Genomic DNA, 72,089 nt, shown 5'->3' on the forward strand with positions numbered 1-72,089 from the left:
AAATCGCATCTACAGCCTGCCAGCGAATGATCGCCGCTGGCAGGCTGTAGATCAACTTGTTTACCTTGCGATCCTGTGAACACGCGCTCCTGTGTGTGTGCGTTCACAGGAAATCTCGGCTCACGCGAGATGGCGCGCCGATGCGTCAAGGAGGAATAACCCGGCCGCCCGCAGGACGCATCCCTGCGTTAGGCGGTCGGGAGGTGGTTAAAGGATAACTGTCGTATTTTTTTTTGAGTATTGGATTGTGGTGATTAATATCTCCTTGGTGGCCCTATTTCAACTTTTCACTGTGTATTCAATTACCCCTTAATTCCAAATTTTTGTTTCCTGTACTGCCTACTTTTACCTGTGCTTAAAATAGGGTTGCTAGGCATGGTCCGCCTATCTGATAGGTATCTTGATAGACGGAGCACGCAGCGTGCAGGCTCACATTACTGATAGCCAGGGACTGTAAGTAAATGATTAAAGCCAGGTCCTCCCCAGCAGCTGATAACAGTGCCTGGGCTGTGTGCACTTCTCCCTGTCCCTGCGCTTGGCAGACGCTCCCTCACTCAGCAGAGCTGGAGAATGCAGAGTTGAATCAGCGCAGACCAGGGAAGGGAGATCTGCCATCTGCTCAGTTTATAAATAAAAGCAACATGTGGTAAGAGGACCCCTTTGTGCTGCAGGAGATTTTAGGGGGGAGGGCTCTGGTTACTGACACTTTTGAGGGGCTATTGTTACTGGCTAGTGAGGGCAGGCAGGATTAGCCTCAGGGTGAGGGCAGTGGCGGCCATCTTAACTGAATAGTGACACGACACAACACCCATTCTGGGAATATATATTTTTGATACATTTTTGATGAATATGACCACCAAAATATGAAATTGCACAGAGAATACACTATATATTGATGCTTTTTGTGGTGCTATCCATTCAGAAACACTGTTAGACCCCACAATTGACAATTATACAAAAAACGCATGCAAAACGCAGTTCACACTGATGCGGTTTTGATGCGTTTTATCTCAAAATGATGTTCTGACCTTGCAGTCTTCATCCAGAACTGCTTTTTAAGTGTTTTTATACTGTACTATTTGTTGGGATGTTATATTTATTATTTTATGTAATTTAAGTATGTTTTAACATGAGTTATCAGCAATCAAAATCCACCCCACATATTGAGACAAGCACAAACGAACACAATTGTGGGTGTGACAACACCATTTAAAAAGAGTGAGAATCCACTCACTCGGTGGCCACTGAGGAAGGGGTGTAGACCCTGAAACGCGTCTGGTATCACGGAGTGAGCGTGGATTCAGAAAGAAGAGAAAGGAACAAAAAGCCAGAAGTTCCAAATATAAGAGATATATCTTCACCATATCTCTATTACGGAGCTACAGCCGGAGTCACAGTCGCATACCAGTGACGTCAGCTAAGCGCCAGCCCGGAACCCTAAGCTACCAGGTCACGTGGGAGGCCACGCTCGGCCACCTGGGGAATCAACGCTGCGGCCAGGCAGCAGGAAGGCGGGGTAAGACCGGGACACTACAAGCGGCGTGATATAGTAAGTAATCAAAGATTAGCTCCAGTATCTACTATATGTACGCACCTCTGTACATCTACAATACCGGACACTGGTATCTAATTGTTTCATTGGAATCAGCTACACTGCTCTAATAATATTGGCACCATTTTCTATTGGGACATTTGGTCATAGTACCATTACCACCGAGTCTCATTGGGACATTTATGCACGAAAGTGCTGACACTATACCTATTACTAATAGGACGGCTACAGGACTGTCACATATGGTTTCATGCTACTAGCGTGTCACGCATTGTAGTATTGCTGCATGTCATATATCATATGGAATTTGTCATATACGTGTAGTACCGCTTGTCATGCACTATAAGATTGCTGCATTATCATATGTAATTTTATGATTGTATTATATATTTTTAGGGGTTTGTTTTTAGAGTAATAAAATACTATGCTATCATCCATCTAGTGGTTCCCTTTTGAGTGTGCCCCCTCATTTTTCGTACACTGAATAGTGAGATTGCAGTTTTATGCAGACTGGTTGCTAAGGGCTGAATCTTATTAAATATGGGGTAAATCAGTGTAATAGTAACTGATTCTGGAATATCATGTTATTAGTAACTACATATATGAAAATTGAAATTAGGGTCTAAATGTGACAGTTATCCTTTAAAGAGTTTGTCACCACACTTTTCACTATTAAACAGGCTGATATTAGACATGTGCAAATGTCACCTGAATTTAAAGGGGTATTCCCATCACAGTGATCACTGTTAAATCTGTTAATGATTTGACATTGATAATTTTTGTAAATACATTTAATTACCCAATTCCCACCCTTTTTGAGAAAATAAGTCCCCTCTTACCTGATTGTTGTCTTTCGTCTCCCCTGGTTACGGCCACCTCTCCTGTCGAATCCCGTCGGGCCGCACTTGCGCAGAAGACTGGAAGTGAACCAGGAAGTGAACGTCGCGCTCAACGAAGCCAAGTATGAAAAGTGAAGATGGGAATACCCCCTGCTATTCCTTTTTCCCCCCGATTTTGTGCAATTATAACTTTTATTATATGCTAATTAGCCTCTAGGAGCAGGGGGAAGGGGGCGTTGCACCCGTTCAATATTCCGCGCAGGCGTAGTGAGGGAAGGACGCTCGCCAGCTGCTGGCTTCCTCACTGCACTTGCGCCGAATACATCGCAGTGAGGAAGCCGGCAAGCGTTCTTCCTTCACTGAGCCGAATACTGAACAGGACAGCGCAAGATTTCCCCGGCAGACAGGCCCGGCAGGAGGAGACCAACGTTGGCCTGGCCCTGTCAATAGAGTAAAAGGGAGTGGAAAGAGGTGGGTGAATGGAGCCTCTAGGAGCAGGTGCAACGCCCCCCCCCCCCCCCCCAGAGGCTAATTAGCATATAATAAAAGTTATAATTGCACAAAACGGAGGCACACTGAAAAAAAAGAATAGCAGAGTTAAATTCAGGCGACATTTACACATGTCTAATATCAGCCTGTTTAATTGTGAAAAGTGTGGTGACAGAAACCCTTTAAGTGCTGATCGGGAGACAGGAAAGCCAATTGTAGGGCTCATGCAGACGGCCGTTCCGTGCATTGGGGGGGCCGCAATTTGCAGTCTCCAATGCACAGGCATTATCCTTGTGGCTGCCACAGAGGGATGAAGACCCATTCAACTTGAATGGGTCCGTGATCCGTCCGCACCGCAAAAAAATAGAACACCTCCATTTCACATCGCACCTTCTGGATTGCGGAATGGGTCTGCATCCGTGATGTGGTGCACAAACGCCCGGTGCCCGTATATTACGGACCTGCTGTTTGCGGGCTGCAATACGGTAATGGCCGTCTGCATGAGCCCTCAGGCTGAGTTCAAATTATTGTTATTTTTCCATTTTTCAGATCCATCAGAAGAACAGAAAAATAAAGAAAAAAGTGATCCTGTAAAAAGCCAGCCAGAGGCATAATGGGTAATGTAACCTCCATGTCAGAGGGTAAAAAAAAGAGCTAAGATGGCAGACAACCCAAAAATGGCACATCAAATAAACCAAACTGGAGGATAATATGTGAAGTCAGTTTTCCTCTGCCGCAACAGCCTGTCGGATGGTTGTAACGCTGGTGTGAAACTAGCCTGAGCCCAAAAGTCACAAAGCCCTATTCTGCTACTTTTTTCAAACCAGAATTCCGAAGTGCTGGGCTTGATAAATATTCCCACTGTGCCTAAAAGTAGACTAGGCTGCACTATATTGGCAGTGTTCTTCATTGTCTGCGATTTGTCCTTTTCTATTCAGCTGTTAAAATTCGGTTTCTGACAAAGCTAGGCGACTTGTAAACAGCAAGTATTCGGGGATAAGAGCAGAGGAGGGGTAGTGGCAGATTTATTGGCCACCTAGCTTTCCTACAGTCGTGAACTGCAAATCTGACTGTGTTGTATTGCTGCATAACGGAGCAGATCACTCAAGAGTGAAAGCTGGGTGACTACCAATGGTGCCCATCATAGACGTGGTCATTCAGCTTTTTTGAACCAGATTGAGAGAAAAGTAAAGAATCTCTGACTTTCTTGCGTGATATTTTTTCTGTAATGGTTATCATCCCTCGTCGGGTCAGCAGCCTCAGGTCCTCCGGATCTTCATTGGACACAGAAAATGATGAATTATCCACAAAGAAGCAGTAGCCACAATCAGAAAACATTAATAATAATATATTTTAATGAAAAATCTTCGCATCATCATCATCAGGTTTCTATCCAAAGACACTCAAAACTAACATTATCTTTTTCTCTTTAATTTGACCTAAGACGGTGCCGGGCGAGAACCGAAGCTTTCATACACCAATTTTTTTTTTCTCCTTTTATTTTTGATTAAACAACCAGGCAGAATGTAGCCGACACATCGTCCTTGTGGATCCCACAAGCTTGGATTCCATGTAGCTATACAGAGTATATACATTACACAAGAGGGGCGGAGCCAAGTGCACAATCCCACCCCCCACACCAATTTATCCTACAGGATAAATGACAGATGAGGGGATGAGAGGGAACTTCCAAGACTCTTCTCCTCCAAGTCTCCTCCTCTGGTTATCATATGCTGCATTTTTCTGACTAGAAGATTTCTACTGAATGTTGGTGCATTAAATGAACATGTTTCTCTTTATTTATAATGAGAAAAATGGAGAAACTACATTTTTCTACATTCGGTATCTACAACACAGATACACTAGGTGGGATCTGAATCCATTAAAGGGAGTCTTTCACCTAAAATCACCATTCTAGAACACTAACATCAGGATCTCCATTACATTCCCCATATTAGAATGCTACCTTCCATATTGCTGTCCATCGCCTATTTTCTCAGAAAAATGCTTTTATTCAATATGTTAATTAGCTTCTATAGGTCCCCAGGGGCGGCGTTCATGTGGCCGGTGCCTAGGCCCCTCGGTGCTTTTCACACAAAACCCCTCCCCTTTCACCCCTCTGGCCCGCCCTAGGTTCTTCTGATTACATCCTCCTCTTAGTGAGAAATCCAGCTCCGTTCAACAGATTCGCCGCGCCTGCGCGCTTCATTGCCCATTATGGGCAGAGGCACAAGGCTGGCTAGATCGGGATGTACGGGCCGGCGCGCTCTTGTAGCATTCTAATATGGGGAATGTAATGGAGATCCTGATGTTAGTGTTCTATAACACTATTAGTCTTAGGTGAAAGACTCCCTTTAACTCGGGGCAGCACTTTTTCTGCCCAACCCCTTCCCTAGTGTCCTCCCAGTCAGTGCAGACTGGGAATTCCCACAAAACAGCATATTTAGAGGGTATCGAAAACAAGGAGGTGACATGGGTCCTTACAAATCATTGCATGATTAATGAGGGGGATTGTCATCCCTCATCTGCCAGCAAAGTGCGCTTCAACCCAGAAAAGGTTGTGCGAGATAAAGGACCTGCGGATGTTGACCCCTCTAAGCAATGGCAGCTACAAGATGATCTTATATTCCTGGCCATCTGTACCCCCTAAACCAGTGACCTGCAACCTCAGTATGCTTTACATCCACAGGCTGCCTGGGGATGTTGGTAGTTCTAGTTTTACAAGAGCTGGAAAGCCAATGGTTGCAGACCACTGATGTACACTATTCTCCAGAGGGAACACTTGTGGTAGCTCCTACAACTAGATTTATTTTAGTGGGTGCATATGATATTATCACCTCCCCAATAATAACTGATCTCATAGATGCCCTCATTTGACAAGGAGCATTACTTATTGAGGGATGGCCCTTTAACACAAGACAGACTTAATAATGACACGTGAATGCTTTCCTCCAGGGGCCACAATTGCTTCTCCCACTTTAGAGAAGGGGCGGGATTTTGGCATTTGGCTCCACCCCCTCTCAGACATTGGGAAACATCAAAAGCGTACAGCTACAGGCTCAAAAAACAGATCAGAAAAGAAAAAAAGGACAACAAAATTAACAACCGTGACCTTCACACTGAATACAAGAACTGTAGAAATAATTGTAACATTTCCAAAACGGCACTTGTTTTCCAAAAATGGGCACAAAAATAGATATTGTCGCCACCAAGAACAATGGGGTACTATAAAAATGTTAAAAGCCAGATACAAGTATATAAAATGTGTCAATTCTCTTTAAACATTGTATATATTTAAAACAAAAAGAAAGCAATCCTCGCCAACAGGTTAATATACATGCTAGGTGTAAGATACGTTCAGGGAAGGGGACCCTACAACTGAATTGTGTACGTCATATATTAGGACAGATCATCAAGTAGAATGGAATTTCCAATGTCCAGAAAGCAGGGGCATGGTCAGAGCGCACCCCAGTGTTGCGTCTCAGCACCCGACCCCTTACCCCAGGGTGCTGTACGCAAACAGCTTTAAGACAGAATACAGGTTCTTAGGGTTAGAGGGCAGCAGACCGGTAAACGGATGTGGTGGAGGATTGTGCTGAGTGGATGACGGTGCCAGGACTCGCAATCAGTCATATATATGTATTATATAGCCTACGGTAGAGCAGTGATTGGCAGTACAATAGAGGACCCTGCACAGTCAGAAAATACCACTCAAAAGGGGGCTGCCCAGGACTGTTATAAGTCAATCTATATCACCAAAGGGAGGATATATCCCCATAACCATCCTCGTCCCCTGCTGACATCCGGAGACTGCACCGCGGTCATGTCCAGACATTGTCACTGTGCAACATCTGGGTGTCAGGGTAGGGAGGTGGGTGTTGATATACATCAGATTAGGGGACCTCCATTCTCTTCTACCATATTCTATCATGATCACTGACTGACTGTGCCATACCATCAGACCGCTTTGTGTCCCAGGCCCCTGTAATGCTGGTTACACCCATCCTGATAATGCTATACCTTAGGTACCAGGCGCCTAATAAAGAGGGGAATCCATGATCACATATTTAACACTGAGCGGGAACCGTTATATGTGACCTCTATACTGGACTTGGGTCATTGCTGGATCTCAGGATCAGGGACAGTTAAGGTCTGGGGCTGATACCAAACCTGCTGATTTAGGGGGAGGTGGGTATAAGCAGATAACCATTTCCTGCTGGGAGTTGCGCTTAAAGGAAGGGGGGATGGGGATTGTGCGATCATACATGTTGTGCTGTTTAATTTGGCGGTCTTCGTCGCAAGGAAAACTAGTGAATAAACGTAGCCCCTATCATCAGAGATGCTGCACTGTCACTTGATCATCACCCCAAGACAGACCCTGAAGGAAACTCTCCCCAATGTGCAATTTGTAAGTGAAGGACATCTGTCCACTGTTTGCTTATAGCTACAGCGCCATACTAGGCTGAAAACATCTGCCTTGATTTCTCACTATTGATTTGGGCATGCTAGGAGTTGCAGTTCCCCACAGCTGCAGACCACTGCACTAAAGTCCGTGTAGATGATATCTGAATTAGTGGCGGCCAGCCACTTTTTGCTGCTAATCCAGTGGCCGATAGCTACGGTGATTTGCTGCTCAGTGTAACAGGCATCATTCCCTTACAGGAGCTCTACATCATAGTACCTTCCATGTGAAAGTGCTTCCATATAGTACCGGTAGACTGTGCACACACCATTCACAGAGTTTTACCTGCATGAAAGTGGCATCACGGTAAAATTACTAGATTAAAATACTGCTGCGATGTGCAGCAGGTCAGAAAGCATGACACTCAGGCCTTTCACATTCATGTTAAAACAGATCCGGCAGGCTGTTCCGTGTGAGGGGCAGCCGGATGAAAACGGCTGCATGCAGCGGTATTAGTCCAGCCGCCCCTCGGCATATTTGCTGGATTGCGGTCGGATCTCCGTCGTTCCTCATTATGGTAAATGGGGCCGGACGGAACCTCGGTAGCGCCCAATATTCACAGATCCGGCAGGCGGTTCACAGCCGGACAGCCTGCCGGATCAGTTTTAACACAAACACGAAACTTGCCTAAGTCTCACAGACTCTAGAAGTCTATGATGTGACTCACCCTGTGACATGGTTTTCTGTAGCATCTGTTACGTTTTATGTGTGGTGTGGTCTGAGCGGTACATAGCTGTACGCAACAGTCACACTTCCTGGTAAAGGTGGGGACTACAGCAATGGACTAACCTTCCGAGAACTGCTTCAAATGAAAACCAATCACGGTTTTAATGATGAGGTTCTGCCGACTGAAGCCAATGAGAATAATCCACAACAATAATCGAACATTCAACCGTGAATCAATGCAGCCAGTGACCCGTGCACATCCCCTCAGGAGGCCGACAGGCAGAGTTCTTACAGTGTAGTTACCGCTTGATTACAACATCCTCTGTAAAGAAACGACTGTCTCTAAAAAACTGGAAAGCGGCAAAACCCACAGCTACAGCTATAATGGGCCGCACCCAACCATGTGAACTAGGACAATTTGCACAAACCCCACACGCTGTTTATTGGCATCATGACTAGGTGTTGCAGGATCTCAGGGGTGTACCTGTCTGCCAAATCCTCCCATCCACTGACATGTTAGGCTACTTTCACACTGGCGGTTTGGCTTTCCATTTGTGAGATCCATTCAGGGCTCTCACAAGCGGTCTGAAACGTATCAGTTTTGTCCTAATGCATTCTGAATGGAAAAGGATCCGCTCAGAATGCATCAGTTTGCCTCCGTTCCATTTCCATTCCGCTTTGGAGAAGGACACCAAAACGCTGCCTGCAGCGTTTTGGTGTCCGTCTAATGAAACTGAGCCAAACGGATCCGTCCCCATTGACTTTATTATGACACAACAGAAAACCAATCCGTCCTCCACTGACTTTCCATGGTGTTCAAGACGGATCAGTCTTGGCTATGTGGATAATACAAACGGATCCGTTCTGAACGGATGCAGACGGTTGTATTATCTGAACGGATCCGTCTGTGCAGATCCATGACGGATCCGCACCAAACGCCAGTGTGAAAGTAGCCTTACTTATAATAGTAGAAATCAATCCACAAACACTTGAACCCCTGCCAGCAAAAGAGACGAAAACCAGGATGGGAAGGAGCCGACTCCACAGTCACTGAATGCAGTAAACCATGCCACTAACCCATGGCCCCAACACTAATATAGATGGGTCCTGGTCTCTCATCCATAAACCATAACAATTAGAGATGAATGACTTCCCCCCTCCCTCTGACTCCACAGGACTCAATGGGAGGATTTATTGGTCTATTATCAGCTACCAAGTGACAATTACCACAAGGCTTCAACCCTGGTGTAACATCTAGGAACTGGTGAACAGACTGTGCCCTACATAGTGGAGTGCTCTCAGATGGACAGACCAGGTCTCCGATCCAGTTTCCACCCCGTCTCCCAATGCTCTGTGCACCGTTATGAGCAAAAACTAAATTGGCAGCCTGGTCCCTGCGGACATTTACACAGCATTTTGCCCGAGAAGTCGTCCTCCATACGACAGGCCCTGATCTTACACTTTAAAAAAGTAGCTGGTATCTGCTGGTGGCTTTCCCTGAGCAGAAATTCCTTATTCTTTCCTCACTCACTGTCATCGTATGCAATGTGCCAAAGGCTGCCTCCAGCCGATGACAACAAAGGCTGTGCCGGCCAATACTACGGGTCTTATGATTTCCATGTGGAGCAGAAAAGCCCTAAAGCTGGGATTTCCGCTCCGGTAAGGCTTAAAATAAAAATAAAACACATAATGATAATAGAGTAAACACCTATAAAGTAGTAAAGTTACAAGTTCCAGGTATAATAAAAAGGTTAGTAAATAAAGAGCAAACTGGGTCATATCGTTACCTATAGCAACAGCAGCCGAACTATCAAATATTAACCAATCAAAACTTAGCTTAGTGCAGGTCGTCTATACCTTGTGCTTACCGACTTCAGCTGAACCGTAGGATTAGGTCGGTCAGCCTAAACGTCTTTACAGCTCTTACAGAGGTGATGGATCAGGAGATGATCTGTACAATTTACGTTGCTGGTGAACACATTTGGTCAAAGAATTTCTAAAATGAACACAAAGGTTAAGCTTGGACAATGGAGATAAATTGTCTGTACCAGTGCAGCGACGTCCCACCGAGACAATACAGGTCACTCCTCACATCAAAAAAAGAGAATCAAACACTCCAATCATAGAACACAATTACATTAAAAATTTCAAGCTTCCTATGATGAAGAGAAAGTTCTGTAGTTCTCAGGAACAGTGAATTCCTGCTGCACGCACCTCCGGTGACTGTCCTGCGGGCCTGTTTCTATGATCAGACCACCACGTGGCACCAGGGGTGGGGGAGGAGTTACTGGCAGTCGCATCATCCTGCACCACTGGCTCAATGGTGACATGTGTGATAGTGTCGTAAAAGGACATCAACCAGCAACGTGCAGGGTGTAATCCAGGTAAGGGCACACAGACATAAACAAATGCAAAGGCTCCTCCTGTTAGAGGACAAGCAGCGGATTCCAGGTTTCTGCCTGCCGTGGAAGCAGATGCCCTCCCTGCATTGTCCTTTGGGGGCCTCATTTACTTTCATCAGAAAAGGAAATGTAAAGAGAACTAGAACTGACCAAACACAGGCATTTCCCCAAAAAAAGAATAAAAGATAAAAAAAAAAATGAAGAAATGTGCATTGGCTGAAGTCCGGGTGCAGGGCGGCTGCTTCTAGGTATCAACTATTCCACAGCAATGGAAGCCACCTCTGTTTTAGGGGTGTCATCTCGGCTGGTTTCTTCCAAGGGGGTAGCCTTTGCAGGCTCGGTCACTTCCTCTTCATCTCCCTCTTTCTCTGCAAGGCCGCTCAAGGAGCCCAGTGGGAATGTGCTCTCACAGTTCTGAGTGGAGGAGACCTGGGAGATGACAGGCATTTGGACAGAGGAGTTGCTTTCAAAGCCGTGTTCTGCCAGCTCATACTGCCCAAGAGCCTCTTCCTGCTCCTGACTCAGGTAATCCGGGACTAGGAAATCGCTGGGGAGAAAAAGACAGACAATCTTACCATGGAAACTAACAGGAGCATGGGCCCATACCCAACAACAGACAGAGGAGGGGGGTCAAATGTCACAGTTTAGTGGCAGGAGGAAAGCAGAGCCAAGATTTGTGTGAAGCCACTGAAATGCGACATGTGAATCCATCCTGACCTGTATATTCCTCAGCCCCTAGGTAATATTTACAGATCTGGAAATGGGAAATTGCTGCTCTTCACTCATGTCAGGGTCAGCGAGAGTAGTGGCTTCTGACAACCACATCCTCCGATGAGTAGACAGTAAGGGTGGGAGGCTGTGCAGGAAAATACAAGATTAAGGCCTCCTGCACACGAACATGTGCGCCCCGTGGCCGTGCTGCGGCCCGCAAAATGCGGGTCGCAATGCACGAACACCGTCCGTGGGGCAGCCGCAGAGGATCGCGGACCCATTCACTTTAATGGGTCCGCGATCCAGCCGTTCCGAAAAAAGATAGGACATGATCTATCTTTTTGTGGAACGGAAGTACAGGACGAAACCCCACGGAAGCACTCTGTAGTGCTTCCTTCCATTCCGTTCTTCCGTTCCGCATCTCCGGATTTGCGGAATGCACACGGAACGGTGCCTGTGTATTGCGGGTCCGCAAATGCGGTCCGCAATACGGCAACGGGACACTGCGGTCGTGTGCAGGAGGCCTAAAGGTCTCTTCACGCGGGCTGACGATCGGGTTAATTATCGGGAAGAAGCATTCCTAGGAACACTCGCTCACGATAATTGCAAAGCTGTCGTTGATCATTGAATGTGGGCACTAAAATCGTCATTTCTGGAAGATCATTCTTTATAAACAATGAGTCTGTATGGGGAAGAGAGATTGCAGTAGTATGGTGATACCAGCAGAGAAGACTGCTGCATGTAAATGCAGCTCACACCTCCATACACAATCAGGCAATTATTTGGAACGACCGGTTCATCCTGATAATTGCCTGCACAATCGGCACGTGTAATGGGGCCTTAACTTCTGACATCTGATCATTTATCTATAACCCTTTCTGCCAAGTTCCACAGCAAAGAGAAGAAAGGAAGCCAACATCTCAAGGAGGCACAAAGCAAGAAACGAGGTGGACTCATGAAGAGAAAGAATTGTGAAAATCAGGCAGAAATGTGCATTGACACCTGAAAATCACAAAGAATGACTGACAGTGGTAATGACCTAGGATTAAATGAGAATAGCCAGAAGAAACTGATAAGTAAACCTACAGTGAACAAGAAAAATCGGAGATGATTTCTGTCTTTTCCTTCTGTGCTGACATCTGATGGCTTGACGTTACAGCCCAAAATCCGAGGTTGCACTACTGAGATTTTGAATACATCGCTACCTACGTAGAAATAAATGTCACACAGGATGTAGATGTAAATGGGGAATGCTGACTTGTATCTAGTCAAGGTCACTAAGACATTAAATTCAGTAGGGGACTGGTTATCGTCAGATTCTCTCAGATGTGCAGCCTCAGGCTTTGGACCTAAGACTTCAAGTAATAAGATCTCAGCACAGACGGAAGAAATTAAAGAGGACCTTTGATCGGTCCAAACATTGTAAGATAACTATCAGGCTGTGTAGAGCGGTGCCCCGGGATCTTACTGCACTTACTATTATTCCGGGGTGCCGCTCCGTTCTCCTGGTATTTTCGCTGACTTGGTTATACTGGGAGGAGTCTGCCCTGTTTCTCCCTGGGCGTCTCCTTCTCCCAGGCTGTAGCGCTGGCCAATCGCAGCGCAGAGCTCACAGCCTGGGAGTTTTTTTTCTCCCTGGCTGTGAGCTCTGCGCTGTGATTGGACAGTGCTACAGCCTGGGAGAAGGAGACGCCCAGGGAGAAACAGGGCAGACTCCTCCCAGTATAACCAAGTCAGCGAAAATACCGGGGGACATAGCGGGAGAACGGAGCGGCGCCCCGGAATAATAGTAAGTGCTGTGAGATCCCGGGGCGCCGCTCTACACAGCCTGATAATCTTCTTACAATGTTTGGACCGATGACCGGTCCTGTTTAAAGCAACCCTCTGGTTCCACTAAAAATATTCACCTTAACTTGGGAATGAACAAAACACATATATGATGACCTGCTTTTCATCTTTTTAGCTGCAGATCTGCCAATCCACAGGCTCCTCATTTGACACCAAAAACTTCTCAGACTATCCAAGACATTCACGGCTTGTCTAGGCCTGTTCTTGGATTGGCTAGAACTGTTCACATGAGCAGTGCTGGCCAATCCAGAGGCAGCAGGAAGTGTCTTGGACTACAAGATGCAAAGTATGCATCAGGCAGTCTGAGAAATGGTGCGGCTATCTTGGATGGCAAAAGTGGAGCCTGGGGATTGAAGGATCTGCAGCTAAAAAGAAGGAAAGGAGCACACCATGTACATGTTCTGCTCATTCCCCAGTTAGGCCTCATGCACACGACCGTTGTGTGCATCCGTGTCCGTTCCGTCATTTTTCACAGTTTAGCGGAGGTCCCATTCATTTCAATGGAGCTGTGAAAAAAACCTGATAGTCCTCCGTTTTTCTCCGCGTCCGTGATTCCAGTCCACTTAAAAAAATATAACCTGTCCTATTCTTGTCAGTGGAAAACGGAGGACGGACCCATTCAAGTCAATGGGTCCGTCAAAAAAAACGGATGCACAACTGGTATGTCATCAGTGTCCGTTTTTTTTCTACAACACCATGGTGCAATAAAATTCCACTTTTCATTAACCTTCCTTTTTCCCCCCTGTCAGACAAGGAAGGACACAAGGAAACACAACTGAAGCAAAATCGGACACGGACCACTGAAGCCAAATCACTGACAGTGAAAAAACACTGTCGTGTGCATGAGGCCTAACCATGACTCTTCTCAAGTAGATTTGACTCTTTTTAGGGCCTGGGCTGCAATAATTATGATGCTGGTTCTCCGCAACCACATACTTTTAACTCATAAATGACACACTTCTTAAATCAGCATTTCTGTCACTATTTTATATTGTCCTCAGTGAGGGCAGTATAAAATAGTATGACAGGTTCCCTTTAAGGCACATTTTTTTTCTTGAACTGAAGGGTTGCTTTAAAAAAAAAAAAAAAAAAAAAAAAAAAAACATTTTTAACATTCAGTAAAGGAAGTCTTATAGATTCCTTCTAGTTGTTCTCCTTTAATTACAAAGGTCAAACTAGCCCCCTCGCCCAGACAAAGTGACAGTGATGATAAAATGCAGAGGAACAGTAATCCATGTTAATGAATGGTCATACATTTACTGCCTGCACTTATCTGACACCATCCAGTGTCACTACACATCTTATAGAGGAGTGTTGTCAGAGATCCTCGTGGAAGGAGTGGCTCTGACAACTGCTGGTCTTTTAAAGGAGTCGTTCACCTTGGCGACTTCTGCTTCCACAGTAACCCTGGCTAGCATCCTAGGATAAAACACTCATGCCCTCCCCTGTGTCTGTGAGGGCAAATTAAGCTACAGGATCCTCAAAAGGACCTGGAATCTCACTTAGAGGTGAAGCATTTAAAGTGTAAATGTAAAATATTAAGAAATGAGGTAAAGCAAAGAATCAGCAAAATATGAAAATATTTAAATGAAATCAGACAAGCAAGCGTCTGGCGGAGCCCAAGGACATACCAAACTCCAAGCTAATGAGCTGTAGCATTCTGTAAAGAAGATGCTCTACTGAAAGTGACAAAAGTCTAGAGCACTGACCCATTGTTTTTTTGGAATCGTTAAGCCTGTATTACACCAGGCGATTGTCAGGCTGATCATCGCTAACAATTGCATGTAGGAATCGCTCGTTAGCGATGATCTGGCAGTGTAATACTGCCGCCGATTACCCGATGTACGAACAAACGCTCGATCATCGGGCAATCGGATTCTTTCAGCAGGTTTAATAATCATTGCTTTGGCAGATCGTGGTGTCTAATCAAGTTCTGCTGCCGACAAACAATGATTCAGTATAGGGACAAGCAATGGCATTAGCGATCCGATACCACGGAGGAGACTGATGTGGTCTCTTCCGCTGACGAGCAGGCGATTGCCGGGAAGGAACCGTTCCTCATCCCATAGAGTTATACAGACCTTAGACTCCCCCAATGCTGTTGTCAGACATGTTAGAATGTACATTTAGGAAGATACAAGTGATGACTGAACCCTGACCCTGATGAAAGAACAGGACGGAGGAATGTCCTCTGCTCACCTTACCACCCCCCTCCATAGCAACGCTGGGTGATCTGCTAGTAAATCTCCCCCTAAATGGAGCCAGTTCTAACAAGTTTATACACACAATCTTACAATCCACCGAGGGAAAAACAAGGTCCCACATCCCATTGGTTTTGCCAGCAAATAACTCGGCCTGAGAGCTTCTGAGAATTTGGATGTGTGACATACAGCAGAAGAAAAGATTTCTGGTAGTAAAACCGTTGCGGAGGACAGAGCGTCTCTCGGCAGGAGGAAAGCAGGTCCACACATTATATTGTGGGAAGAAATTCACAGAACTAGACTGAACGATAGAGACACTGATCCACGTGGACATCTTCATGTGTATTCTAAGGATTCAGAGTGTGTGTGAGAGGGTGGCCACGACTCAACTGGTCATTACTACAACCATTTGCTCCAAATTTGCACTAATAATGCTGAGCAGTGATGACCAGCGAACACATGCGGGCTGCCATCTTGACTCACAAGTCCGGCGATGCACAGGTAAGCCCTTACCTGTGCCGCGAGCCGATCTGAAACAAATGCAGTCAGTTCCAAGAACAGCCGCCGGGGGCCTTCATCTCTGAACTGCCTGCTCCCGGTGACCGCATTTGTTTCAGACCGGCTCGCGGCACAGGTAAGGGCTTACCTGTGCATCGCCGGACTTGTGAGTCAAGATGGCAGCCCGCATGTGTTCGCTGGTCATCACTGATGCTGAGCACCCACCAAAGCATGACTAGGCTGTGGGCTCAAAATAATGCACACACTAAATATACATGTGGAGCCCCTGCTAACCAATCCAACCCTTCACATGTGACATGAGGGTTAAACTTTCTAGCCTTCCTGCTCCTTTGAGTCAAAGGATGGGTAGATGCCAACGGGTCAGTCTATTAAGTGCTGCCAGCTAACCTGAAGAGCATCCAGTCCATTGTGGGTTTTAGAGTTTACTAAAGGAATTCTGCTAGGTTTTCAAGTTATCACCCTAACCACAGGATAGAGGATAACTAACAGATTGGTGGAGGTTCGAGTGCTGGGACCCCCACCAATCTCAAGAATGGGGAGCCCATTCTCCCATCCTGTTGGAGCAGCAGGTCAAGCAGGCGCCCTGCCACTCCATCCATTCTCTATAATGTGGAGCAGCAGGTTCTTATGAGCAATTTGAAGGCTAATCATAAAATACCCCTGGTGCTGTGATTCCTCATACATAAATATATTTTAACTCTTCTGTATAAATGAGAAACTTCCCAGGAATGAATCAGGCACATTAATTTCAGTATTAGCAAATTCTCTCTTCAGGAATCTATAATAATTAATCAAATTGGAACATTTTGTATGTGACTGATCCCTGAAGAGGTGGACAGGGTCAATAATACCCAAGTTTACTCCTCACCCATCCCCGAGACTGGAGCGCTACTAACGGTAGGCCGGCTCACATAGAGATCTACTATCCGCTGCTGCTGGATGTGGAGAAGCTGCTGTGTGGAGGAATATTCGGTTATTTATGCTGGTGTCTGCTGGCTTCTTGCTGTGCACCTCACCTGCTCTGGAAGTAGTTTGCTAGCTCTGACGCTTCGTGGTTCAGGCTCCTCAGGTGCACGATTAAATTTCCAGAGTTGGTAAACATGGCGCCGCATGTTTTGCACTCGTATATCCGAGGCTTGCGGATAATGTGCCGGGAAACCCGCATGTGGTGTTTGTATTCCCCGAAGGAAGTGAATGTGGCACTACATATCTGGCACCGGAAACAGCGTTTACCTTCGTGTTTCAGCCGATGCATCTTTAAGGAGTAAGCCCGAGTGAATTTTTTCCCACAGCGATCACACTGAAATGGTTTAATTCCTAGGATAGAGAGAAGGAGGCGATCAACACGACTCTAGAATAAATAGACACTTTACAGCTGATGGGTCTACTGCTCTCGGTTAGCCGCTTTCCCATCACTGATAATCTGTATTGTAATATATCTCACTTAATAATAACATCTTAGTTAATATTCTGTGCCATTTTCTATATTCCATAGGGTATGCTGTCCTCGCAGAGGTCCTATCCATAAAATGGCTGCTGATGGAGGATCATGTGACCAGGCAAATCACTACGTTTCCTCAGCAGCCATCCTAGAGAGAGGACCTCTAGGCAAACAGCACAGAAGATTTACCTAACATGGCACAGATATCAACAAAAGCTATATTAGTACAGTAGGTGTTTGTGATATTGTGCTTTTAGCACGACAGCGTCGCGCTGATACTCGGCGACATGGTGCCGAGATCTCGCACTCACTGGAATAGTGACAGCACATCCCAGCAAGCGCGTCATAGAAGCGACGGGAGATCCGACTTGGATTCCCGCCAATTCTACACGTGTGCGGCGTTTGTTATGAATCCTGAGGGGGAAGTCCCCGCCGGATTTTAAATAAAAATCCGGCATGGGTCCCCACCTCAGGAGCATACCGGGCCCTTAGGTCTGTTATGGGTTGTAAGGAGAGCCCCCCCTACGCCGAAAAAAACGGCGTAGGGGGTCCCCCTACAATCCATACCAGACCCGTATCCAAAGCACGCTACCCGGCCAGCCAGGAAGGGAGTGGGGACGAGCGAGCGCCCCCCCCCCCTCCTGAGCCGTACCAGGCTGCATGCCCTCAACATGGGGGGGTTGGGTGCTCTGGGGCAGGGGGCGCACTGCGGCCCCCCCACCTCAGAGCACCCTGTCCCCATGTTGATGAGGACAGGGCCCCTTCCCGACAACCCTGGCCGTTGGTTGTCGGGGTATGCGGGCGGGAGGCTTATCGGAATTTGGGAGCCCCCTTTAATAAGGGGGCCCCCAGATACCGGCCCCCCACCCTAAGTGAATGAGTATGGGGTACATCGTACCCCTACCCATTCACCTGCAAGAAAAGTGGTAAAAACACAAATAAACCACACAGTGTATTAAAATATTTTATTTTTCTGCTCCGGAGGCCGCCCCCTGTCTTCTTTATTAGCTCTTTTACCAGGGGGGGCTCTTCTTCTTCCGCTATCCCGACGGGTCTTCTCCGCTATCCGGGGGGTCTTCTCAACTCTCCGGGGTTCTCCTTCTGTCTTCGCCGCTCTCCGTTGTTGACTCGGCGCACCCCGGTTCTTCGTCTCGCGAGATCTCGGATTTTAAATAAAAATTTAGCGAGACGAAGAACCGGGGTGCGCCGAGTCAACAACGGAGAGCGGCGAAGACAGAAGGAGAACCCCGGTTCTTCGTCTCGCTAAATTTTTATTTAAAATCCGAGATCTCGCGAGACGAAGAACCGGGGTGGGCCGAGTCAACAACGGAGAGCGGCGAAGACAGAAGGAGAACCCCGGAGAGTTGAGAAGACCCCCCGGATAGCGGAGAAGACCCGTCGGGATAGCGGAAGAAGAAGAGCCCCCCCTGGTAAAAGAGCTAATAAAGAAGACAGGGGGCGGCCTCCGCAGCAGAAAAATAAAATATTTTAATACACTGTGTGGTTTATTTGTGTTTTTACCACTTTTCTTGCAGGTGAATGGGTAGGGGTACGATGTACCCCATACTCATTCACTTAGGGTGGGGGGCCGGTATCTGGGGGCCCCCTTATTAAAGGGGGCTCCCAGATTCCGATAAGCCTCCCACCCGCATACCCCGACAACCAACGGCCAGGGTTGTCGGGAAGGGGCCCTGTCCTCATCAACATGGGGACAGGGTGCTCTGAGGTGGGGGGGCCGCAGTGCGCCCCCTGCCCCAGAGCACCCAACCCCCCCATGTTGAGGGCATGCAGCCTGGTACGGCTCAGGAGGGGGGGGGGGGGGGCGCTCGCTCGTCCCCACTCCCTTCCTGGCTGGCCGGGTAGCGTGCTTTGGATACGGGTCTGGTATGGATTGTAGGGGGACCCCCTACGCCGTTTTTTTCGGCGTAGGGGGGGCTCTCCTTACAACCCATAACAGACCTAAGGGCCCGGTATGCTCCTGAGGGGGGGACCCATGCCGGATTTTTATTTAAAATCCGGCGGGGACTTCCCCCTCAGAATTCATAACAAACGCCGCACACGTGTAGAATTGGCGGGAATCCAAGTCGGATCTCCCGTCGCTTCTATGACGGCTCTGTCTCCATCGCGGCAAGCCAGCTCGGCGCTGGCTCCCGCGATGGGGCTCGTAGGTGCTCAATCTCGCCGAGAAAGAGAGCGAGATTGACACAAAATCGGGTTCACCTACTGTAGGGGCCATCTAAGTAATCTTACATACACATTGGTCAACGGTAGCCAGAAAATGGCCAACCCCTTTAAGCTGAGTATACCTATAATGTCCTTCTGGTGAAATGAGTTCTGACTTCCTACCTAGCACTGGTGTGTGAGTACTGGCCACATCAATCACTATACCATAGGTGAAATGGTGCTAAACACGTCTTACTTATTGCTCTACATCATTCTACATCCATGTAAATGCAGGTGAGCCATGTCCCAGCTCCTTAGGGCCAGATTCAGGATATTATTGGTGTTGGGAGTCTGCTTGTGGTCAGACTGTGCAGTGATGTGGAATTGGACATGACAGCTGCACAATCGCAGTCAGCGCCTACGCACTCCGAGTGACTAGCGATCAGGTGATCACCAATAGGACCGGTCAATTGTTGATGTCACCGGGAGGATGATCCACCTTGATGATGTAATCATTATATACTATATATATATATATATATATATATATATATATATATATATATATATATATACATATACACACACACACACATACACCATTGGATGTTTATGTATGCTTGAAAAATCTATGTCAGCCGAAATGCCGCACTTGCTTTTGCAGAATCCCGGGGCTCTTTTGCTACTTGGCCTACCTCATCTGTGTCTGTGGCCAGATGAACAAGTAAAGAAGAGATCTGTACAGAGATGGGAACTTTACAATGATATAATGAAGATGGTGACAGACACACAGCACTTCGTCAGCGTCTGCAAACTAACCAGAATGTATGAGCATGTGCTGCTTCAGGTTCTGGATCCTGGTGAAGCGCACTCCGCAGGTTGGGCACTGGAAAGGTCTGTCGGGGCCATTGGGACTTGGCCGCTCTGTGCTGCTTGTGGAAGGAGTCAGGTACAGCTGGTAGGGATACTGGACATTCTCCAGTCTAATGAAGAAAACAAGAGCATCAGACTCACAGATATGGACCGGAGGTTAGTGTAAGAATAATATAACTGATGGTAGACAAGTTCTGTCAGGATAATTAGGGTCTCTTTACTGGTCTGTTATGGACTCCAGGGGTTAAAGTCACCAACTGATTGAACTTTACATCCTCCTCTTACTCTATATGCTACTGTAACCATATTATTTAGGAGCCACTTACCTGTCATCATCATCTGCATGGACATTGCTGCTGGCCGTCCCCTGAAGTGTGGGTAGACCCTCCCCGACGCCCTCATCGATGGAGCCTGGATAACAATAGGCACAGAAGACTGGTTATGATCAATCCAATCAGGAACCAGACATAACACAAGAGGCACATCACTCACCCATCACATGTATTTACGCTTACTGGGGTCCCCGCCGTTATCCCTTTCTACATAGGAGGGGAAACAAATGCGGCAAATCATCCATCAAACAACAATAATAAAGGGTATCCCCATCTTAGGAAGTGAGGGGTCCAACAACTGGGACCCAAATGGTAAAAGTTCCTCTGAACATACAAGCTGTGCTGCTGCCCCTTTAGGGCTCATGCACACAAACTTATTTTTCTTCCATTTCCGTTACAGTTTTTTTACAGGTCCATATGCAGAAACATTCATTTCAATGGGGCTTGGAAAAAAAACAACTTAAATGACTCTTTCTGTTTTGCGGACAAGGACAGGCATTGTTACAATGGATCCGACAGATGTCACACAGATGACGTTTATTCGTGGATCCGTTTTTTTGCAAACCGCAAAATACATACGGTTGTGTGCATGAGCCCTTGGACTGAGGATCATGGGGGTCCCAGCAGTCAGACCTTCATTGTTCAGGATGTGATGACATATTGTGGTGACATCACTAGTGACATTCTAGTGAGAAAACCTATTAAAAGAATCCAGACTTAGGGCTTGTTCACACGACCATGTGCTGCCCGTGCTGTGGACCGCAAATTGACCGTGCGCACAGACCGTCCGTTCAGTTCTTTTTGCGGTGCGGAGGCACGGAACGGAACCTACGAAAGCACTCCGTAGGGTTCCGTGGTTCAGTTCCGTACCTTCGGGCCCATTCAAGTGAATGGGTCCGCATACCTGATGCGGAATGCACACGGCGTGTATTGCGGACCTGCCGTATGCGGGCCGCAATACGGCAACGGTTGTGTGAACAAGCCCTTAATCCTGAGCAGTACTGAGCTAGCAGCGGGCAGAACCTCCAGCGAGGCTGGAGCTGCGTACCCAGCTGTCAGGTGACAGTCGTAGTTCACAGCAATAACGCTGAGCGCGGTGAGACATGAGACGCTCATGTGACTACCACACAAGATGGATACAGCGCAGCGTTACTCCTGTGGATTTTGTACGCAGCCCCATCCTCAGGCTACAAAGACCTCCGGGCAGCAATGATGCAGTTGGTGGTTTCTTTTGAGCTGCACACAAAATGAATGTACGGTAGTACAAAAACGGAGGGAAAACTGAGACAGGAAAAAAGGTGCCCCCTGTTGTGTAAAGCCATGCGTCGTGATATCACCACTGATTTACTAGTGGAAAACTTACAGGAGCCATGTCCTAGTGATGAGGAAAGTGGAAAATACGCAGTCACTTCAGTGAAACGTACAAAGGTCGACAGGAAAGAAATAACTCCTTGCTTGGCAAAATTTGTGGAACATTCCTTAACAATGGGACGCTATGATGGCAGCACCCCTCCCCCGGCTGACGGCGAGCCTTTCAACCTCCAAAAAGCTGCAATTAGCAGCAAACTGAACTTTACAAGGGACGGATCATAAGGCTCATGTGGAACACCCTGAACCCGACTCTGTGGGGGGAGGGGGGCTCTGAGGTACACAGGAGGTACAAAGGAGGTACATTCTGAGGTACACAGGAGGTACACCCTGAGGTACACAGGAGGTACACCCTGAGATACACAGGAGGTACACCCTGAGATACACAGGAGGTACACCCTGAGATACACAGGAGGTACACCCTGAGGTACACAGGAGGTACACCCTGAGGTACACAGGAGGTACACCCTGAGGTACACAGGAGGTACACCCTGAGGTACACAGGAGGTACACCCTGAGGTACACCCTGAGATACACAGGAGGTACACCCTGAGATACACAGGAGGTACACCCTGAGATACACAGGAGGTACACCCTGAGGTACACAGGAGGTACACCCTGAGGTACACAGGAGGTACACCCTGAGGTACACAGGAGGTACACCCTGAGGTACACAGGAGGTACACCCTGAGGTACACAGGAGGTACACTCTGAGGTACACAGGAGGTACACCCTGAGGTACACAGGAGGTACACAGGAGGTACACCCTGAGGTACACTCTGAGGTACACAGGAGGTACACAGGAGGTACACCCTGAGGTACACAGGAGGTACATTCTGAGGTACACAGGAGGTACATTCTGAGGTACACAGGAGCTTGCTGTGTTTGTATCCTGAAACCAGGCAGCCAACAAGATGGAAGCTCCCGTTTGGTCTATGTGCCACAAGTACAGTAAAAAAAAATCAATTCTGGATTATCAGACAGTTATCGAATACTATGGAAAATACAGGACTGAACACCTCAGGGAAGCTACAACCCGCCATCACATTCTTTTTCAAACGGAGGAGCCCCAAATCCATATCATTCTGCAATTTCATGTTTTGGAAGAATCAGGAGTATGAGAATTTGTGACAATGAAACGCACAGACGGAGAGACACTGAAGCAAACACTGCTTATATATGAAAGCAATGTTAGCAGATCGCCACCCAGTCATCCAACCTGAAATACTTTGTGCTGCTGAGACCTCCCAGACGGTAAACAACAGACTGTTCAGACAGGGATAAGTAGAGGACACAGGCAGGACAGGTGTGGGGACGCACAGGATATCTGCATACATTTTGAATGGGGGTTGTGTTTGCAGCATTACTCCCAGACAAACAGTGCTCTGAGCAGGTGTAATGACGGTTGGAGTAGTAGTCCAAGCAGAAGAAAATCAGCATCTGTTCACAAGTGTGCTATTAAATTCAGATGTAGGAATGACAGGTTTTACTGAATCAGCTCCTCCTGCCGGCAGATTGTGGTGACAGGTCCTCTTTACATGAGAGCTGATCAATTTGGGCATCCATGGCTGGCACTGGCCCAAGTAAGAGGACCCTGAAGGTGGCCATTACACATTAGTCTAAAGTTGATCAAAATGGACGATTTTAAACAAAACATTCATCTTTGCGAATAAAGGCGCATCGGAGGAGCAGTCGATCGTCAAGACGGAAGCATTCCTTCCAGTCAGCTGCTCGTTAACGTGAAGTATTGTATTTAGATGCAGCGATCTCCTCCACAGTATGAGGACGAGGGGTCGCTATTACTTGTCCTCAGAGAATCATTGCTCCTAGGCTGCATAGTGCAGTTTAGACCGCACGATCTGATGATTGAGGTGTCTGCACCTACGATCATTACACCCGAGGAACGAGTGTCTCACCTGTTCATCGGACGATCTGCTGCACCTTTAGATAAGCAGATTATCAGGAACGAGTGTTCGCAGGAACGTTCATTTTCGATAATCTGCCTGAATATTGGGCCATGTAAATCCAGCCGCAAATTGCGGTCCACAATGCACGGCCACCGACCGTGGGGCAGCCACATGCGGATCCCATTCACTTGAAAGGGTCCGCGATACGTGTCTGTTCCGCAAAAATATAGAGCAAGTTCTATCTTTTTGCGGTGCGGAGGCACGGAACGAAACCCACAAAAGCACTCCGTAGTGCTTCTATAGGGTTCAGTTCCCTGGTTCCGTTCAGCACCACATCTCCGGATTTTCGGACTGATTTAAGTGAATGGGTCCACATCGTAATGCGGAATGCACACGGCCGCTGCCCTGTGTATTGCGGACCTGTTGTATGCGGGCCACAATACGGCAACGGCCGTGTGAACAAGCCCTTAGAGTGTTCCCAGAAAGATCTTTTATCCATCTTCCGATTTCATTGAACATGTACAGGCAGTTTGATCAATTGTAATGGCCAGTATGGATAAAATGTGTATGTCCGCGTCTGTGAAATGATTGTTTACCAGATGTTTGTTAGTTCAACTGTCAACCAACATCAAAAAGTATATAACTCTCTACCAGAGTGAGCCACTGTGATAAAGCCGGTTTTTAGGCCTCATGCACACAGCCGGCTGTGTGCACCACGCATTACGGATGCGGACCCATTCACTTGAATGGGTCTGCAATTCTGGAGATGCGGAACGGAGTCACGGAACACCGGAAGCACTACGGAGTGCTTCCGTGGTGTTTCTTTCCGTTGTTCCGCACCGCAAATAAATATGACATGGGTCCGGCCCGCTGCACGGATGTTGCCCGCGCAATTGCGGTCCCCAATGCACAGAGCGGCTGTACAACGGCCGTGTGCATGCAGCCTTAGACTGTAAAGGCTTAAAGAGGACCTTTCATGGGTCCAGACATTCTAAACTAAGTATCAGAATACGTAGGGGATAGTGCAGGGATCTAACTGCATTTACTATTTTTCCTGGGCGCCGCTCCGTTCGCCCGCTGTGGACCCGATGTATTCTCCCGCCTGGTATGCCAATTTTAGCATCGGAGCAATGAGGAGGAGACTGAGTCTTTCTCCGTGGGCGTCTCCTTTTCCCTGGCTGTAGCGCTGTCCAATCACAGAAGGCGAGTTATTTTCTCTCCCTGGCTGTAACGCTCTCCGCTGCGATTGGACAGCGCTACAGCCAGGGAGAAGGAGACGCCCATGGAGAAAGACTCAGTCTCCTCCTCATTGCTCTGATGCTAACATTGGCATACCAAGCGGGAGAATACATCGGGGGCCACAGCAGGCGAATGGAGCGGCGCTCAGGAAAAATAGTAAGTGCAGTTAGATCCCTGCACTATCCCCTACGTATCCTGATACTTAGTTTAGAATGTCTGGACCCATGAAAGGTCCTCTTTAAGGCCCCTTTCAGACGAGCGAGTGTCACTCTCCTGACTCGCAGTGCAGCACCCGTCCTGAACTTCCAGCACTGCCGGGGCCGCATAGCATTATATAGATTTATGATGCTATGTAACCCTTACAGTTCTGGAATGTACTGGATAACATTGAGAGCATTACGTCAGTTTTATACAATACACTCCAGACCTCTAAGGTTTACATAGCATCATTCATAGGAACGCTTAGTAGAGATGGGACGGGGGATTCGTCGAATCCACGAATCCCGACGTAATTTACCTGATACGAATCCCGGTGGGAGGGACTGGGAGAAGGAGCTGGGGGCCGGTGCGTTCACTGTGCTCCGGCCCCTCAGCTTCAGTACAGTTATAAAATGTGTAATTCTGATTAATAATGATTCATGCTGCCCCCTCTGTCTGTAGTATAACATTCAATATATATATCCTACTCACATGGATACTGATATCGTAAAGCAGGCGGCACAGGCACGTGACGTCAGTCACTCTGCCGCTCGTCTGCCCGGCCGGCCTGCATTACGATATCAGTAGCCATGTGAGTAGGATATATTGAATGTTATACTACAGACAGAGGGGGCAGCATGAATCATTATTAATTGAATTACACATTTTATAACTGTACTGGAGCGGCAATGGGGGGTCTGTGGATGACACTGTTATGGGGTGTGGGGGTCTGTGGATGGCACTGTTATGGGGTGGGGGGGTCTGTGGATGGCACTGTTATGGGGTGGGGGGGGTCTGTGGATGGCACTGTTATGGGGTGGGGGGGGTCTGTGGATGGCACTGTTATGGGGTGGGGGGGTCTGTGGATGGCACTGTTATGGGGTGGGGGGGGTCTGTGGATGGCACTGTTATGGGGTGGGGGGGGGGGTCTGTGGGTGGCACTGTTATGGGGTGGGGGGGGGGTCTGTGGATGGCACTGTTATGGGGTGGGGTCTGTGGATGGCACTGTTATGGGATGGGGGATCTGTGGATGCCAGGAGGAGAGGTGAGAGGCACTATGATACTACTGGCACATTGGGGGGAGGGAGGCATTATGATACTGGCACATTATGGGGGGAGATGGCACTATAATACTGGCACATTGGGGGGGAGATGGCACTATGATACCGGCACATGGGGGGGAGGAGAGAGGCACTCCGCACTTTATACTGGCACATGATTAGGGGGGCATCTATGGGGACACTTACTGGCACATTATTGGGTGGCACTGTGGGGCCACTTCTTATTGGCACATTATTGGGGGGCACTATGGGGGCATCTACTGAGGCCACAAAGAAGGGGTATTTTATATGGGGGGCTCTGTGTCGTACTAGTATTATCAGGGGTATTATCTGTTTCTGCAGTATAGTATTGGGAAGCACAGCGGCACAGTATTGGGGGTGTTAGGATGATTTGTCCAGAAGATGGGAGGATGATGGAAAAGTAGTAAACTAAGATTTTTTTTTTGTCAAACTGCAGAGACGAAAAATGGCTGAAAAATGGTGGTCTGGTCTGAAGGTCTGAAAGGAGAAGATGAGGAAAGAGAACATCTACATAAAAGGAGACGTCACTGGATGTAAGAGGTATGGGGCTGTATTACCCTGTATGTTCTGTAGTGATAGGAGCAGGGGTCATCGCGGTCATATAGGGTGCGACCGTGACTGGGAGGTCGAGGTTCAGACAAACTGACGCGGTCTGACTTTGTTTCTTACACCGTTCACACAATTATGTACAGGATTCGAGATTCGAAAGATTCAATATATTCGAGAACCTTTTCGGATTCGAAAAAAATTGGATTCGTCCCACCTCTACTTATTAGCAATAATCTGCAAGTGTAAAGGTGCTGCCGAAACGCTCGCTCATCAGGTAATAGGATAGTTTGTGCAGACACCTAGATCATTGTTTGCCGGCAGCAGATCATGCCATCTAAACAGCCTCTGCTGCCGGCAAACATTGATTCAGTATGGGGATGAGCAATGGCATACTGTGGAGGAGATCGCTGCATGTACTAGCAGCGGTCTCCTCCAATAAAATGAGCAGGTGACTGCCAGAAATAAAGCTTCCTTCCCGACAATCGTCTGCTCAACTGAGCCGTATAAAGGGGCTTTAGGTTTACACAGTAAATCTGCCCCATTGTGTGTAATATATGGAGATTAGCAAATATGACAGTGACAATGTATAAAATAAACAGATTATATTGTGAGTGTATTGGGTCAAGGATAATGGGAGTGATGTGTTATATGAGTGTGATAGGGAGATTAGATTGTGAGCTCCTGTGTGCCGAGAAGACGTTTGATATGTAATGAACGCTCCCCGACAAACCTCCAGACACAACAACTGACGGCAGGAAAATGAATCGGGAAGGGTGCTCACCTATGGAAGACGATTGTGGGCTTATCAGCAGATCCTCCTGCACCTGCTCACTCCCCGGTACGGTCTGCTGGTCACTCATTGAGCTCTGGGAGGCACTGACTGGCTGGGACACCTCTTCATGAACCTCCTCATCGCTGAGCCTTTCTACCTTGACTCGGACATCGTCTTCCATTACCAGAGGTGAGCTGACCTTAGTGCTCTCACAAGGCACATACTCCGTTACCCTCCGAGCAACTTCTGAAGGCCCGGGTAGTTCTAATGTTCTGGACTCTATCTGCTTCACCTTGTCTGGCTGCATCCTTCGGTCAATGCCAAAGGGGAAAGTCCATGGGAAGGCGTGGGATGAATCCACAGGCTGACCCCTTGCCTCGGTGTAAGAAGGTGTGGGGTTGAGCACTTGTGGGGAGCTGGTTTGTGTGCTGCATTTCAACGGGCTCTCAGGTGACATGACAATGTAGCTTTTACGTTTGCGCCTGGACTCTCGACAGATGGGAATGGTCCTCTCTACCACACTGCACTCAGATGACACTGGGGAGAGGCTGCCGTCTCGGAAGTTGCTGCCTGCATTCTCCTGTCCTGTATCGAGCACCTTCTCCTGTTGTGTGTTCCATAAAATGCTGGATTTCATAAATTCTGAGCAGGTGCTGGCCACGCTGAACATCTGCATGTAGCTGGCGGCAGCCAGCACATCTATAATGTTTTCTGTGTTGATGGATAAGGTGGCAGTGTAAGCATATTCCAGGAGAGGGATGAATCCAGTCACCGTGACGTGATGTAAATCTAGTACGCATTGCGCGCTCTCTTCTGCTTGACCCACCAACTTGGTACGGAAGAACTCACTGCATGCAGCCAGGACCACCTTGTGTGCGCGGAAGATCTTATCCTGGACCCGGATGGTGATGTCGCAAAAGTGACCGTCATTGCGTAACATGTTCAGTTTCCCCAACATCTCCTGGCTGTGCGCCGGCGAGCTGTGAGTAAACGTTTTCACCCCCATCCTGAGGTTTCTGGAGAGATGTTGCTTTCTCCTTTTTAAAAACAAGTGCAGTAACTCGGAATCTGAAAGACAGAAACAAGAACGGGCGTGACTCCTCCAACACTTGTTCACCAAAAATCTTACACCAATTCATAAACGTCATCCCCTCTGATCACCATGGTACATTTTACATGAAGAATTCAACGGTAGAATCACCCGGTAAATATATGACATCACTGATACCAAGTTATATCCTGTATTATACTTCAGAGCTGGAAATAGAAAGCACGCCAGATGTGGGGTGCGTGCAACCAAGAATGGTTCTTCAACCCTATTCAAATATTAAATAGATGCCATCAAAGTTATATCCTTTTTAATTTGACGAGATATATTTGTACATACTGTACATGGTCTCAGCAAAAAAATGAAAAAAGGGAGAACATTCATCATTTAAAAAATCGTTTCTCAGCATGATGATGATGACGACATTTTGGCCGTAGTGACCTTTTTCAAGTCTCATCACTGGGTACAAATGTGAAGGGAAATGGTCTCGGCCTAAGATATATCAGTGCATTATAAACGTGATGTCCCTAGTGGGACTAAAAAAAAGTTCATAAATAAAGTTAAAGGGGTTCTCCGGGCTTTTAATATTGATTGGTATCCTCCGGACAGGTCATCAATATCAGATCGGCGGGGGTCCGACACATGACAACCCTGCAGACTAGCTGTATGAAGGGACGATGCACGCAGTCCTGTCTCTCTTCCTGCTCGCTGCTGCTTTGCAAGTAAAATCCTTAAGAAAAAAAAATCTAAATTTGATTTGCATTGCCGTACTCTGAGCCCCATAATTTTTTTTCCATTTTTGTCTACAGAGCTATGTAAGGGTGTAGGTTTTGCAGGGTGAGCTGTAGTTTGTATTGGTACTACTCTGGGGCAAATACAACTTTCTAAACACTTACACATTATGCATATACTTTGTTTATTTTGTATGTAAACTCGTGAAAGGGGTGAATTAGAATTTTTTTATTAATTTGTTCTTTTAGTACTTTTAACAACTCTTTTTTTTTTTCTCCTAGGAAATCTGAACATGCGATCATTGCCATAGATTGCGTTAATATTCTACTGCAGTCTATTGGAGTTTTACAGTCTTCCTATTAAACCCTGCTGAAGGCTAACTGACTGGCACCACACGACAGGCTGTCTATTTGGCTGTGCCTGTGCCTAATATGCATATGGTGATGGAAACCCTAGATGCCATGGTCGTTACTGACAGCAGCATCAAATCAAGGGGGTTAAATGGCCAGGATCTGAATTATCTGTCAGAGCTGAGTTCTCGCTGAGATATCCATGATGTAAACCAATCCATAACATACAGTTACAACATGGTGGCTTAAGGGGTTAAAGAAATGTTTCATCTGTAAAAACAGCATTGTAGGTTTTATGTGGTGCTTTTTATGCAGTGATAACTGTGTGAACATACCCTTGTACTCCGGAGCTGCACTTACTATTCTGCTGGTGAGTCACTGTGTACATTCAAGACATTACTTGTCCTGTACTCATCCTGAGTTAAAACCTTTAATATACTGCAGATCTGTACTTCCTTGTACATTTAACTTATTACTTGTCCTGTACAGATCCCAAGTTACATGCTGTATTATAGTCCAGAGCTGCACTCACTATTCTGCTACTGAAGTCACTGTGTACATACACTGTGTACATGTGCTGTCCGCATCTGTAGTTCCGTTCCGCGGCCCTGTAAAAAATATAGAGCATGTCCTATCCTTGGCTGCAAGCGGACAAGAATAGGCATTTTCTACATAGTGCCGACCCTGTGCGTAACGCGCACAGCAGGTATCCATGATTTGCTGATCCGCAATTTGCGGACAGAAAAACATGGCATGGTCCTGTACATGCACCCTAAAGGACAGATAACTTCTCCTCGCTTTTGGAATCCATGATGATTGCTGATATGACTTTTAGATGATAAATGAGCAAAGAGATCCCAGCGACCATTCAGGATATTCTTGTACCATAAAAGAAGTGTATTTCCAGCTTTCCTTTGTCAGGCCCCCTGCTGCAAACACGTGATCTGGTATAGGGGCTCGGGCCGCTCCTGCCACTGTAATACACAGAGTCTGGGGATTTGTACGCGTGCCTGTGTGAGCTGGTCAGATTAAAATAGAACAGCGCTGTAATTATGTGCCTGGCTGCTGGGTGCGGGGGTTAGTGCCAGCTTGCTGGGCATATTATGTTATGTTTACATGTGAAACCATGAAAGGAGCTCAACTGGCAAAAGAGAAAATTAAGTTCCTGACCCCTGGGCCAAGAAATGTGTCCAGCACCAAAGCTGACAAACTCAACTCCTTGCTTCTGGGAGATCTCAAGGGTCCTTGAAGCTATTTTCCATGCCATCCACCTTGTGCCTTACGTGAATGTCATGCTCCTGGAATGCCAGCCTGCCGGCCCATAACAAGGCCTTTTACAGTAGTCCTGTGTGTGGTATCCCAGCAGGTGGGAATAGCTGATGGCGACACACGTGTATGTGCTGCAGGGCACCGCCACACCTGGTACACAGCGGCAGCATTACAGACCCCCCCTACTCACCACTTTCAAGCATAATGCTACTTGTGCGCAGATGAAGGTTTGTCACAGTGTGCCCGACTCCAGGCTGTCTAGACTGACTACAACTGTAACAAACCCTCAGCTGTGAAAGGAACACGTTTACGGACCATAGGTATATAAGGCTGTTTCGGAGATCTGGTGCAAATGCTGGTTTTTGTCTGGTTGAAATCGGCCGCATCACTGTCGGCCCGCATTGCAGTCAATGGGGATCCATCCTGTCAGATCCGGCAGGCTGCTCTGTGCTGGAACAGCCTGGCAGATCTCCATGGGGGCTCATGCACGTGACCGTATTTTCGGTCCACATCTGATCCGCATTTCGTGTGGGTGGAAGTGGGCCCCTTCACTTCAACGGGGCCACAAAAGATACGAACAGCACTCAGTATGTCCGTTCAGCTGCACCACCCAAAAAAAATAAATACATGTCCTATTCTTCTCCATTTTACAGACAGGGATAGGACCTTTCTAAAGAGGGCACGACATTCCTTAAAATGTGGAACACGCACGGCAGGTATCCATGTTTTGTGGACCACGGGCTACCACAGGCTACGAACATGTGCATGAGCCCTAAGGGAGATGTGAATGGAGCCTTACTGAGTTGTGCGTACCTGCATAAAAGCTAGTACTGAGGCTGCGGAGTCAGATGACAGCCCAGTACCCCCTGTGTGGCCCCCAGAGCTGGCGTGGACATCTGGTCTGCTGCGGCAATGCTGGTCCTTGTAGGTTTTATTGAGCTGAACATTAAAAAGTAGCTCCTAAATATAGCGAGAAGTTTGTTCTTTGCTCAGTTCCAGTAGTAAGAGGGGGGGTGGTGGAAACATACAGCCGGGGGCCGTCCACCCTGCAAAAACAACTCATCCATATGTAACGCAGGTGCGAGGCTCAGAAATGACATTCCTCCTGCTTTCATCATCACAGGCCGGCACTAGCAGCAGGAAGCCAGGACTGTGCTAATAGGACGGGCCCAGCACCAGGGACTCACATTCCACAGCGTTCTGCCCTCAAGCAAAATGGCAGCTTCTGCCTGCGAGTGACCTTGAGATGAACAGTATGGCTAATGCAATCACAGCAAGCGTGAACCTCAGGCTAATATCTAATATTATATGATGCAAGACAAAAGCAGGGGCCAGGAGGAAACTGCACCCAGGAATCGGAGTCTGGCGCATAGATTTCTGGCCTCGTCCCATCTTCTGGGAATAAAGCTTCATTGTTCTATAACGAGAAGTTCTGTAACTTTCTATGGCCTATTGCACACGACCGTTTTGCGGTCCGTTTTTCACGGATACGTTGTTCAGTTTTTTTTTTTGTTTCCGTTCTTCCGTATGGCATATACAGTATTTACATAGAAAAAATTGGGCTGGGCATAAAATTTTCAATAGATGGTTCCGCAAAAACGGAACGGATACAGAAGACATATGGATGCATTTTCGTATGTGTTCAGTTTTTTTTGTGGACCCATTGACTTGAATGGAGCCACGGAACGTGATTTGCGGGCAATAATAGGACTATCTTTTAACGGAATGGAAATACGGAAACGGAATGCATACGGAGTACATTCCGTTTTTTTTTTTGCTGACCCATTGAAATTAATGGTTCCGTATATGGAATGCAAAAAACAGTGTGCATGAAGCCTATAACTGATTTTCAGTTTCTCACCATTTTCAAGATATTCTTACAACCTTTGGGTTTATGTACCCAGCCCATCTCCCGAACTGATGGAGGCTCATCTGACCTGAACTTTCTGTATCGAGGTGACTTATGATGCAGCGAGTTCCTGTATGATCATTGGTCTATTGAACTGTGCTCACGTGATGATGTGAGTACAGTACAATAGACCCACAGCCAGATAGGAACTGACAGCATCATAAGTCACCATAATACAGTGTGTCGGTCTGGGATATGCAGCTGACACATGCGTTTCTCGGATTGCACATAGTCGTGTGCATGAGCCCTTGGCTGTGAGAAGCACTAGGTCTGTACTTAAACAAGAATTGTCCCATTTACTGACAGCAAGCTGAGGAAATTGTATAACGCAGGGAGGAAGAAGTGGGGTAACATGTATATTAGAGACTGGCTCTCCCTCTCAATGACTGCTCCTGGGCAGTGTGCAGTGTTACCCCTTCAACAGCACCAACTGAGCAGCGAGTGCGCCAACTCCCAGTGTACAATGCAGCTGGGCACCCAATCTGTAACCTCCAGGTCGCAGCACATGGTGGGGGATCACTCAGAAGAGCCACCTACAGGCACACGCTCCCTATACTGTCCACTGGGGCTCAGGGAACTAGCGCCGACCATGTCTGACATTAGAAATAGACGTGATGGAAGATTCCAAATCTGAGGGAGACGTACAGAGCATTCCCTCTCAATACAATACAGACATTTGGAAAGGGTGGGGAGTCTTGTATATTTGGGGGGGGGGGGGGAGGTCTGTGGGGTTGTGCAGTCTTGAAGGAAGAATATGGCTGATCATAGGCAACAACCATTACAGCTAAAATCCTACCATACTGCTGTCTGTGAAGGAGGACAGAACATGTCTCTGCCCTATCTGCTGTCAGAAAACTGTGGTTGCTGGAGAGAAGGACTCCTCTGCGGTGCTGGGCTGATTTCTCAGTCACAGTGAGCCACAATCAAAAAGGGGGATCAGTGGGGGCTCCAGCGTTCAGACCCCCACTGCTCACTTAGTTATCCCCGATCCTGTGGATAGAGGATAACTAGAAAAGTGGACACAGGCCCTTTAACAGGCGAGCATTTCTATTTTAGGCTACTTTCACACCTGCGTTTTTTTAGATCCGTTCAAGGCTCCCACAATCGGTCCAAAATGGATCAGTTTTGCCCTAATGCCTTCTGAATGGAAAAGGATCCGCTCAGAATGCATCAGTTTGCCTCTGTTCAGTCTCCATTCCGCTTTGGAGGCAGACCATCCGTCTGACGAAACTGAGCCAAACGGATCCGTTCTGACACAATCTGGCACAATAGAAAACGGATTCGTCCTCCATTGACTTTCAATGGAGTTCATGACGGATCCGTCTTGGCTATGTTAAAGATAATACAAACGGATCCGTTCTGAACAGATGCAGACGTTTGTATTATCTGAACGGATCCGTCTGTGCAGATCCATGACAGATCCGTACCAAACGCCAGTGTGAAAGTTACCTTAGTTTAAGGCCTCATTCACTCGACCGTTGTGTGCATCCGCGGCCGTTGTTCCGTTTTCGTTTTTTTTTTTCGCGGACCCATTGACTTTCAATGGGTCCGTGGAAAAATCGGACAATGCACCGTTTTGCAGCCGCATCCGTGTTTCCTGTCCGTCAAATAAATATGACCTGTCCTATTTTTTTGACGGACAACAGTTCACGGACCCATTCAAGTCAATGGGTCCGTGAAAAAACACGGATGCACACAAGATTGCCATCCGCGTCCGTCATCCTTGTCCGTAGGCTACTTTCACACAGACAGATCCGCTGATCCGTCTGCATAAAAGCTTTTTAGATCTGATTTGTCACTTCGTGAAAACTCAGATCTGACAGTATATTCTAACACAGAGGCGTTCCCATGGTGATGGGGACGCTTCAGGTTAAAATATACTAAAAGAACTGTGTACATGACTGCCCCCAGCTGCCAGCTGCCCCCCCCCCCCTGTATTTAACACATTGGTGGCCAGTGCAGCCGGCCCCCCCTCCCTCCCTTGTATTTAACACATTGGTGGCCAGTACGGCCGGCCCCCCTCCCTCCCTAATTAAAATGACCGACCCCCCATCATTGGTGGCAGCGGAGAGTTCCGATCGGAGTCCCAGTTTAATCGCTGGGACTCCGATCGGTAACCATGGCAAGCAGGACGCTACTGCAGTCCTGGCTGCCATGGTTACTTAGCAAGTTTTAGAAGCATTATACTTACCTGCGAGCTGCGATGTCTGTGACCGGCCGGGCACTCCTCCTACTGGTAAGTGACAGGTCTGTGCTATAAGCAATGCGCCGCACAGACCTTTCACTTACCAGTAGGAGGAGCGCCCGGCCGGTCACAGACATCGCAGCTCGCAGGCAAGTATAATGCTTCTACAAATTGCTAAGTAACCATGGCAACCAGGACTGCAGTAGCGTCCTGGTTGCCATGGTTACCGATCAGAGTGCCAGCGATTAAACTGGAACTCCGATCGGAACTCTCTGCTGCCACCAATGATGGGGGGGAGGGGGGCCCACTGGCCACCAATGAATGGACTGTAATACAGGGGAGCATGAATGCAGTTAATACAAGGCACTTACCAATGTATTGTGATTGTCCATATTGCCTCACAGCACGTATCTGTGGTTACAACCACCGTGTAATCCAGCAGCGGTGGCCATGCTTACACATTATAGGGAAAGGCTGGAAGTGCCCATGCCAACACCTTTACCTATAGTGTGCAAGCACGGCCACTGCTGCTGGATTGCAGAGTGGTCAAAACCATTAGTAAGTGCCTTGTATTAACTTTCTGTACATGATAAATGCCAATTGCTGAAGTGAGACAACCCCTTTAAGTGTGCTACACTTCGGCATAAATGTATTGGTGTGTGCATTGCGTGTTTCCTATGTGTGATTGGTGTGTGCTATATATGTTCTATGTATCAGTGGCATGTGACCCAAGTATAAGTTTCTTGTGTCCCACATCTGTCCAGTGAGTGATTGGTGTGCGCTGCGTGTGTCTTGTTTCTGACTGACTTAAGTGCAGGATATCCATATATGTGTAAATTCTGCCACATGTATGTTTGTGCATTTTGCTGTGAATGTCTGCCATCATACTTCATCTTTACTATCTCTGTTATCACTGTAAGGGCTCATGAACACGATTGTTGGATGTTTTGCAGTCCGCAAATTGCGGATCTGCAAATCATGGATACCGGGTGTGTGCATTCCACGTTATGAAGAACAGAACAGCCGGCCTCTAATAGAACAGTCCTATCCTTGTCTGTAATGCCGACAATAATAGGACATGTTCTATCATTTTGTGTCCGACACTGCCTCTATCTACTGAATTAAGGTACATTTGCATGCACGTAAGCCGTCCATGCCAGTGCTGCGGACCAAAAGCTGCCGTCCACAATGCACAGGCACCAGTCGTGTGAATCCCATATCATGGATGCGGACCTGTTGACTTGAATGGGTCCGCAATCCTCAATATACGGCGCGGAGGCATGGATTGGTCCATGCCTCCCCAGCGCAAAAGATAGAACATGTGAGTGAGTGAATGGGTCCGCGCACCAATACGGTATTCACACGGCTTACGTTTGTGTGAAGGTACTCTTATATTGACATAATTCTGTCAGTATCAGGGATTCCATTCTTCTGAAAAACAGAAAAAAGCCTAGCTGGATCCTGTAAAAAAAAACGGATCCTGTATCTTAAAGGGCCGTCATTTTCTCTCTTTTCTCTGTGAGGGTGAGCGCTGTCTTCTCTTCCTAATAAGTAGACAATATTCTGTACGCCAATAGGGTTATATCCTGGAGTCTCTTCAGTTCCCATGAATATTTGTTTTATCTCCCAGAGAAGACCCGGAGATATCAGGATTGGCGCTACCCCAGCTTCCTCCTGGGCACACAGGCCGCAGCACGCCTGCCTCGGAGGGTGGGGGACACCGTCTATACATTTAAATCAGGAACAAGCAGGCAGAGGATGGGAGTGAGGATGTACGAGCGCTGCGCAGGAACCCACCTTATCTGTCCTAGTTTGGTTTCTATGGTGACTAAATCCTTCAGAGGGCTTGTGCCATCCACTCTATAATAAGCAGCAGGTAAAGCACTGCCACCCTCAGCTGCCTATTTTCATGCCTGAACTGGGTATTCACTAGGTAATAACCTGCACAGTCTTAAGTCCACGTAGACACTTATGGCAGAGGGACGTCTGGTCACTGTCCCCCTGACCAATGCTGTCTCACCTGTTCCTGATGTAGTGTCCCTTTAAAGTCTATGGCAGATAGAGAGATGACCACACTAGGTTATTTCCGTGCCCCCCACAGTGACAGTCAGGACTGGAGGGGATCCTTCACTGACTGGATCCAGTACATCTGCTCACGCCCAATATTCAAAGACTAATGTTCCCTCCCGGGACGAAGCCGCGACTACCAACCACAGCTAAAGATACTGTAAGGACCCTCGTTCCTGCATCTCACTACAGGCCGCAAGACAAGCCCCAACCGCTCTATGTGGAGCAGTGAAGCTAATCATACCCTACAATTATCACGTCATGCACATATCATCATTCCATGGACTGAACACATACATTTTTATCAGTTTAAAGGAGTATTCCATCTGGGACACTGATTGCATATCTCTAGGATATGCTATCAATGTTAAATAGGTGACTTTGAGACCCCCAAAGTGAACATAGAGCAGCTGCGGATGTGCGACCACCCTCCATTCACTTCTACGAGAGCTGAGTGCTGTCCTGCAGTCCCGTAGCGGTGGATGGAGAGGTAGCTTAGCTTGCGCGGTATGCTCTCCATTCACAGCTATGGCACTTCTAAAACAAGCTGACAGTGCTCACTCCACGATTTTCGGAGCTCCCATAGCAGTGAGTGGAGACTGTGCCGCACAGGCGCAATGTGCTCTCCATCACTTTGGGGGCCCCGTTCTGTAGATAGGAGCATGCTCCAGAGGTGAGACCAGCACCTATCTGACATATCTTAGCGACTAGTGGTAGAGGTGATGCAAAGGTCTATTCGTCAAATGTTCGTAAATGACCCCCAATGTGAGCAGAAGGGAAACGCCATTCTATCGATCAGTACCTGGACCCAAACTAATGTGGACTTCTCACTTGTTTCTACAGGTGCTTGTGCTGGCAGACTCCTCCAAAAACCAGAGTGACATTTTTAATTGCCCCACAAGAACCTTCAGGGACATTAACAGAAAACAACCCCGATGGTCAGGTGCCAGCGGCAGATTCAGGGAAGCACTGACTTTGCTGGCGGAAAATGCGCCTAACATCTGCATGGAGTTTGTATGTTCTCCGTGGGTGGGTTTCCTCCGGGTTCTCCGGTTTCCTCCCACACTCCAAATACATCCTGATAGGGACCTTAGATTGTGAGCCCCGTTGGGGACAGCAAGTGATGATAATGTCTGTAAAGCGCTGCGGAATATATTAAGTGCATAAAATAAATAAATAATTTATGACGGGGCGTGCACCTAGTCATAAATTAGGCGGCCCTTTAGCAGTCCGTGCGCCTGGCAGAAAGACTAGACCAGCCCCTGCCTGCAGTAGTTTTTCGCCAACATTTATGCCTGTTTCCGGATGTAAATCTTGGGAAATGTGTCGGGGCTGAGGTCCCGGACCCCAGCGTGCCCCCACCACTCCTATGTATTGAATGCGGCACAAAAACGGCTATGAGTCAAAATATTGCCACACGGGGGCTCAAAAAGTTACAAAAAAGGTAAGTCGTATGACATCCTTACGCCAAAAACTAGCGTAAAAATGTAATGACCCATGATGTGTCATCAGAAAATGATTTATTGTTTGAATCACGTTTTTATGTTAAATATAGCTTTTGGTCATATTTTTCATTTTCTGTCTTCACCTATGTTTAAAGGGACCCTGCCACCTAGGACAAGCCCTATAAACCACAACCAGGGTGCCTTCCACCACTAAAAATCTGTTCTATTCACCGCAATGAGACTTGCAGAAATCCATGCGCTTGCTGCCACATTCAAATAAATGGAACAGATTTTTAGTCGGGAATTTTCTGCTACAAAATCTGCCATGTGTGAATGCCTCCTTAGGGCTGTTTCACACGAGCGGATGCCGTGCGTGACATCCGCTCCGTGAATGACAGCCAAGACCCAATGCAGACTGCAGAAGCACGGAGCATTAACATGATTGATAATGCTCCGTGCCTCTCTGTGATCTCTTTACTACGAAATCACAGTGACAAATTTATCTCACTGTCATTTCGTAGGAAAGAGATCACAGAGAGGCACGGAGCATTGTCAGTTATGTTAATGCCCCGTGCTTCTGCTGTCCGCATCGGGTCTTGGCTGTCATTCACGGAGCGGATGTCACGCACGGCATCCGCTCGTGTGAAACAGCCCTTATACTGCTGTGTGTCCTCAAACCAGGTGTACAATGGGGGGGTCATTTATTAAGGTCACCTGGAGTAAAAAAAAAATTGCAAAGGGCATTTTTGTTTTTACGCCAAGTAAGAAAGATGGGTGGGATAGAAGCCTCATTATAAATTAGCCATATACAACAGCATTGCAGGGGGACAACTAAGACCGGCGTAAAAAGCTGTGTATTGAGAGTACACGTACAAAACAGAGAGGTCTCACGAAGGAGTCCTCTCTATACATTCCATGGCCGGGTTGTGGGTGACAGTACTATTGTGGTATTACACCCTTTTTCTGCAGTGGCGTTTTTTCTGCGTCTTTTGCTGTAAAAACGCCACCTTTAGATGTTATATGAAGGTCTATTTTATTTATTTTTTACACATTTATATAGTGCTACTATATTATACCAGCATCAAGCTGTCTGTTTCCTATCAGTATGTCTTCGGAGTGTAGGAAAAAACCTGAGTACCTGGAGAAGACCCACACAAAGGCCTCATGCACACGACTGGTGTGTGTTTTGCAGAACGCCACAGACAGCCTTTAATATCACTGCCTATTCTTAGGACAGCTTATATTTTTTTTGCCGACCACGGAACGGAGCAACGGATGCGGACAGTACACAGAGTTCTGTCTGCATCTTTTGCGGCCCCTTGAAGTGAATGGGTCCGCATCCGAGGCGCCAAAACTGCGGCTCGGATGCGGACCAAAACAACGCTTGTGTGCATGAGGCCACACACGGGAAGAACATACAAACTCCACGCAGATGTTGCTCTTGGCCGGATTCGAACCTAGGACCCCAGCGCTGCAAGGTGCTAACCAATGAGCAACCGTGCTGCCCTAATGGGTCTGCGGGAAATGCAGGACACACAAGGGTGTTGCTACTGCCATTTTTGCTCATTAGATGGTGTTTTTCGCCCTTTTGGCTATCAGAAACAGCGTGCTGGAGCTGGTGGCACTTTTTAAGGAGGTTTGCCAACAACTTCTAAGACACGCAGGGGGAGAGTTATCATCTCCATACACTAGAAAACTGGAGAGAAAAAGTCACAAGATCTGGCCACTTTCTGAGAAACGGATGTGACGCAGTGGGCGCTGTGCCATCGCCCCCAGGAGGTTTGTCATCATTTATGCCCTAGATTTCATTCTAGGTGCACGGACTGCCGGAGGAGGCGCTTCATTTATGAAAAGTTGTGCACCTTGTTATAAATTAAGAGCATCAAGGCCGGGGTTAATAGGGTCTTTCAGAGGCAAAAGATTCTGGGGGTCATTTACTGCACAGGTTTTTGGTGTAAATAGTCGCAAGACCTTGTTTTGTAACAATATTTTGTCTTACAAGCGTTTTGGCAGTGGGAGGGAGTGACAGGGGCGTAGCGGGGGCCCGGCCTGGAGAAGTGACATTGGGCCCAAAACATTTACAATCTTTTATTCCTGGAGAAAGGCGTAAAAGCGGAGTGAAAACTATTCCAGTTAGGGGCTAGAGTAGTACTGCCGAAGCTGAAGCCTGAGCCTTGTCATAAATTAAGAGACACATTTATTAAAGCCAGCGTTTTAGACGGCGGTCTTAATAAAGCCCTAAACTGGCGCCTCTTCATAACTTCGGCGGATCCTCAGCTAGTTCTAAATGTAAGAGAGACTATTTTCTACGCCGGCCCGCCTACGCCAAGTGCACTAGCACGAGTGGGGAAAAGTCGCAGAATCGGGGAATCTGCGCCTGAAATACGCTTCATTTAGGCGTATTTCAGATTACTAAATGACCCCCTAAGTGCTTTCTCCACCAGCGCAGCATAAAAGGTGGTCTTTGTAAATAACCCCCTCCTGCAGTTTTCACACTGGCCACTAAACCCAATAGTAGACCAGTCATCTCATTATTAAGACAGGCAGGATTACAATGAAAGGTATCATCTGTAGATAGATAACATAGGATTACAACATTCACAAGAAGTTATGTTCAGAACTTATATACTCCCCTCCCTGCACAGGTAGAGCATGTCTAGAAAACTCCCTCAAATATATCAATGGACAACTCCTGTCTACTGTGCCTATGGTTTATGTGGCTGCAGTAGAGCATGTCGCTGAATACTGTTTACAGCATCTAGCGCAAGCTGCAGCCCCCATAATTACTGGAGCGCTAAAAAAATAACTTCCCTCAACATAAGATGTTGGGGTACCTGTTTAGCAGCGCCACAGAAAGCAGGTTAATGGGGGAGACAGACATGACTTATAATGAGTGCCCAGACTGGACCCTGCAGCAGGTATGTACCGCCAGGATAAGGGGGTCACATGTGGGGGACAGTCTGGATTAGCACAGCACAGGGGACGGGGGCACTGGACTCCATTCAATACGACTGATGTTAGTTCTACATGGGAACTCCTCCTAACCTGAACAATAAAGGTCTATATACACATAAAGGCATACGAAGTGTGTTATATACAGGTACAGCATGCTACATACAGCTGCAGAATGAATGTTGCATACAAGTATATGATGGGTGTTCTATACAGGTACAGGATGTGTTATATACAGGTATATGCTGGGTGTTACTGTATATACAGGTATATGATGGGTGTTATATACAGGTACAGGATGTATACAGGTATATGATAGGTATTCGTAATAAAAAATAATGGTACAGTGGCTCACTGGTTTGGTATTATGGACAGAGGTGCACTATCATCGGCACACCCAAAGCCGTTCAGTGAATGCAAATAGGTAAGTATATGTATGAAGGCACACTCACATCTGCACGGAACAGATGGCAATAAATTGGTTATATATTTAGCTTCTTTATTAAAACACTCCTTATAGGTCACTGAGTATCAAGGACTATACAACCTTTCAACATATTCAAGTTAAAATTTAGCCTAAATCCCCCCCAAAAATACTAAACAATAAAAATTGTTAATCATACATAGGTATCTATAGACGTCTGTACATATAAAAAATGTCACTAATTAATTACAGGATAGATATCAGTAAATGTAATTGGAGGATAGATACCTGTACTTAAAGGGGTTATCCCATCTTTTGATGTCTGCTTAATTGTGTAGTTTTTGACACAAGTATCAACTTACCCAATATAAGTGATTACCGATTCGTCCTCCCTTCTTATATATTTGACATTCTTTTTTAGCATTGTTTACAGCCGGTTGTTATTGGCTACGGCCACCCCAGCGACATCGGAGCATTGGCCGCGCTTGCGCGCTATCCTCTTCTTTTTTTTCTACGCAGCCCAACCTGACTCTCGGGCTTGCACTCTCTGCGCCTGCGTGCTTGTTAGTTCTCCTGCGCAAATGATTTCCTGCTCACATGGGAGCGCGCACGCCAGGCAAGTAGGCGGAGTCTGTAGATCAGCAGACCGCTGAACCTGCTGTCAGTCATAAGAAATCTAAACGCCTCCTGACTGAGCAGTTTAGCGAACATGAGAGAGCAGCCACGGCATGGAAAAGAGAAGGTGGGATAACCCCTTTAATTAGTGACATTTTTATATGTGCCTTCATACATATACTTACCTATATGATGGATGTTATATACAGGTATAGGCTGGGTGTTATATACAGGTTTAGGCTGGATGTTATATACAGGTATAGGCTGGGTGTTATATACAGGTTTAGGCTGGGTGTTATATACAGGTTTAGGCTGGGTGTTATATACAGGTTTAGGCTGGGTGTTATATACAGGTTTAGGCTGGGTGTTATATACAGGTTTAGGCTGGGTGTTATATACAGGTTTAGGCTGGGTGTTATATACAGGTATAGGCTGGGTGTTATATACAGGTATAGGCTGGGTGTTATATACAGGTATAGGCTGGGTGTTATATACAGGTATAGGCTGGGTGTTATATACAGGTATAGGCTGGGTGTTATATACAGGTATAGGCTGGGTGTTATATACAGGTATAGGCTGGGTGTTATATACAGGTATAGGCTGGGTGTTATATACAGGTTTAGGCTGGGTGTTATATACAGGTATAGGCTGGGTGTTATATACAGGTTTAGGCTGGGTGTTATATACAGGTATAGGCTGGGTGTTATATACAGGTATAGGCTGGGTGTTATATACAGGTATAGGCTGGGTGTTATATACAGGTATAGGCTGGGTGTTATATACAGGTATAGGCTGGGTGTTATATACAGGTATAGGCTGGGAGTTATATACAGGTATAGGCTGGGTGTTATATACAGGTATAGGCTGGGTGTTATATACAGGTATAGGCTGGGTGTTATATACAGGTATAGGCTGGGTGTTATATACAGGTATAGGCTGGGAGTTATATACAGGTATAGGCTGGGTGTTATATACAGGTATATGCTAGGTGTTATATACAGGTACACGATGTGTAATATACAGGTTGTAAGAAGGTACAAGGAATCATAGTGGATGATAGCTACGTGTCACTGAGGTTCCTAGCCTCGGTGGAGTAAGAGCCGGTTTTTATGCGTAAGCAGCAGTTGCTGTTTGACACCTTGGTACTTAGCGTGGCTGTAATAGCTGATCCGGGACGGCTCTTACTGGTAGTAGTCAAAGTGCTGGGTGACTACTCCCCATGTTCCAGGCTGGGTTTTGCCAGGCATAAAAACCAGCCAGCACTGCCAGGTGGAGAGGATTGCCTCCGTCTGACAGTGGAGCTCAGGAGGTCTGTGTGCTGTGATCTGAGAGCTGTGTTGGGATCCGCGGTTTGAGCCGGGCTAGAGGGCTCAGACCCCTGTGAGGGTGAACAGGCCACCTAACGCCTGCCTGTGGACTTGACAAAGCAGAACTTCAAACATAGTGTGAAGTAACACCCAGGAGAAAAGGTGACTGTTTTGTATATGAACTTTTCATGTGTGTGAACGATCACCAAGCAACTTGCGTTTTTGTTTTGCTTTCACGTGTGATTAAACAGTGATGTTTTGAACCAAGAACTTGTACTTTGCCTCTGTGCTGCACCCGCTAATCCTAACTACCAGAGCGAATCCCCACATTTGGTGGAGGATGCGGGCAAGCTGGCATGAATGCTGATATATTTTTTGGGTTTGCATTTTTGGGCACGGTTGTATGTCGTACATCAAACCAGAGGTATTACAACCCGTACCCCACGACAAAATAGAGGCTGCTGTGAAGGCCCTTGTGGAAGCTAATCTACAGCAGCGAGAGACCAACCTGGGAGGCTAATATTTTTTGTAAGTCTTGCCCGACCTGCCAAACAACTAGCCCCCAGAACCTGTTCCGCAGTCCCTTAGTGATTCTGCTGATTATCGAGACTCCATTTGAAAGAATCGCTATGGATCTCGTAAGCCCAGTACCGAAGTCCGCTAGAGGGCACCAACATATCTTGGTAGTCCTAGACTACGCCACTCGGTACCCAGAGGCGGTGCCACTGCGACATACATCGGCCAAACTCATAGCAAAGGAGTTAATGGAGATGTTCTCTAAAGAGGTTCTGACTGACCAGGGGACCCCTTTTATGTCCAAGCTGATGAGGGAACTCTAAGTTGCTGAACATCAAGCAGATACGGACGTCCGTCTATCACCCGCAAACTGACGGCCTAGTAGAAAGGTTTAATAAAATGTTAAGAACTATGTTAAAACGAGTAGTGTCTAAGGATGGGAAGGACTGGGACCTCCTTTGCCCTATCTTATGTTTGCAGTGCGAGAAGTGCCCCAGGCCTTTACTGGGTTCTCGCCCTTCGATCTTGTATATGGCAGACATCCACGTGGTCTGTTGGATATAGCCAAAGAGGCGTGGGAACAACAACCCACACCATATAAAAGCGTTATTGAATATGTTACCCAGATGCAGGAACGTATGGAAACCATGCTGCCGCCATTAAAGGAACACATGGAGGCAGCTCAGCAAGCTCAAAGTCGGGTGTATAATCGGCAGGCACGGTCCAGATCTTTAACCCGGGAGATCGGGTTTTGGTTCTGGTACCGACAGTGGACAGTAGGTTACTGGCTAGGTGGCAGGGACCCTACGAGGTACTTGAAAAGGTTGGAGAAGTAAACTACAAGGTACACAAGCTAGGGCGGCGGAAGCTGGAGCAGGTGTACCATGTGAATTTGCTCAAACCGTGGGAGGATAGGGAGACCAGTACTGACGATAACCCGCGGCCGAGTTTTCTAGCAGGAGAGGTACAGGCTCCTCAGTCTTATGTAAGGGAAGCGGTTGCCACAGTGAAGATTGCTGACAGCCTCTCCTCTAAACATGCTCAGGAGACCATGGAGTTCGTTAGTCGGAACACGGATGTGTTCTCGGACCTCCCCGGACGCACTTCCATAATCCAGCATGACATTGTCACTGAGCCTCAGGCCAAAATCCGGTTGAAGCCATACCAGGTACCCGAGGCTCGGCGACAAGCCATCTCAGAGGAAGTGCAGCTAATGTTGCAACTAGACATCATTGAGGAGTCCAAAAGCGAGTGGGCCAGTCCTATAGTCTTAATAACAAAGCCGGACGGGTCATTGTGATTCTGTATCGATTTCCGAAAAATAAACAAAATCTCCCAAGTTCGATGCGTATCCCATACCCTGGGTAGATGAGCTGATTGGTTAGGACAAGCCCGGTATTTTTCTGTTTTGGACCTCACCAAAGGGTACTGGCAGGTACCCTTAACAGAGGCTGTCAAAGAGAAAATGGCCTTCATCCCACCGGAGGGGCTGTATCAATATAAGGTGTTACCCTTTGGTCTGCATGGCGCCCCCCGCCACTTTACAAAGGCTAATGGACATTGTGCTGCGACCACATCGTTGGTACGCTTCGGCTTACCTGGACGATATTGTCATGCACAGTACTGACTGGGAAAATCACCTGCCCAAAGTGCATGCTGTAGTGGACTCCCTTAGGAAGGCTGGACTAACCGCTACCCCAAAAAATGTGTGATAGGGTTAGAAGAGACTAAGTACCTGGGGTATGTCATTGGGCGCGGAGTCATCAAACCCCAAGTAAACAAAATAGAGGCGATAAGAAATTGGCCCGACCTGTCACCACTAAACAAGTAAAGTCATTTTCAGGAATGATAGGCTATTACATGAGATTTGTTCCCCACTTTGCTACTGTAGCCACGCCATTGACAGGGTTATTGAAGAGACGCAAGTCAGTGATGGTTCACTGGAATGACCGGGTGGAAGAGGCTTTCTCCACTTTGAAGTCGGCCCTGTGTGGGTTCCCTGATTTTGGTGACGCCCGAGTTCAAGCAGGAATTCATAGTACAGACAGACGCCTCCGAAGTAGGCCTCGGTGCTGTACTGTCTCAGGAAGTCAAAGGAGAGGAGCATCCCGTTGTCTTTTTAAGCCGCAAGCTCACCACAGCCGAGACCAGGTACAGTATAGTGGAGAGAGACTGCCTGGCCATCAAGTGGGCACTCGAGTCTCTCCGCTACTATTTGTTGGGGAGAAAGTTCCGCCTGGTGGCTGACCACTGCCCTCTCAAGTGGATGAGCCAGGCCAAAGAGAGGAATGCCCGAGTCACCAGGTGACCTGAGGACTTGATGCCTGTATTATCCTCTTCTATCTGGACATCTGGTATCTAAAGCCTGCAAGCCTGAAGTGACCGCTTCCTCTACTGACACTCCGCACTGTGTGAATAGTGAGGTTTCTGAACTGAAACTGGCGAGACCATTCCTTGTTTTGATAAAGTGTCCTGCTTGTCCCAGCATTAGTTTACGGGATTCGGACGCAGGGACCTAACTTTGTGTGTGACCCTGCTTTACCACTGCAGTACACAGATCTGGAGTATTGCGTCTTGTAAAACCAAATATTAGGGTTTGGGTCTCTTATGTTGGAACCTGGTTTAGTGTGTTGCTGATTTACTGTCACGTAGCACATTTTTTTAGGTCCTAGAGGCGATAAGAAATTGGCCTGCACTTGTTCGTTTGTCTATGTTTGTAAGGGGTTCCTTTCTCCCGGTTTATGGGAGTTCTTATCTAGTATAATTAAAAGCTAAGTTTTATTATGTTACTGCTCCCCTTTTTTTGATTTTCTGTAAATTACACTTTCGAGCAGTACCCAGGGAGAGGTGCGAACGCCCTATTCTCTCCTGGAGAGACAGCCATTTTTTCTCTGTTTGGTTCCTGTCCTTACAGAACTTTAAGTTCTCTGTGGAACACAGGGCAGGCCGGATGCAGGGAAACGCGGATGCCCTGTCCCGGGTATACTGTATGGCATGTGTTCACCCCCTCAGGGTTGAACAAAGGGGGGAGGTATGTAAGAAGGTACAAGGAATCATTGTGGATGATAGGTACTTGTCACTGAGGTTCCTAGCCTCGGTGGAGTAAGAGCCGGTTTTTATGTGTCAGCAGCAGTTGCTGTTTGACACCTTGGTACTTAGCATGGCTGTAATAGCTGATCCGGGACGGCTCTTACTGGGAGTAGTCAAAGTGCCAGGTGGGTGACTACTCTCCATGTTCCAGGCCGGGTTTTGCCAGGCATAAAAACCACCCAGCACTGCCAGGTGAAGAGGATTACCTCCGTCTGACAGTGGAGCTCAGGAGGTCTGTGTTGGGATCCGCGGCTTGAGCAGGGCTGGAGGGCTCAGACCCCTGTGAGGGCGAACAGGCCGCCTAACGCCTGCCTGTGGACTTGACAAAGCAGAACTTCCAACATAGTGTACTTCACCCAGGAGAAAAGGTGACTGTTTTGTAAATGAACTTTTCATGTGTGTGAACGATCACCAAGCAACTTGCGTTTTTGTTTTGCTTTCACATTTGATTAAACACTGATGTTTTGATCCAAGAACTTGTACTTTGCCTCTGTGCTGCACCCGCTAATCCTAACTATCAGAGCGAAATCCCCGCAAGGTATATGATGGATGTTATATACAGGTACAGGATGTTATATCCACGTACAGTGCCTTGCAAAAGTATTCACCCCCCTTGACTTTTTTCGGGTTTTGTTACATTACAGCCTTAAATTCAATGTTTTGTTAATCTGAATTGTATGTGATGGATCAGAACACAATAGTCTAAGTCGGTAAAGTGAGATGAGAAAAATATATAAATAAAACTATTGTTTAGAAATAGAAAACAGAACATTGGCATGTGCGTATGTATTCACCCCCTTTGTTAGGAAGCCCATAAAAAGCTCTGGTGCAACCAATTACCTTCAGAAGTCACATAATTAGTGAAATGATGTCCACCTATGTGCAATCTAAGTGTCACATGATCTGCCATTACATATACACACTTTTTTGAAAGGCCCCAGAGGCTGCAACACCTAAGCAAGAGGCACCACTAACTAAACACTGCCATGAAGACCAAGGAACTCTCCAAACAAGTAAGGGACAATGTTGTTGAGAAGTATAGGTCAGGGTTAGGGTATAAAAAAATATCCAAATCTTTGATGATTCCCAGGAGCACCATCAAATCTATCTGTACATAGGACGACAATAAGCCGCACGCTCCATAGAGTTGGGCTTTATTGCAGAGTGGCCAGAAGAAAGCCATTACTTTCAGCTAAAAACAAAAAGGCACGTTGTGAGTTTGTGAAAAGGCATGTGGGAGACTCCCAAAATGTATGGAGGAAGGTGCTCTGGTCTGATGGGACTAAAATTGAACTTTTCGGCCAAAGAAAACGCAATGTCTGGCGAAAACCCAACACATCACATCACCCAAAGAACACCATCCTCACAGTGAGACATGGTGGTGGCAGCATCATGTTGTGGGGATATTTTTCAGCAGCCGGGGCTGGGAAACTGGTCAGAGTTGAGGGAAAGATGGATGGTGCTAAATACAGGGATATTCTTGAGCAAAACCTGTCCCACTCTGTGTGTGATTTGAGGCTAGGACGGAGGTTCACCTTCCAGCAGGACAATGACCCCAAACACACGGCTAAAGCAACACTTGAGTGGTTTAAGGGGAACCATGTAAATGTGTTGGAATGGCCAAGTCAAAGCCCAGATCTCAATCCAATAGAAAATCTGTGGTCAGACTTAAAGATTGCTGTTCACAAGCGCAAACCATCCAACCTGAAGGAGCTGGAGCAGTTTTGCAAGGAGGAATGGGCAAAAATCCCAGTGGTAAGATGTGGCAAGCTCATAGAGACTTATCCAAAGCGACTTGGAGCTGTGATTGCCGCAAAAGGTGGCTCTACAAAGTATTGACTTTAGGGGGGTGAATATTTATGCACATTGACTTTTTCTTTTATTTTGTCCGATTTGTTGTTTGCTTCACAATAAATACAAACAAACATCTTCAAAGTTGTGGGCATGTTCTGTAAATGAAATGATGCAAATCCTCAAACAATCCATGTTAATTCCAGGATGTGAGGCACCAAAATACGGAAAAAGTCAAGGGGGATGAATACTTTTGCAAGCCACTGTATGTGACGGGTGTTATATACGAGTATGTGACGGGTGTTATATATATACGGGTATTATATATATACGGGTATGTGACGGGTGTTATATATACGGGTATGTGACGGGTGTTATATATACGGGTATGTGACGGGTGTTATATATACGGGTATGTGACGGGTGTTATATATACGGGTATGTGACGGGTGTTATATATACGGGTATGTGACGGGTGTTATATATACGGGTATGTGACGGGTGTTATATATACGGGTATGTGACGGGTGTTATATATACGGGTATGTGACGGGTGTTATATATACGGGTATGTGACGGGTGTTATATATACGGGTATGTGACGGGTGTTATATATACGGGTATGTGACGGGTGTTATATACTGGTATACCCTGGATGTACACAGACTGTATATGATGTATGGGGAATACACAGCTATACTCGGAGCCCTGTGTGCCATGTGTACAGTTACAATAGCCAGACAGACAGTTCTGTAAGTGGAGCCTCGTCGTCGCCGGTGATGGAGGGAGCGGCCCCCACCCCCCACGACGAGACTCTGCACCTGGGCAGTAGGAGATATAAGGGGGAGGGGGAAGACACGTTAATCCCTCCTCCCCGAACCAGACCAGGCGGGAAACATAGCCCCGTTCTATCAGACAGCTCAGCGCTCACCTGCCAGTTTAAGCTTTGTGCGGCCTACAAGGCGTCCTAGCGCGCTCTCCGTCTCACAGGCCTCAGTCCCCCACAGGGCAGCGACTCTGGCCAAGGCTGGCGGCGGCCCGTCCAAGCTGACACTCTCCCTTCTCTTGGCCGCCACCGCCTTAACTCCTCGTCCCGTTTCCCCCTCTGGCGCTAGGTAGTTGGTGCGCGCCGTCAGCGGCAGACTCTGCCTGCGTGTGTGCGTTTACAGGCCTAGGCGCTCGGAATCTTCCACTTCTCAATGGCGAAGGGGAGGACAGCGCATCAGTTTGTTTGTGTCCCACAATGCAGCGCGACTGAGAGAGGGGGGGGGGAGAAGAGTGACGCGACAAAGAGGGCGGTGACTGTCTGGCTCACACGGTTGCCTAGATACAGCATCGAGTCTTTAGTGGAGCCCTAAAACAGACTTTCGGTACCTCACAGTATGCGACCTTCTATATACGTCACCCCACAGTAGTATGTCCGCATATGGGTGACCTCACTGTATAAAATAGATCACGTCCCCACCCTATAGTATGAGGTCCTTACTACTTATATATAGGTCACCCCATAGTAGTATGTCCTCACAATAGCTGGGTATTGGCAGTAACAATGATGGTGGTAGTAGTGCTCCCTGACTCTTTCTAAGGGCACTTTGCAGTCTCCAATAGCCCCAGGCATGCTGTTCTGATTAGTTTTCTGTTCTTCTGAATAATGGATCTCTGACAGAAATGACTAAAGCAGCAGCCAGATGTGCATGATGGGGCATAAGGGTACTTTCACACGTGCGTTGTTGGATTCACTGTTCCGGATGCGGATCCGTCTATCCGGTTATCATCCGGAAAAACGGATCCGGCATTTATCTTTTTCACATTTTTAAAGGTCTGCTTAGACCGCAAAACCGGATCCGTTTTTCCGGAACACTTGGGGCCGGATCCGGCAGTAATGCATTTCAATGGAAAATAATGCCGGCAAGTGTTCCGGAATGTTGGACGGAGAAAGCTGCGGTATTTTCTCCATCCAAAAACCGTACAGTGACTGAACTGAAGACATCCTGAACGGATTGTTCTCCGTTCAGAGTGCATTACAATAAAACTGATCCGTTCTTTTCCTGTATTGAGCCCCTAGGACGGAACTCTATACCGGAAAAGAATAACGCTAGTGTGAAAGTACCCTAAAGGATGCTTAAAATACAGGATCCGTTTTTTGATTTCTGTTCTTCTGACGGATCAGAAGAATGGAAAACTAAACGGTGATGTGAACCCGGCCTAACCCAAGCTGAGCATCTAGATCCGGATGGCCTGTCTATTAACGAGCAGTATTTACTGACATTATCTTGCATGGCCTGGATGGTTCTGGACCCTCTAAGATGGCTGGTCTCTTTCCTTCAGGGGTACTCGGATGATAAAGTATCGTCTTGGCAGCTGTAGTCTAAAAGATAAAGGTTCTAAAGACTCTGGCCTAGTTTGACAGGAGCTGACGCATGTAGGTCTTGTCTGCTAAGACTCCACTAACCAGGGGGAAGCTAAAGTCTATCACCTTGGTAACCTAACCAAATCTGCCAGTGTTGGCAATGTTTGTGCAATATATAGTTATTAGGTATATGCAGTCCATATAGAAATATGTGCTTTAACAAAAAAAAAAAATCACATTTAACTCGGCCACATTAAATTAACCCTTTTAGTAGTAATTAACCCTTTGCTGTGGTCCTCTGTGGCACTGCAATAAGAATAGAAATGTCACATTATGAATAGTACAACTCTCAGCCCCTCAATGCTAAGCACCCAGTCAACCCCCTACCCAAATATCCACTCTGGATCTTAGATGTATTACTGTATTTTTCGCAACATAAGGCCCCGTTTTGTATGTATTTTAAGGTCCGCAAAAAATACTGATGGCGTCCATGTGATATCTGTGTTGCATCTGTTTTTTTTTTTGCGGATCCATTGTAACAATGACTATCCTTGTCCACAAAACGGACAAGAGTAGGACATGTTCTATATTTTTGCGGTGCTACAGAACTGACAAACGGATGCGGAATGCAGGCGGTGTGTCGTCCTTGTTTTTCGTGGACCTATTGAAATGAATGGGTCCGCATCCTATCATGCGGTTGTGTGAATGGGGCCTAAGACGCACATTTTTCTCTGTGTTCCTTATCAAGCAAATACTAATGAATGCTTCCATCATGGGAGGGCTCATTAGTACACCGTACGACCAGGGAGTGGTGAATATAGTGCTGCGGTTGCTGGCGTTACTCACCGCTCTGTCCTGACTGCCTACAGCATCGGGACGTAGTGCTGCGCGTAAGTATCGTTTAATCAAACTGAACTGCTGTTTCAGGTTTTCTGTTTTTACAATCTTCATGTGGTATAAATGATATGTTAACGGGATTTTCTGGGTGTTTAATTTTGATGACATCCAAATTTTCTGTATGTTAAAAATTTATAAAAATATCACACAAGATTGTGAAAACAGAAAACCTAAAACAAAACCCAAAACATGTTGGAATTGCTGTCTCCCCCCCCCCCCCCCCCCCCCCCCCAAAATTACCATGAACCCCTTGACAACATGCGCCATACATGTACGGGGCATGTCGTCTCTAAAGATGGCAGCCATTCCAGAGCGGAGCAGGCGTCATAGCCACCAGGTGCCTGTTGTTTAACACATCAGATACCTGGTCTAATGTCTACGATCGTCCATAACACCATTTGCAGACATTTAACTCCTCAGATGCCGTAGTCAATTGCGACCACGGCATTTGAGGCGGCTTTCCCCCAGGATTGTGCAGAGATCGGAGGAGCTAATCCTTTTCCCCAAAGAGTTCCAGGCTATATCAGCTGTAGTTCTTCTGGAGGCCGGCAGGTGGCAGGGCCCATTAAGAAAATAGCGGATCTGCCTAAGGGCTTATTCAGACGGCTGTATGAATGGGTCTGCATCCATTCCACAATTTTGCGGAACCGGTGCGGACCCATTTGTTTCAATGGGACCGCAAAATATGTGGACTGCACACCGTGTGCTGTCCACATCCGTAGTTCTGTTCCGTGGCCCTGCAAAATAGATAGAGCGTGTCTATTTATACCGTATGATGAACACCGTAATGAGAAAAAAAATCAAAATGGCTCATTTCACTGGCCGGGCCCCCCTTGCCAGTGGTACTGTACTTTTTCCTTTGTAAGATTCAGTGCATCTTATAAAGGGAATACTAGCGAGCGCTTCCATAATGTGCTCACTAGTCTGCAGGAGGAGGGGGAGAGAAGCGCTGTGAGCACTGTCCAGTACTTACCCCTCCTCCTGCTCGCTCTTCTCAGGGCCTGCGCTGCTGTGTCCTGGCTGCCTGCAGCGTCAGGACGTACAGAACGCACTCTGACATGACGCTGCAGGAGGTCAGGTGACTGCAATGCAGGACAGGACAAGGAGAGTGGTGGCAGGAGAGGTAAGTTACTTTATTATTTTACAGTCTGATATGGAGGTCTCACTGGTGGTATGACTGGGGGGTCTGAAGTGGTCTAATGGGGGGGTCTAGAAGTCTGACTGGGGGTTCTGGAGTGGTCTGACAGGGGGTCTGATTGGGTCTGGGGTCTGTCTGGGGGTCTGGAGAGGTCTGATTGAGGGTCAGATATGGGGGTCTGGAGGTCTAATGGGGGTCTGATCTGAGGTCTAAAACTGGGGTCTTATATGGGGTCTGACATAGAGGTCTAAATGGGGTTTTGGGCTGAGATGGGGGGGATCTTATTTAGGGTTTTATATGGGGATCTGAAAGGAAGAGGGGATTTTTTTGTACTGGTGCACAATATAAAGGGGTGTTTTTGTACTGACGCACTATCTGTGTGGAACCAGTATTTTCAGGGGGACTGTTTCTGCAGGAAAGTATTGGGGAGCACAGTGGGCACAGTATTGGGGGTGGCAGGATGGGGTGTTGAGAAGGTGAGGAGGATGATGGAAAGTAGTAAAGTAAGATGTCTGTTTGTTAAACTCTGCAGAGATGAGGAGTGGCTGAAAGAAGTCACCATGGCGGTCTGGTCTGACAGGAGAAGAAGAGGGAAGAGAATATCTACATCAGAGAAGAGAAGTCACTGGATATAAGAGGTACATATGTGGTGCTGTATGACCCTGTATGTTCTGTAGCGCTGTATGTACTGTTTTCCAAGTATGTCTTTAAAGGGGTTGTCCGCTTTATATATTTTTTTTGTATAAGCGCTGCCTTCTCTGCTCTGTTTACCTGTTCATCACTGCAAATGCTGCAGCGTGCAGCTGAACAGAACAGAGAAAGCAGCTCTCATATGAGCGCTGCCCTCTCTTCAAATAGCTGATCATCGGGGGTGCCGATCTGATATTGATGACCTATCCTGGGGATAGGTCATCAGTAGTAAAAAGAGGACAACCCCTTTAACAGTAGGACTGGTGGAGGGGGGGGGGGGGGGGGGCATTTCAATATTTGCCTTGGGCAGCAGAAAAGCTAGGTGCACCAGCGCTGAACTCTTGCACCAGGACCCATGAGCCTTTAGCTACGCCCCTGGCTGATTTGCAGTTTTTTCATCACTTTACCCAAAAATATTTTTCCAAATTTTTTTTTTTTTTTTTTACAGTATTAAAACACAAGGAAGAATATCAAAATGTTGTGTTGCTGTAATTGTACTGACCCAGAGAATGACTGCAACATGTCATTTTTATCGCATAGGGAATGCCGTAAAATGAAACCCATAAAACGATTGAATAATTATATATTTTTTCCAACTCCACACCATTTGGAATTTTTTCCAGTGTCCCACTATATCATATGCAATATTAAATGGTGACATTAGAAAGTACAACTTGTCACGCAAAAAAACAAGCCAAATACGCCTCTGTGAATGGAAAAATTAAAAAGTTATGGCTCCAGGAAGGCAGGGCGTAAAAAAACAAAAACAGAAATGGAAAATCCAAAATGCAACGTGTCTAAAAAATAAAATACCCCTTCATTGATGGCAAAATAAAAAGTTTATGGATCTGAGAAAATGGCGATGAAAATTACTAGAAAAGTGTCGACAGCATGGCCAATTATTTTTTCGGATCTTCATATAATGTTCTCAAAAATTGCTCATCTGTTCCTGAGAGCCTAAGCACATTATCTGGTGCTTTTTTCAGCAGCGAAAGATGATATTGCAATTGCAGCTTTTTTAATTCTTGTTCCCTGGTTCCTGATCTACAAGAGTGGACTGGCTGTAGACCCCACAGGGAAATTTCCCGGTGGGCCAATGCCCAGGGGCCACAGGCTGCTATATGGCAGTGTACAAATTGAAGAAGTTTGTGGTTTGTACCACAGATAGTACCTTGGAACTGTATATTTTTTTTCTTTCCTTGGCCTATTGGGAAGCATACTATCTATAGAGGTCATTAGTAGGTGTAGTCCAGGCAGGATACTGAAGGTGGGTTGGGCACATCTCATCTCTTACAGGCAACTGGAGGAAAAGAGGCCAAAACATGGCAGTTGGTGCTGGCTACCACAGGACAACTTCTGGGGTAGCATATTGTGCTGTACTGTGTTATTTCGTTCTGCTGGGGTGGTTTTTTATGCTCTTATTGCTGACCCTGCCTACTTGGGTTGGCCTAATTGAGTTGCCCACAACATGGAGGCCACTTTAAGTTCCCAGTCCATCCCTGCTGATTTCTGTAGTTTACTTTCCTTGCTGTGAGTCTAGTTGCTGCAGTTTTTGAGTCATTCTTGTGTCCCCTTTGAGTAAAACTGTGTTATACTGTGGATCGAGAAAGTTGGATTGCGGAATGGGTGACATTGGAACACAGTTAAGTGGGATGTCACGATGACCAAACCAAGGTCTCTGATCGATACGGGTAACACTGTTTTGCTCAAGCTTTTCGGTAGGTCTGTGTTATACTGGGGACTGGGGCGGACAGACAACATTGGTGTAATGTTCTGCGCACTTAATTCTAGTCCAATCAGGTAACACAGCTCTGATTGAGATTGGACACAGAGTGATTGACAGCAGAGTCTGGACTGTGTTTTTTGTGTTGTGGAGTCCTGAAGAGCCAGGGCATTACTCATGCCATGGATTCTGCTGGCCTCCACAAGACAGGATGTCCTAACTTCTTAGGGTGGCCTTTCTTATCTGTTGGTACAGATGGATGTGAAGCAGAGGACGCGATCCTCTGAAGGTAGGGTGTTCAGACACCTGTGTTAGGATAACACCTTTCTTTACTCATGGGTCAAAGGTATTGGTGCTGGTATTTGACATCTAATTGCACCGTGAGGGGAGAAATCCCCCAGGAGCGCCTTGTATTTTCTTCTGTCATAGGTATGTTTACTATGGAGCAGAGGAAAAACCCAGATGACGCCACAGAAGAGACTAGCTATCCGCCCTGACACTCTTGTGAGGCTCCAGAGGATCCCACTGGATTTTGGCAGTCAAGCGACCCTTGTTCAGAGGTCTTCAAGAGATGGAGGACTGTGCCACAATCCAGCGAGAGCATTATCTCAGGCTCTGGAGAAAGACTTGGAGATGTTTGGGTGGAAGAGCTTATTCAGCTACAATCTCTTGATTCACGCAGTGAAACTTCTTTTGGTTCTGGTCATCATCATCTGTGATCAGGATGTATAACTTATGCAATCCTGAAACCCCCATGTACTATGTACATATATTAGGTATATGCAAATGTGAAGGGGCACACTCAGAAGGGAAACACTAAATGGATGATACAATAGTATTTTAATACTTTAAAAACTTTAAAAACACACCCTTAAAATGAATATAAAACATACATAAAAAACGCACATCAAACGTATACAAAACGTCGCGTGCAACAATCCTACACAATGATCTCTGGTTGTAGGTCAATGCAGCAGCAATGTCCCAATCCAATGTGCTTATAATGATAGTGCAAACAATGTCCCAATCAGAGTCCTAATTCCATACGGTGCTGATATAGTAATGGCACTATGGCCAAATCCTGATAGAACAGTGATGATAATATAGCAATGGCACTATGGCCAAATCCTGATAGAGCAGTAATGGTAATAATATACCCAGTACCAATGTCCGGTGATATGAGTGTTCAAAGGTATATAGAAGTTGTTAATGCTGACTTCACAATGAGACTAATAATCCAGTTACTTACAGTCTCTTGCAGCTTGTGATGTCCCAGTACGAGCCCGGTCTTACCCCTCTTAGCTGCCTGACCGCAGCGCTGGCTTCCCAGGTGGCCGTACACTCGCAGCGTCCCACGTGGTGTACTCGGCCAAGCGTGGCGTCCCACGTGACCTGGTTGTCTAGGGTACCGGCTGGACGCTGAACTGACGTCACTGCTGTGCGACTTATACTCCGGTTCTGTGTCGAAAGGAGATCTCGTACATTCGTATCCTTTGATATCAGGCTTCCTTGTTCTTTCTATGAATCCACGCTCACTCTGTATTGCCAGACGTGTTTAAGGGTCTTGCGCCCCTTCCTCAGTGGCCAACCGAGTGAGTGGATTCTCACTCCTTATAAATGGAATTTTCTTACCCACAATCCCACTTTTCTGTGCTTATCCTAATATGCGGGATGGATTGGATTGCTACTTCTTTGTATCATACCTCACAGTTAAAATATACTTAAATGAAGATTATAATCATAAATACTACACCCCATATACTTAATTCAAAATAAAAACGGTTTATGGAGAAGACTGCAAGGTCAGGCAATCATTCGGAAGGAAACCGCATCAAAAACGCATCAATGTGAATTGCGGTTTTGTGGTCTGTTGGTCATTATCTTTCCTCCAACATTCCCTTCATGAGACAATGTTCATCAGAACCCACTAGTGAAATGAATCTTTTGACTAAGGTTGTTGTTGTAGCTAAGCGGAGCCAGTTAGGATCAGAAAATACCTATCAAAAACTAAAAGGAGACCCGACAGAGGAGTACTATAATATTCTTAAGGGTTATTGCGAAAGGGGAGCACAAGCGGGTTTTCTCTCTGATCAGGAAGCTAGGTTTATCCTGGACACTGAGAGGAGGATCCCGATGTTCTATTGTGTCCCCAAGATCCATAAGAATCTGGAAGCAGCCCCAGGCCGCCCAATAGTGTCGGGTATCCAGTCTATATCATGTAACTTATCCAAGTACATTGATCAATGGCTTCAACCTTATATAAAGCGAGTGCCATCTTACATTCGTGATACTACCGACATTATTAAAACATTGGAGAATGTCAAATGGGTAGATGGATGGATCTTGGGGACACTGGATGTTGGATCCCTCTATACGGTGATCGAGCACACTAAGGGGATACAGGCATTATATGAACAACTGTCGGGAGATGCCGGTCTCTCTACTGAACAATTGGAATTCCTATTAGATGGAGTGAGATATATATTGGCTCATAATTATTTTTCTTTTGAGCGGGAGTTCTATGTACAGGGTACCGGCACCGCCATGGGCACCAGATTCGCCCCCAGCTATGCCAATCTATTCTTGGCACAGTGGGAAAGGGAGGTCATTCTACCCAGGCTGGGGACGGATCTGGTACTATGGCGACTGTACATCGATGATATTTTGTTTATTTGGCAGGATACAACTGAATCTCTTGACCTATTCCTCAGTAACATCAATAACAATGATAGGAACCTTGTATTCAGCCCCATTGTTAGTAAAGAAAAGGTCGAATTTTTGGATCTGGAGATATGGATAAAGGATGACCAGCTGTATTGCAACACGTTTTTCAAGCCAGTGGCCAAAAATAGCTTCATCAGGTTTGCTAGCTGCGATCTTCCGCGATGGCTGATCAACATACCGACCAGTCAGTTCCGCAGACTTAGGCGAAACTGTACGGTTGATAGCAAATTTGAGGAAGAGGCCATTGGCTTGAAACAATTGTTGGAAAGAGATTACCCAGTCCAGGTAATTAATAAATCATTAGAGAAAGTAAAAAGGATGGAAAGAAAAGAATTCTTCGTAGCTGGTCCGCCACAACCGCGAGATGAAATATTGAGGATTATCCTTCCATTTATTTCCCAGTACAGGGTGATGGAAAGGAGTATTCGGAAGCATTGGGGACACTTGTTGAATGACAAGGTGATTGGCCCTCTTCTGAGTAATGTACCTAAAATAACGTACACGAGGGCTAGTAATCTAGCAGGAAAAATAGCCCCGACCGTGAAAGTTAGGAAAGATAACCATCAACAACAAAAAAGCAATTGGTTGACAGTAAATGGGTTCTTTAAGTGTGGCAGATGTGCCAACTGTAGGATTACCAGTTTTCCCCAAAAAACGACAACAGTAGTATCTACAGTAAACTCTTTCAGTTTGGAGATACAAGAATGCCTGACCTGCGATTCTACTGATGTCATATATTTGCTACAATGTGGGTGCAGGAAGCAATATATTGGCAGAACAAAAAGAAAGCTTAAAAAGAGGGTAGCGGAACATGTGGCAAATATCAGGAAAGGTTTAGAAACACACTCTCTATCTAAACACTTTAAAATTAAACATAATTGTGACCCAACTGGCCTAAAATTTACTGCCATTGAAAGGGTTAAGAAAGTATGGAGAGGGGGAAACCATATTGCACACATGTCAAGACAGGAATCCCGCAGAATCTTTGAGTATGATACAATTATTCCCAGGGGCCTCAACGCCGAGATGGAGGTGTTTGGGTTTCTGTGACTACTGGGGGGGTTGTCCGGTGGGGATGGGACATCGCAGTCTGGCCGACTATCGACACTGTGATCTCCCCTCCCTGCCGGACGGCTCCGCTTAGCTACAACAACAACCTTAGTCAAAAGATTCATTTCACTAGTGGGTTCTGATGAACATTGTCTCATGAAGGGAATGTTGGAGGAAAGATAATGACCAACAGACCACAAAACCGCAATTCACATTGATGCGTTTTTGATGCGGTTTCCTTCCGAATGATTGCCTGACCTTGCAGTCTTCTCCATAAACCGTTTTTATTTTGAATTAAGTATATGGGGTGTAGTATTTATGATTATAATCTTCATTTAAGTATATTTTAACTGTGAGGTATGATACAAAGAAGTAGCAATCCAATCCATCCCGCATATTAGGATAAGCACAGAAAAGTGGGATTGTGGGTAAGAAAATTCCATTTATAGGGAGTGGCAATACAGAGTGAGCGTGGATTCATAGAAAGAACAAGGAAGCCTGATATCAAAGGATCCGAATGTACGAGATCTCCTTTCGACACAGAACCGGAGTATAAGTCGCACAGCAGTGACGTCAGTTCAGCGTCCAGCCGGTACCCTAGACAACCAGGTCACGTGGGACGCCACGCTTGGCCGAGTACACCACGTGGAACGCTGCGAGTGTACGGCCACCTGGGAAGCCAGCGCTGCGGTCAGGCAGCTAAGAGGGGTAAGACCGGGCTCGTACTGGGACATCACAAGCTGCAAGAGACTGTAAGTAACTGGATTGTCAGTCTCATTGTGAAGTCAGCATTAACAACTTCTATATACCTTTGAACGCTCATATCACCGGACATTGGTACTGGGTATATTATTACCATTACTGCTCTGTCAGGATTTGGCCATAGTGCCATTGCTATATTATCATCACTGTTCTATAAGGATTTGGCCATAGTGCCATTACTATATCAGCACCGTATGGAATTAGGACTCTGATTGGGACATTGTTTGCACTATCATTATAAGCACATTGGATTGGGACATTGCTGCTGCATTGACATACAACCAGAGATCATTGTGTAGGATTGTTGCACGCGACGTTTTGTATACGTTTGATGTGCGTTTTTTATGTATGTTTTATATTAATTTAAGGGTGTGTTTTTAAAGTTTTTAAAGTATTAAAATACTATTGTATCATCCATTTAGTGTTTCCCTTCTGAGTGTGCCCCTTCACATTTGCATATACCTCATTTACTCTTTATAGGTCCTGAGGGTAGGACCGGAGGGTGAGCACCTATCCATACGGAGTAGGGGTGAGCCGCTGTATCTTTTTCACTTTATGTACATATATTGATTGTTTGTCGATTGTGTACCCATAGACACTAGGTGCAAATGTGCAGCCTATACCCAGGGAAACTCACCCAACGCACTGCGGTGAGTTATAATTTGGCTGTACACACTTGCATCCTATAGTCGTTTCCCATTGACACGTGGGTCTGTGATCTACCTGTGTATTTGGAGATGTAGAGAGAGATATGCCAGGTTGCATGAGTCTCTATGGCTGCACACACTAAATCTAATTTGGCGGTGTTGGGAGCGATGTGACCTGTTTTTGTGTGAATAGGGAAAAGAGTAGATTCCCTAGGGATAGGCCCTCCTTTACCAAGTTATTTGCAACCTTAACCCCAAGAATGGTAAAGTTAGTAAGGGTTGGACTGAATGTCAGATAGGGCGGTGTTCTTTCCCGCAGTTAGAATTTAGGTACTATGACACCGCCTCTTACTCAGAAATTCTGACCTGCCTTGTAAAGACCTACAGTGGATATAAAAAGTCTCCACACCCCTGTTAAAATGTCAGGTTTCTGTGATGTAAAAAGATAAGTCATTTCAGAACTTTTTCCACCTTTAATGTGACCTATAAACTGTACCACTCAATTGAAAAACTAACTGAAATCTTTTACGTGGAGGGAAAAAAAATATAAAAATAAAATATGTTTGCATAAGTGTGCACACCCTTAAACTAATACTTTGTTGAAGCACCTTTTGATTTTATTACAGCACTCAGTCTTTTGGGGTATGAGTCTATATCAGCATGGCACATTTTGACTTGGCAAGATTTGCCCACTCTTCTTTGCAAAAACACTCCAAATCTGTCAGATTGCGAGGGCATCTCCTGTGCACGGCCCTCTTCAGATCACCCCACAGATTTTCAATCGGATTCAGGTCTGGGCTCTGGCTGGGCCATTCCAAAACTTTAATCTTCTGCTGAAGCCATTCCTTGGTTGATTTGGATGTATGCTTTGGGTCGTTGTCATACTGAAAGATGAAGTTCCTCTTCATGTTTAGCTTTCTAGCAGAAGCCTGAAGGTTTTGTGCCAATATTGACTGGTATTTGGAACTGTTCATAATTCCCTTTAAGGCCCCAGTTCCAGCTGAAGAAAAACAGCCCCTTGGCATGATGCTGCCACCACCATGCTTCATTGTGGGTATGGTGTTCTTTTGGTGATGTGCAGTGTTGTTTTTGCCCCAAACATATCTTTTGGAATTATGGCAAGTGTATGCTGAATCCTATTTAACATAATTTTGAATGTGATTGCTTAATTCTTAACACAGCTACATCCCCAGTTAGAAGAGGGTGTGTACACTTATGCAACCACATTATTTTATTTTTTATTTTATTTTTTCTTCCCTCCACCTAAAAGATTGAGTACAACAATTGAGTTGTACAGTTTATAGGTCACATTAAAGGTGGAAAAGTCACAGAAACCTGATATTTTAGCAGGGGTGTGTAGACTTTTTATATCCACTGTACGTATCTGTCCATGGGAGAACCTCCTCAGCGATAGATTCTTCAATCAAGATGAAAGAAGTAGTGTCAGACGAAAGTCGTGCCTATGCTGAGAAGAGGCCATTCCCCGGTCTACCGTATCCCAGAAAGAAGGTGACAGTGAGGGTGGAGCCATCCCAGAGTCTGACCAATAAAAGACGACAGTGGGAACAGCTGATACCTGAATGAAAGGAGAAGTGTCGGATGGAAGTCCATTCCATGGTTGACCGTACCCCAGAAAGAAGGAGGTGCTACGTGGAGATACGGTGAAAGTGAAGCCATCCCAGAGTCTGACCCATAAAAGACAACAGTGTGAGCAGCTGAAACCTGAAGATCGACACTGACAATTGAAAGAAAGTTCAAGATCCAGAGAGAAGACGTTGTATTCTGTGGATGGAGACGTCTAGTTATGGTGAAGGGCAGGTCGGAGGTGATTTCTAGATAGCTAAGGGGCAGATTATACTTCAGTCCTTCCTTAACTGTGTCACCAAGAGTGGAGTTGAGGGGGCAGGGGGAAGGAGTATTATGCAAATATATGTATATATGTCTTTTATTATATACATATGTATATTGGCCCTGTATGCCCAGTACGGGCCTAGTTATGTGTAGTTATATATAGAGAGAGATGTGTGTATGCCCCTTGTATTGCACACATCTACTGTATGTGTGTGTGTGTATATATATATATATATATGTGTGTGTGTATATATAATATGCCCCCTGTATATTGTAATTGTGGGCCTAGTTGTGTATAATATATATGTATATAGATATGCCCCAATTATGTATATACTTATATCTAAATGTGGCCCAATAATACCCCCATCTCTGGTGCCCCCTCCCCAGCCAAATCCTCCTGCAGGCTCCTTCCAACGTGCCTGCAGAAGGAAAATTCCGCCTGCATGGCTGGACAATCATGTCTAGGTGCGGCCTCATCAAAAGACAGGGGATCGATAAGATCTGCTGTCTTTTGTTAAACATCTCCAGCAGGGCTGGACATGTTTAGCATAACAGAGATAGGGGAACAAAAGTTTCCCTCCCTCTGTTTGTGGCATACCTCCGGTGCTGTAATTACAGCGGGGTTTAAATACCCCGGCGGTGCAGCGCTAGGGAAGTTAGCCTAGCGTGTCCCAGAAGAGAGCGCAACCGGTGCTCCGGAGTCAGAACCTCTACCCCCCCAGAAGAAAGGGAGCAGGCAGCCATGCGCCGAGCTGCGCTGCGCTAGACCCTCCACCCCCCCTGAAGGAAGCGCAGGCAGCCCTGAGGAGGTAGCACTGCGCAGTTAACCCCTGCATCCCCAAAGGGAGGAGGAGGAGGCCATGAAGAAAATCATCCCCAGGACGATGAGCAACCCCTGGAGACAAGCATTAATGAGTACCCCTGAACTGCCCCAGTTACCCCTGCCCTGAATACCCCTTACCCTGCATTCCCTGTGTGCAGCCCCAGCATTAACTCCTGCTGCCCTGAACCCCAGCATTCCAGCATTAACCCCTGAACCCTTGCTGGGCTGATCACCTCCCTTGCTGGGCTGTATTAACCCAGTATTTACCCCTATTGCACTGTCCTGCAGGTCCTTAACCCCTGCAGACCCAGCCAACCCTGCATTAACCCTTGCAGGACCGCTCCTACCCCTGGCCTGCATTATTTTCCCTGGCCTGCATGTATGTTAACCCTTGCAGTGCCACAATTGCGTTACCCCGCAGTGTATAGAGCTGGTTGGGTGGGAGCTGCTGCTGATGTAATGTGTGTAATGTTTAGGTAGTGTTTGGGGTGGAATGGGAACATTGTACTGTGTGTAGTGTACCTAGGTGTGTATTGTAGTGCTATTACTGTACTGTGGTGTGTGCGTCTATGTATATATATTTATAACCATTGATATATAAATCTATATAGATATAGCATAATAGATTGTATTTGTATTGTGTAATAAATATTTTATTGTTCATAATACAGTGTATAGTGTTTATGGTCGCCGCCATAGTAGTGGTAATAAGTCGCATGTAGTTCAGTGTAGAGTAATTAACAGTTAGTTGTATATATTGTATAAATAGGCGGAGTTGTCAACAGACGACTCACGCCTATTTATGAATATTAATTATTGAGATTACCCAAAATATCAACAATTAATATTCCCCTTAACACATAGGCAGGAAATGAACAGCAGAGTAAGGTCTTCTTGCCGCTGTATTCTCATATTACTCATTTATTTCTTATTACACAAGCCGTCAGTAAATATTTATAGTGGAGTAAATGAAGCCAGAGCTGCATCATCTTAAGTCCGGGGTCAGCACTTACCAAAAATGTTCCTGGAAATAAGTACAGAATTCAGGATCTTACAGATGGAGCATGAACTATTATGTTATCCAGTCATTTGGTCACTGTCTGGACATTCTGCCTGGGACACGCGTAACCTCATCGTTGGGTCTGTTATGACTTTAAGAGCGTCCATATTTGGGCATTTTCTGTATAAACAAGGTCATTGTGTTTTCTCTGTCCACACACTGGCGTCCACAGCTGCTTACTTTTGTTGTTGGCTTTGGTGGATAAATATACAATCCTCAAACTATAGAAGTTCGTATTTGCGCCTTCCAACAGCAGAAACTGCAGATGTCAGGGAGAAGATGATTGATCATTGGTGATTTCCTGTCTTGGTGATTTACAGTCAAGGCCACAAGTGTTGGCTCCCCTGAAATTTTTCCAGAAAATGATGTGTTTCTCCCAGAAAATTATTGCAATTACAAATGTTTTGTTATACACATGTTTATTTCCTCTGTGTGTATTTGAACAACACAAAAAAAACTGAGAAAAAAAAGCCAAAAATGATATAATTTCATGCAAAACTCCAAAAATGGGCCAGACACATTTACTGGCACCCTCAACCAGGGCCGGTTTTAGAGAAAGCATAGCCCTGGGAAAATTTTTAAGTAGGGCCCCAAAAGAAATATTGCACAGACAACACATTCACACATAGCCTGCCTGCACTGATTGCGGATTACACACAGTTTTTCCACGCAGATTTTCGTGCAGAGAAACTGCAGTGTAATACAGTACCAGCAAGGTGTATAAGATTATCTTTAGGATAGGTCATCAATATCAGATCGGCTGGCGTCCTTCTTCCAGGACACCTGCCGATTCACTGTTGGGAGGCCAGTGATGTCACTGTATATCAGTCACATGGCCTAGTTGCAGTTCAGTCCCATTCAAGTGAAAGGAGATGAGCTGCAATACCAAGCATCGCTGCTGTCTAATGTACGGCGCTGTGCTTGGTAAGCTATAAAGAGACCGCAGTGGTGTCAGGAGTCGGATCCCCACTGATCTGATACTGATGACCTATCCTGAGGATAGACCATCCATATCAAATTCCCAAGTAAACCTTTTAACTGAAAAAAACAAGAAGCAGATTGGAAAGACAAGCAAATATAGCCTTTAAAGTGTAACTCTCCTTTAAAAACACTTTCTACATGTCATACCTCTTACATCTGGGGACATCTGTCATGTAGACCTTCTCTTTCCTCTTCTCCTCCGTTTAACCCAGACCGCCATGACAAATTCTTTCAGCCACATCTCGTCTCTACAGAGTTTTGTAACACAGACACGTTAAATTTCTCAATTTTTCCTTCAACCTCCCCATCCTGGTGTCCCCACAATGTCATCCTGCTGCCACCCCCAATACTGTGCCCGTTGTGCTCCCCAATGCCCCAGGTACTATACTGCTGAAAAAATAGTGACCCTAATAGACATAACTGGGGTCATTTATCAAACTAGTGTAAAGTAGAACTGGATTTCCAAAAGAACTGTTAAAAATGAAAGGGGAGATCTGATTGGCTGCTATGGGCAACTAAGCCAGTTCTACTTTACACCAGTTTGATAAATTACCCCAAATGTCCCTATAGTGTCCACAGCAGCTATAACGTCCCCTAGAGTGCCCCCAGTAATAATAACACCCTATATTGTGCTCCAGGTAATAATCCCTGTATAGTGTCCCCAGAAATAATAGAATTGCCGCTACAGTGCCTCCCCAATAGCAAGGCCCCCCATGCTGCCCCCATATAGTAGTTTGCCCTCACACAGTAGTTTACCCCACACTGCCCCAACACAATAGTTTACCCCACACTGCCCCCACACAGTAGCTTACCCCACACAGTAGTTTGCCCCTACACTGCCCCCACACAGTAATTTACCCCACACTGCTCCCACACAGTAGTTTTCCCCCACATTGCCCCATATAGTCATTTGCCCTCACATAGTAATCCCTCCCATAATAATTTGCACCCACATAGTAATCCCACCATAATATTTCCCCCCCACATAGTAATTTTCCCCCATACTGCAATTTCCCCCCCGATGTACTGTCTCTTCACATGTCCTCCTGTGTGTCCCCCCCCCATGTGCCCCAAAATTGGCACATATAATAAAAAAAGGTAAATAAAAAAAAGCTAAATAATCACCTATGTCCAGGCGCGCACACTTCACTGTACTGCGTCCCGGCACAGGCGCGCGATGACGTCATCACGCACGCATGCGCTAGGATTTAAACTACCGCATAGGCCTCAGGCCTCCTAGGCCTGAAGCCTATGGCGGGGATCGGTGGCAGGGCAGGGAACTATGCGCTCTCGTGCCCCGCCTCAGTATGTGGGCATTCGGGTTGGCGTAGGGCCCCCCAGCGGTGCTGGACCCGGGGCTGCCGACCCAAAAGTCATCCGCCACTGACTGGAAGGGGGCCCCTTTGGTGATGGGGGCCCAGGGCCATTGCCCAGTTTGCTCCCCCCTAACGCCGCCCTGCCCTCAACTTTGGTTGCACACCCTTTGGAAGAAATAACTGAAATCAATCGCTTCCTATAACCATCAACAAGCTTCTTACACCTCTCAACTGGAGTTTTGGAACCCTCTTCTTTTGCAGACTGCTCCAGGTCTCTCATATTTGAAAGGTGCCTTCTCCCAACAGAAATTTTAAGATCTCTCCACAGGTGTTCAATGGGATTTAGATCCGGAATCTACAGATTTCATGATGCCTTGCACACAGTCAAGGCACCCAGTGTCCGAGGCAGTAAAACAACCCCAAAACATCTTTGAACCTCCACCATATTTGACTGTAGGTACTGTGTTCTTTTCTTTGTAGGCCTCATTCTGTTTTTGGTGAACAGCAGAATGATGTGCTTTACCAAAAAGCTCTATCTTGGTATCACCTGTCCACAAGATGTTTGTCCGGAAGGATTTTGGCTTACTCACGTACATTTTGGCAAACTGCAGTCTAGCTTTTTTATGTCTCTGTGTCAGCAGTGGGGTCCTCCTGGGTCTCCTGCCATAGCGTTTAATTTCATTTAAATGTCGACGGATAGTTTGCACTGACACTGATGCACCCTAAGCCTGCAGAACAGCTTGAATTTCTTTGGAACTTGATTGGGGCTGCTTATCCACCATCCGGACTATCCTGTGTTGCAACCTTTCATTAATTTTTCTCTTCCGTCCACATCCAGGGAGATTAGCTACAGTGCTATGGTTGTAAACTTCTTGATTATGTTGCGCACCGTGGACAAAGGAAAATCAAGATCTCTGGAGATGGACTTGTAACCTTGAGATTGTTGTTCTCAATTCCTCAGACAGTTCTGTTCTCCCCTTTCTGTTCTTCATGCTTAGGCCCCTTTCACACGAATGATACGGATTAGGTCCGGATGCGTTCAGGGTGCTTTCAGGAAAACTCGCACCATTTCGCAAGCAAAATCAGTCAGTTTTGTTTGTGATTGCGTTCAGTTTTTATTGCGCGGGTGAAATGCGCATTGATGCTTTTTTCACGCGCGTGATAGAAAACTGACTGTTTACAAACAACATCTCTTAGCAACCAGCAGTGAAAAACGCATCGCATCCTCACTTGCTTGCGGATGCAATGCGTTTTTCATGCAGTCCCATTCACTTCTATGGGGCCAGAATATAGAACATGCTGTGATTTTCACGCAACCCACAAGTGATGCGTGAAAAACAACACTCATGTACACAGACCCATTGAAATGAATGGGTCCGGATTCAGTGCAGGCGCAATGCGTTCGCATCGCGCCCGCGTGGAAAACTCGCTCGTGTGAAATGGGCCTTAGAGTGGCACACACAGACACACAATGCAAAGATTGAGTCAATTTTCCCCCTTTTTATCTGGTTTCAGGTGTGATTTTTATATTACCCACACCTGTTACTTTCCACAGCTTGAATGAGCATCACATGTTTACCCACAATTCTGAAAAGGTACCAACAATTTTTTCCAGGCCCATTTTTGGTGTTTTATGTGAAAATATGTTCAATTTGCCTTTTTTTTTTTTTCTCCATTGTTTTTTTTATGCGTTGTTCAATACACACAAGGGAAATAAACATGTGTATAACAAAACGTGTAATTTTCTGGAAGAAATATTTCATTTTGTGGAAAAATTTCAGGGGTGCCAACATTGTATGTCTTAACAATGGGCATGTCGGCAACTGTAGTACACCATCACCAGTGCATCTGGAATCATTTTGGATAAAATCACAAAGTTGGAGCCACCTATTTGAGTTTCAGTAGGAATTCGTATCTATACATTCTGGAACATAACTGTAGGGACTGGGAGGGTCTAATTATTTTCCCCTGAAAAAATGTGTCTAAATAACTGAATGTCCCAAGAGTCAGACATTGACTTGTAGGATAGCTATCCAATGGGCGGCATTGTCTGGCTTTATTTTACACCAACTTGGCAGTCAAAGGGGAAAATCTAAGGATGCAGTGTGCTGCTCTGTTTTTACATTGATAGGTCCCTATGATACTTGCAGTGATCCCTCCCTTTTATTATTGCCTCCACTCCCTATGACTGCAGCACCAGATAATGCTCAATGTATATTCTCAGTTACATGTAAATAATTCATGTACAGAATGTCCTATTCTATGAGCATTTCTTGTACAGCACAGCGGTTACATGGCTACGACTGTCTGACCACAGAGCACAACAGACATACGAGCCTCCAAAGTAGACATGATCAAATCAGCACTGAGCAGCCATTGGCCCCTGATGGACACCTCCCAGGGACACAATTAGGCTTTCTTTACTTACACGGGGCCAATGTCTACCCGCTCATGGGACTGCACTGACCTCTTCTGTTAATTTCTCACAGAAACAAACATGTTCTTGTGTTCCTAGTTTATGTCTCCTGTTCTGGTGCACAACATCTGCTGTATATGTCTTCAGGACTTATTTATAATGGAAACTATTTAATGGCCAACACCAAGGACAGTGTTCTGCTGTCCACCGATGACTCATAGCTTTTGGAGCAAGTACGTATCAACCTGTTCTGGAATGATGCGGTAAGAGCCTGACTTATGTCATGATGACTAACAGTTCGGAGTTCTGCATTCCCCCACACATCACACCAACACTAGTGTCTATCTGAGCATGTCCAGCACCAAGATTCTTGAGGCTTGACTACAACGCTCATGTTCATGTGAAAGATCTGCTTATTATTATTGGTTCCAGTTTGCAAATGTGTTTAGTCACAGAGCTAAATCCGATTGCATCAAGATCAGCTCATGGAGTTTACACCTGCTCTTGTTTACAGCCCGCCAGTTCACCTCTTCATGATCATCTACAAGGTTCAAACCACAACTTCAAGACTGAATACTCTGCATACAGTATACAGGCTCCTGTAAATACCCCAAACCAGGGGCGTAGCTACCGTGGAAGCAGGGGAAGTGGCTCCTACAAGGCCCGAACTCAGGACGGGGCCCGTGAGGAGGACAAATGGATTTATTTTCAGGGTCCCTTCTCTGGGCGACTGTACTGCACACAGCTTCAGGACAGGAGTGCACTATGACCTGACACTGTGCGACATCGGGTCATAGTGTAGTGCGTGCCTAGAACCAGTGCTGTCCGAAAATCAGAGGCACCAATAGCAGGAGAAGAGAGGGGAGTATTTCTTTTTTTTGGTCCGGCCTGAGGACTGCATTAAAGGGATTCTGTCACCAGGTTTGAGCCCTGTCAGCTAAACATATGCTGATGTTCAGGGTGTCTTCACGATTCCTAATGTGGGCTTATAAATGTCATCTGTGGGCTTATTTAGCTAAAAAACTGCTTTTACTAACCTGTCAGTCAAACAAATAAGGTGCCCAAGGGGATGTTAATGGATGCAAGGTGTCGGCCGCACCCGCCACCGTTCGTGCCCAGCGCCGCCTTTCCGGACTTCTGCGCCGCCTCCTAATCCTCTGTGCCGCCTCTCGCTCTCCCTCCCTCCCCCCTCCTTCTGCTGTAAGATCTCGCGCTTGCGCACAGGGCTCTGCCTGATGCGCCCGTGCGGACTTCTCCATTTGGCTTCTTACAGCGAAGTGCGCATGCGCCGGCACTTCGCTCAACCCCTGTATGCGCGAGATCTTACAGCAGGAGGAGGGGGGAGGGAGGGAGAGCGAGAGGCCACAGAGGATTAGGAGGCGGCGCAGAAGTCCGGAAAGGCGGCGCTGGGCACGAACGGCGGCGGGTGCGGCCGGCACCTTGCATCCATTAACATCCCCTTGGGCACCTTATTTGTTTGACAGGTTAGTAATAGCTGTTTTTTAGCTAAATAAGCCCACAGATGACATTTATAAGCCCACATTAGGAATCGTGAAGACGCCCTGAACATCAGCATATGTTTAGCTGACAGGGGTCAAACCTGGTGACAGAATCCCTTTAAGGAGAATGCGGGGGGGGGGGGGTTAAAAATGTGTTGTGGCACTCAGTCGGTTCTAGTTACGCCACTGCCACAAACACAGAATACTATGATGGAATGCCTTTAGAAGCATTCCGTTATTCATTCCGTCATAATAGAAGTCTATGGGCTGCAAAACGGATCCGTCCCGTTTCCTTTATGAAAGGAGTCCTCTCCAGCAGCTTGGAAACAGAGGCTAGCAGGTGAAAAACCTGCTTAAAGGAAATTATTGTTTAAATCACGTTTTTATGTTTTATATTCTTAAAGAATTTTTGGTGGTTATTTTTAATTTTCCATGTCACAATATTTAAACAAAAACGATAAAATCCTGCAGTTTTCGCACACTGTCCGCTAAGCCTAATAATAGGCACCACTTTACTGCAGTTACCTGCTTATCTATACACAGAGCTGATGTCATTACAGGGAGGATTAGAATGACAGATAAGACAAGATCCACCATTCATAACAGGTGATTGTCAAAGTTTATCTATTCTTTCCTCGTATAATGACCTCTGCACAGGTAACAGAGCATGTTACCTAAATGATCAAGTACATGGAAGATATACTATATTGGACTGTAGTATTCAGGGTAAATCGCCGGTTTGGGTTGCAGTTTGTGCACTTGGTCTCTAAAAGGTTTGCCATCACTGATATAGAGCATGTCCTATTCTTATCCATTTTGTGGACAAGGATAGGCATTGTTACACTG

The 72,089-nt window shown here is 46.4% G+C and overlaps 1 protein-coding gene and 1 long non-coding RNA gene across 4 annotated transcripts; both read right to left on the reverse strand.

Moving 5' to 3' along the window:
- Nucleotides 1–4,213: 4,213 nt before the first annotated feature.
- Nucleotides 4,214–8,644, reverse strand: LOC121001165. Its single transcript, XR_005778997.1, has 2 exons — nucleotides 5,524–8,644; nucleotides 4,214–5,232 (listed from the first exon to the last, which is right to left on the reverse strand). It is a non-coding gene; the product is annotated as an uncharacterized LOC121001165 (long non-coding RNA).
- A 201-nt stretch (nucleotides 8,645–8,845) lies between these two features.
- ZBTB44 (zinc finger and BTB domain containing 44) lies at nucleotides 8,846–50,547 on the reverse strand. 3 transcript variants are annotated; one of them, XM_040432121.1, is made up of 6 exons: nucleotides 50,245–50,547; nucleotides 27,623–28,681; nucleotides 20,493–20,577; nucleotides 20,113–20,276; nucleotides 16,706–17,006; nucleotides 8,846–10,957 (listed from the first exon to the last, which is right to left on the reverse strand). In XM_040432121.1, the coding sequence occupies exons 2-6, from the start codon at nucleotides 28,617–28,619 to the stop codon at nucleotides 10,666–10,668; spliced, it is 1,839 nt and encodes a 612-aa protein (XP_040288055.1). In that variant the 5' UTR covers nucleotides 28,620–28,681; nucleotides 50,245–50,547; the 3' UTR covers nucleotides 8,846–10,665. The 3 variants fall into 3 exon arrangements, with proteins under 3 accessions (XP_040288055.1, XP_040288072.1, XP_040288064.1); XM_040432138.1 differs by lacking the exon at nucleotides 50,245–50,547 and adding an exon at nucleotides 20,659–20,705 and having other exon boundaries at nucleotides 27,623–27,686; XM_040432130.1 differs by having other exon boundaries at nucleotides 10,815–10,957; nucleotides 16,923–17,006.
- Nucleotides 50,548–72,089: the final 21,542 nt, after the last annotated feature.

Source organism: Bufo bufo, chromosome 1, assembly GCF_905171765.1.
Source record: "Bufo bufo chromosome 1, aBufBuf1.1, whole genome shotgun sequence".
NCBI classification, from domain to species: Eukaryota; Metazoa; Chordata; class Amphibia; order Anura; family Bufonidae; genus Bufo; species Bufo bufo.

Excerpts from the sequence above, each read along its gene's own strand:
- ZBTB44 (XM_040432121.1), bottom strand. The coding sequence starts at position 28,619 with ATGGGGGTGAAAACGTTTACTCACAGCTCGCCGGCGCACAGCCAGGAG. Across the intron at positions 20,578-27,622 it reads CCCACAATCGTCTTCCATAG|GCTCCATCGATGAGGGCGTC; the intron begins GTGAGCACCCTT and ends ATTGTTATCCAG. Across the intron at positions 20,277-20,492 it reads CATGCAGATGATGATGACAG|ACTGGAGAATGTCCAGTATC; the intron begins GTAAGTGGCTCC and ends TTTCTTCATTAG.